Below are 72,089 nucleotides of genomic sequence, written 5' to 3'. Positions count from 1 at the left end.
CGGGAAAGAATCTGATCGTCAGAACTAGGTAACGTAGGAGGACGATAATCCTGAATATAAGTAGAATGTGCATGTTTAGGAACTAATATCAAAAAACTTTTCTTCTTGTGCCTAGTCAGGTGAGACCGACTCCAAAATTCATTAAACATTTGAGTGAGGAAAGGTACCCCCAAGTCAGTAAACCTAAAGTACATTTCATTGAGAACCATGTCTGAACCTGCAGATTTATTTCGTTTAGCCATAAGAATGGTATTTTTATTTCCTATTCTGTAATTGGTGCATCCAGAGTATCTCGATCAGCCGCCACCAAGATAGGAAGTCTAGCAAAAAAGGGGTAAGAGGAAGTATTTACTGGAGGTACATTCATATATAAACCAGTATAATAATTATTAATGCATGGCACCACCTGAATACCCTGAAGTACAGTGTCAGTCTGATCCCTTACTTTACTTATAAGTTTACGTTGACCGCGTCAGAGACCATTATAGATTTTCTCATGTGCCACATTCACGGTTGCATTAAAGTTTTCTTTTTTACTACTGACAAAATAGCCTTTTGTACGCTTACAATACAAAAATTGCAGGAACGCTTTAATGCCTGCGAGTTTGACACAGATGGAACAGAGATAGGTCAAGGATATGTACGTAGAGTAATAGGCATAATGCAAGCGAGTATAATGATTAAACTGAGTATGATATTCATGCCAATGCTCCTGAGTATAACATATACATACAGATTTTAAAGTTGGTTTAATATAAAGCTCCCAACGAGAAAGCAAGTATCAACCTGAACTATAATTGGAAAACTGTTGCTATTTAATAATAAGGCAACGTTACATCTCAACATCTTTTAATAGAGAAGAATTCACATGCCATACTGGAGAACGACGAAAACAATTCTGAACAGGTAACTTCAATGCTAACAAAATAGCTCAGTGATCTGTGAACGAAGCAGGATGAAGTTGTACATCGAGCACACAAGGAATTAATGATTGAGATATGTAGAATCTGTATAACCGACTAGAACTGTGGCTGGTAAACTTGAACTGTATCAGAATTCTGTAGGGTTATAATCATCTCAAACATCGATAAGGTTAAAGAAAGTTACTACCTGCTGTGGGGTAGACGAAAAATTTCGTCCGGGATGATGATCGTACGCAAGAAGAGAACAATTGATTTCCCTGCGCAGATAATAGGAGGAGTATTATCACGTAAAGCGACGGTAAGATTCGTAGAAAAAAATGATTTTTGGTAGCTTTATTATTACTTCCAGAATGAACATAAACGTTAGCAAGGTGAAAGAGCTCTAAATTTGCTGTTAAAAGTCTACCTTTTGGATGAAAAATATATTATCAATTTCCAAATCTCCGTATAAATGAGACTAGTTCCAGTACCAGAAGGAGTACCATTAGCTACATAGATATACTGATGCGGTAATTAAAGAGTAGAAAAGTTTACTTCTTTGAAAAGACTACGTCAAGAGAATGGACCAAAATATAATCTACTAAAGCAGCTCTTCTAACCGCAGAAGACAAACCATTTACATTAATTGCGGCAAAATTAACTGAAAAAATGTAGGAATAATCAAACGAACACGGTAGGAGACACTATGAAATCCGATTAAGAGGGGCCATAAATGTAAAAGAAACGGATCAAGAAGAGATTCATTACAATAACAAAACAACGTCAAGTATACACAAGGCACTGGAGTTTTCAATTTACACAAGAACGGAGAACAGATTGAGTTCGACTCATATCCTCGGGGGCACTAGGTGTATCTTCTTGTAATGGAGCGTTTTGAGAGAGAATTAACTTACGAAGTTCATGTTGCTTCTTACGTTTCTTACATCCTCGTTCGGGAGCTGCAGAAGATGAACGGCTGACTTCTGTGGTATTAGGTGCGTTTGAAATGCTGTCAAGTGCCATAGAGTCGGAATAAACCGTTTTGGTAGAAACGGGAGAAATTTCAGGGAAATCTTAGCCTTGGGAAATGAGGCATTCAAACATGGTACGGGAAGATTCACATGGGTAGGTACAATTAATGAGGGCAGGTACAATTAATTAAACAAACACTCTCCTTCACCAAACACTCGACTCGCACAGACACAACACAGCACAAGATGTAAACTTCATGATGGTCACAGACGAACTGGCCTCTTGACGGGCGGGGAGAGCAAATGTAATGTATTTTGTAGTGTTTGAAGTTAAAGCCTATTTCGTCCTGGTGTAATATGTCTATTGATGTTTGTGTATGTTTACCGTATTTGTTATATCGAGGAATGGCGTGTTTTGTTGATATAGGTTGGATTACATATTCGTCCGTAAATATTATGATCTTCATGGAGATTCACTAGTGCATGCGCAGTAAAAACAAAAGTATCCACTTTACCCATAGTATTCAGAATGAAAATTTCTTATAGACTGTCAGAATACCTCAACGGAAAGCAGTGGTTTCCAACCTGCGTATGCGCAGCTTCATCATGAAAAGACCTGAAATGCGAGTAAGAGGGAAGCTAGTAGCAGAAAGAAGTGTAATGTGAATCAAGTACAACTTCCAATGACCCTATAAAACATAACTTTACAATTTTATAATGATCGTTTTAAAAATACTGCAAAAGGAGGGTATACAATACTCTTCCTGAAAATAAATATAAATTTCCGAAATTATTATTATTATTAGTCTCCCATTTCTCGGCAGAAATGTGAAATATTTACCATCTACTTCATTCCTACCTCACCACCTACCTATTCACCACCTACTTCATTCATTGTTTTCTCGTCGCAGCCCAAATCCCGAGCTGTTTGAATGATAGTTTTCCCATTGTTACTCGACCTATAATTTCCCCTCGCAGAGTAACAGATAGTTCTCTACGGGCTTTAGAGCGATGTATTTTGACAGCCTGTAGAAATTTGCATCGTGATTCATATTTGAAATGCCAGTAAAGAGGATGTTTCAGTTTCTACTGTGCATCATTAACATCATTATCATCAGAAGTATTATTTAATTATTAGCGGGTTACTTGCCGCAGCTGAGAAGGTACCATGCCCTATGATCTTCTGTTAATTTCTTTATCGTCACATACGATTTTTTGTTTTGATATCACCCATAGCCTAATTCTGCTTCGATATAGCCTGATTCGTTCCCTCCCGGCGTTTCCTGCCGCAAAACACTCTAGCATGTCGATCATGATACAGTTCCTTCTTAATCAATATTGCAACCGGTTTATCTTCCTCTTGTTAATAATATTTATCTCATACCATTTCTACCACACACACATTCGTATTTCTCTCGACCGAGCTAATTCTCATCATTCTTCTGCATACCCATATTTAAAAAGCATTCAATTGTCAATACTCATATTTTTTGCTGAATGTCCGTGTTTCTGCCCTATATAACAGAGTAAAATAAAGTACACAAAACATTTTGTGAGTCTTTCTTCAGCTCTTTATTCACTGTCCACAAAATAATATTTTCTTCATCCTAAAAACTTGTTTCGCCATTGGTTTATTTTTAGCTTATGTTACTGTGAATCTGCTGTTTTCCTTGTGATTGGATTTGAATTCCCTATGTTTTAATATCTACGTTTTTTTCAGAACACGTTAATGAGCAATAGAAAATGCAACTACTTTTCGGTTTGCATTGATTTCAGTTAACCTATTCTTCATCCTAAAGTCTTGTTTCGCCATTGGTTTATTTTTAGCTTATCTTACTGTGAATCTGCTGTTTTCCTTGTGATTGGATTTGAATTCCCTATGTTTTAATCTCTACGTTTTTTTCAGAACACGTTAATGAGCAATAGAAAATGCAACTACTTTTCGGTTTGCATTGATATCAGTTAACCTATTCTTCATCCTAAAGTCTTGTTTCGGCATTGGTTTAGTTTTAGCTTATCTTACTGTGAATCTCCTGTTTTCCTTGTGATTGGATTTGAATTCCCTATGTTTTAATCTCTACGTTTTTTTCAGAACACGTTAATGAGCAATAGAAAATGCAACTACTTTTCGGTTTGCATTGATTTCAGTTAACCTATTCTTCATCCTAAAGTCTTGTTTCGCCATTGGTTTATTTTTAGCTTATCTTACTGTGAATCTGCTGTTTTCCTTGTGATTGGATTTGAATTCCCTATGTTTTAATCTCTACGTTTTTTTCAGAACTCGTTAATGAGCAATAGACAATGCAACTACTTTTCGGTTTGCATTGATTTCAGTTAACCTATTGAAAATGAAATGTTTGCGTTTAAAGTTCCATGATTACGCCTCTTAGATTAAAGGTGACCATTATGAAAGCAAGTTAGTTGATGGTGGAAGGAGAAAGTGTTAGAAAATTGAAGTTTCCCGAGAAAACTCAGGAGCACGATGTTATCCGCCTCAAGCTTAATTGACTTGGTAATAAACCAGGTACCGCTTTCTCAGATAATTCAGTGCTCGCGGTCCCAAGTTTCATTTCCAATGGGGGATCCTTTGATATGATATATATTCTCAATGTATCTGTTTTTGTGTCTCTGTCATTCTAGGAAACTGGAAGTAACTGTAAAACAATTATACCAAGTATAATAGAGACAAGTTGCGGAGATACACTTAGTGAATCCGAAAGGAAAGTGGTCTGAAACACCAGGTTCCATTTAGAGATTCGAATTACTGTTAAGAACAGTTTCTCCTTTACTCCTTGTATGATTATATGTCTAGTTTTGTTTTCTAATTTAAATTTGAATTTTCTCAACTACAGTATTTTATCGTGATCGAAATCTGTGTTTTTCGTCGTTATCGTAAGCGTGTGCAATTTGCTACATACACAAGTGTTTTTTGACTCTTAGCGTAGTGGCGCGAAAATTCGTTTCGTTATTTAGGAGTCCTGATTTTGATACCCTCCGTGGTAATTAAAGAAAATTTTATCAACAGAATATTCATACTGCTGACATGTAATAAAATGCAAGTATTCAATTTCTTTTGGTCTAACAAGTTAGAGTCGAAACAGGTTTCTTCACAGGAGAAAGCTACTAACAACATGACGTCACTTGATTCATACAGTCAGAGAACGTAACGTGTTCAGCAATCAATTTATGAATACATAAGAGCCATCCTTAGGGCCTAGTATGAACCATAAATGTGTTTGAAACGATATCCTTTTCTAGGAATTATTACGAACATCTTCCACTACTACTCCTACACTAGAGACAAGAAGGCTATTACTAAAACAACTCTATAGAAAGTGTTTAACACTTTTGGGACATAATGAACAATTACATTCACAAAACGTTAATAATAATAATAACAACAACAATAATAATAATAATAATAATAATAATAATAATAATAATAATAATAATAAATTTTTAAATTTGCCCTACAATTAGGTAAAACTCACATATAAATAGGGATTTCGAAAGGGTGTCCCAATCTCCAGGGCGCACCTCTGCCACTACCAAAATTTTAACGAAAGTCTTCCACTAACGTTTCATATACAAAGTATTCTGCTGTATGTTTTAACGTAAATAACTGTATTAAAAGAACTGAACATCACTGAACAGTAAGGCGTATAATAAACTAACTTTTAGAATATGCAGAAGTAATTATAAAAGCTTTGCTACAAAATACGTACACAGATCATAATAAATTTTATGAGCTCGAAATACAATGTAACACAATAGCGTTTAAGATTCAGTCTACAAAAAAAAATGTTACTTAAAGAATGGACATACACTATTTTGAAAATCTAGATAAGGTGAGAAATGTTTACAATATTTTTTGTCTCGTCTCCATCCTCATTGCCAAAGCGAGACGATAAGTTTAGGTTGTTTTGTCCCGTCTCGAATGTAAAACGTTAATTCTCGTCTCGATTTTTTGTTTTAGAAACGAGATGAAAAATTCCTCTCCTCGTGGACGGCAATAATCAAAACCGAATTATTCTTGTCAAATGTCAGATTTTTGCTTATAACGTTATGACCTTAGCTCCTAACTTTTAATCTTCTACGAGATAATAATAACAATTATTATTATTCCTGAAGTTCAATTTTTGAAGTATTTGAGTATTCAAATATCTGTAGATAATAAAACGTGTCGTAGCCGATTAATCACCACCAAATATTCTTAAGTAAAAAATGATACTGGTTCTTCGTGCATTCGATCCAAGTACCTTCAGATTACTGGTCAAACGCTTTGATCACTTAACCTAGAATTAGTATAGTTGGCATCAGAAAAGAAAAGAAGTTAGAATTAAGGGAGTGAGTAATAGAAGGTCTAGTTATTGCACTTGCAAAACTGTTAGGATAGTTTATGAGTGTCTAAAGCGACAATTTTTTTAGAGTTTTGTGTTAAAATCCTAGGAAATGTACTATACCGTTTGCATCATTTGAGGGATGAGATGCTGTAAATCAAACTGCAATGTCACCTGACACATGGCTACACAGGAGTTAACGAGCAGAGAAATCCCGTCTTAATCTTTAAAATGAAATTTACATTTCCACCCTCTTCATAATATCTGCGCAAGTCAGCTAATGATTTTCACCCTTCTTTGTACCCTTAGTAGCCTGTGACCGCAGGTAATGATCTTCATTTCTTGGTATTCAATTGATGTGTTTTCTGACGCTTTCTTTAACATGAACGCTGGCATGATTTTTATGCTTACCCCGTAGATCTTCATGCAAAAAGCCACCATTCAGTTTTTCTATTATAGTTCTTATTATTCGGTCAGTGATATCCAACGTGGCTTTGTAGAACTTTTTACAAACTATAACATAATTTCCATTAACTTCAAAACAAAATTCTTATTTAATCCTCTATGATTTGAAGCATTCATTTTCGAGTACCTATATTGAGAATTAATTTGTTCCATATATCTAGATATTAAATGTCTTTGGCTGGTGATATTACCTAATGCATAATACTGATTAAATATTTCAACAACTTTCATTTCATTAATTTTTTCGTAACACTTAAATTTACAAGAGTGTTCACAACGTGGCCGTATCTTCTTTGTTTCCAATAATTTTCCATTTGTAGAAATGTATTATTTACCGGATTTTCTATTTAATTTTGGCTTCTTTTTCCATTCGTTTGATTCTGCAGACCTTTTCTAACCTTTCTTCATATCATTATCTTCTTTTGGCATTCTGACTTGTCTTGAAACAACTTCAGCTTCTTGTAAGACTTTAGTACCTGAGTTTACTGGATGCAGTAAATTAGGAAACAATCACTTCTTCTTCTTTTCTCAGTGTTTGGAGGAAAATCTGGATCTTTGGCACTGTCATCAAAATCTGACGATAATGAAGATGACACAGGTTGTCATCCTCGGTTACAAAATCATGAGTTATTTCGTTTTCATTAACAACTTAACTATCCTTATTCATTTCTTCTCTTTTTCCTTCAGGCACTCCATTAATTCTTTGCTTTTCATTGTTTTCATTTGATTGATCCTTTTCTTTTGTAACATGCACTTGCTTTCTTAATAATTCATAAGACTTATCTAGCTTAGAGCGAAGAAGTAAAGGATCTAACTACCCCGATTATAGCGACGAACAGGATTCAACGTTTGATGGAAATGGTTTCCACATGCCTTCTCCATGTATTCCTTCTATAATGGTGTCATTCCTGACCTGAGAAGTTTTACATGTTGTAGTTAACGTTATCGAATTGTTCTTGAAAATCCCAGCCAGTTCCCAGATTAAATTTAAAACTGTAGTTCTTCTAAACAAAGAAAATCTCAAACTAATTTTTAATATTTCTACGTCAATAGTAGTTTTGATAAAGTAGATAGTTTGAAATATCTAGAATCAATATTACCAGAGCAAAATCATATTTACTTAGAAATTAAAGTCGACTAAAAGTAGGGAATTCTTGTTACTATTCTGTTCAATATCTCTTGTCGTTGCCAATCCTGTCGAGCAATTTGAAGCTTAAATTATACAAAGCGATAATCATGCCTGTTGTTATTTATCGTTGCGAAACATAGTCGCTTGCTCTGAGGGAAAGACATAAATTGAAAGTATCTGAGAACAAGATCCCGAGACAAATATTCGAACCCAAGAGTAACGGGAACGGGGAATAGCGGAAACTTCATAACGAGGAACTACATAGTTTATACGGTTTACCGAACATTCTAAGGGTCGTCAAGTATAGGAGGTCTAGCTGGAAGAAAGTAGAAACGCTTTCAAAGTCTTGACTGCCCGACCATTTGGAAAACGACAATTAGGAAGACTTAAGCGCCGATGGGATGAGAATATTAAGATGGATCTTGCTGAGATAGAAATACAAAGTAGAAACTGGATCCAATAGGCTAAGAATAGAAGTCAGAGAAAAGATCTTGTGAACGCGGCATTGAACCTCCGTGTTCCATAGGCTATAGAGTTAGTTAGTTAGTTAATAGCAGCACAAGCTATACTATACAAGTTAGAAACTGAATTATTTTTGTTCAACGAAACTATCACATTTCAAAGTTAATACCATAAACAAATCGACAGGTGAAAATCAAATCAATAGTAATGACATATTAGGGTTAATAGTATCAGAACAAAATCGAAAGCAATGTTTTTAAGCACCGATAATGACACAACTAAAAATTAAAGTGTCGCAAATGAAAACAATAATCTGAAATCAGTCGACAATTACGTCACAATTCAAAATATGTCATTATTATATTAACTGATCTTTCAAAAAATGGTTAAAATCGGAGCAGCAATAACGGCATAACTCAAAAAGTGACAGTCTTGTAGCATGTTCTCAAACACAAACACTAGTACTCAACTAAGTAATGACCGTATAGACGACGTGAATAAAAAGCACTTTGGGATTATAGAATAGTGACACTTGCACTTTCACGTGGCAACTAATAAAGCAATAGCTATGATTCCCATATTGCCGGATAGAAGGTCGTCTGAAGAATGTGAATTTATACATAATTCAAAATTGACAATATTTGAGTTGTACCGCTCTCCCCGCCAGTGTGCCATATGTCAATGCATCTGCAAAAGGTTAAAAAAATATTTATTCTTGAAAATTAACAACATTAGCAAATTACTCATTTAGGCTTTGAATCTTGTAAGGTCTACTAAATCGTAACTCAGCGAGAAGGTAGAACTCATGTTGTTTAAGTGTTTTGACAAATCCTGTAGCACTGATGAAACTTCTTAATAGCATTTTGTTTGTATATTTTTTTAGTTTTCGTTTTCAGTAGCGGAAGGGATCTCGGTGGCTCAGGGCCAGAGAGTTATATCTGGTGCATGGTGTTCCTGGTTCGATCCCCGAACAAGTAAGTTATGGTGGACACCATTGGTCTGTTGGATTTCACTGGCTACTCCAGTTTCCTCCCACGTTCTCATTCAACCAATTATACAATCATTCGTTTGCCTTAATCATCCCTCTCCCTTAGCATAATGAACACAAACATAGGACGTTAAACTGAAATATTTTCATTTCATTACAGGGACCATTTGAGCCATGGAACAACAGTTTAAACTAGAATCCAAACAAGTGAAGTGCGTTTAAATTTCAGTTCTCTCCCTCGAAACCGAACCCATAACCACGCGCACCACAGTCCTACGCTAGCTATGAGACCAGTGGGGAAGGCTAAAAGACGTTTTTATTACTAGTTGGTCTCCCCGAAGAATTCGGCTCATTGTACGCTATAGGTTCAAATTGCTTAACTGTACGTTCTCATTGTTTACATGAGTTTTTATTAAGTTTGTCCTCCAACTTAAGGTTCACTAAAATTAATGTTCAAATCTAATTATAGTTACGGCCCTTATCTTAATAATAAACTGCAAGGCATACAGTTAATCATTATCAAAAAGTGTCCTCTGGATTAAAAGGGCCACTTTAAAGAAACGAAACTGCCGAAGCAAAGATGACTTCAAAGTAGAAAGTACAGGTTTTGTCGTTTTTAAGAGAAAAGGGTTGCATTTGGCAATGACCCTCCCTTCGAAATGACAAAGAACCGCACAATCCTAACGAAAATTGGATTTCGGTGGAATAGCTTGAAACCGTGATATGTTGTAGATATTGTGTTCCTAAGAAAAAACCTCAATAGGCACAACCACAAATCACTGAAGGTTTGGCCACTACGCAGCCACATTTTAGAAAACAGCACAAGGTAACGAATGTTCTTCTGGATTACGTTAAAAAATGACTAAAACCATGATATGGTATAGACATTGTGATCCAGAGAAAAAGTCTTAATAGACATAACCACCAATCACTGATTATTTGTCCAGTACATGGCCACTTTTCTGAAAGCAGCCGAAGATAATGATATTCTCGATTTCGATGAAAATGACTGAAACTGTGATATGTTGTAGATGGAAAATGACTGAAACTGTTATATGTTGTAGATGTCGTGATCCTGAGAAAGAGTCTCAACAGGCACAACCACAAATCACTAACCGTTTGGCCTCTACGAGGTTGTTTTCTTAGAACAGAAGGGAACGTTATTCTGGATTTCGGTGGAATTACTTGAAACCGTGATATGTTGTAAATATTGTGACGGTGAGGAAAAGTCTTAATGGGCACAAATACCACTCACTGACCGTTTGACCGCTACGAGCCCACTCTTTGGAAAAAATGTGGGATTTCGGAGAAAATGACTGAAACTGTGAAATGTTGTTAGAGATTGTGTACCTGAGAAAAGGTCTTAATGTGTACAAACACTTATCACTGACCGCTGGACACTATAGGACTACTTTCTTGAAAAACCGAGTATAACAATGTTCTAGATTCGGTAAGATTCCGTAGAACGAAGATAGTTGATGATCTTCTCATCATGAAAAAAAGTTTTAATGGACACAAACGTCGACTTATGACTGCTTGGCCACTATAGGTTCAACAGTCGGTTATAACGATATTTTTGATATCGGTGTAAATGAATGGAACTGTGATGTTATATATGTCGTGATTCTGAGAAAAAATGTCTAGGGTTTTCTAGGTTTTCCTTTGTCCCGCAAGATGAACATTTTAATAGTGTCTATTTTTAAATTTTGTTTGCCGCCACTCTCTCCATTCCTTTTCCAGGTTGTGGGATTGGACTTTTCAGTGTTTCATACAATTCTATCAACACTCCAGAGTACTCGTATCCTTACCATTTGCTGCTTAAAAATATGTAGCCCTGTATTTGCCTAATGGTCACTGACTTGCTTCTGTCCATTGAGACTTTTTCTCAGGATCACAATATTTATAACATATCACAGTTTCAAGCAATTACACCGAAATCCAAAATATCATTACTTTCTGCACATTTGAAAACATTTCCCTATAGTGGCCAAACGGTCAGTGATTGGTGCTTGTGCCTCTTGAGACGTTTCCTCAGGATCACAATATCTAGATCCTATCACGGTTTCAACCAATTCCACCGAAATCCACAGGGTGTCCACCCACCGGAAAAACCCGGGAAACCTTGAAATAGCCGGGAATTTCAAGAACCAGTAAAAAGCGGGAATAAGCCGTGAATTTCTCCAAAGAACTGGGAAACACAAAGATGATATCCGAAGAAAGCCGAAAGTCAAAAACACGAGACGTAGCTCAATTGTTTTCTACCCATAAGTCGTTGGGTACTTCTGAATTCATGATCCGTTGGGCCGGATCCAGCGTCATCCTGTCCGTATCTACCATTCGGTGCGTCCGAATTCAGCATCAATGGTGAACCGTAAGTGAACGTGGCGACGGTGAAACAGGCGCCCGCTTGAATTCTACGTTGTGGTTCGCTGATCGGCCATGTTAGTTTTGATTTTAAAAAGAATAGAGTAGTGATGCGTCAACGGGGAGTTGTTTGAAACGTGAAAGAGCGCTGTGTTGTAGTCAACAATCATGTGTGCGATCTTTTGTTTTGGCCTTGGTCTTTTGTTTAAAAAAATATGGATAATTATTTAAGGTGGATAGCCACTCGGAAGTCAGTACATATTTTACTTCATTCCCTTAACTACTGCGCAATGAAACGTTACATATTATAAATATTGTACTATAAGATAGAGTTATGTTTCAGCTCCAACACAAGTGACTGGTTCATTTGGTTGTGTCTTCAGATATCGACAAAGGTAAAAAATAAAAGAAAATATTTGATTCGTTTTACAATGAGCACACAAGATAGCACTTACTATTAGATCTTACTAGAACTGCTAAATTTTATGAAATGTTCATTTGAATGTGTAAAGTACTTTAAAGTAACGATCTTATTACAAAATTGATATATTGTTTGACTGTATTTCATGTTGTTTTTCACATTTTAGTTAAATATTAATTTACAGTTAAGGAAATATATTTCGAGACGAAATTTGCGCAGAACGCCATAATGCGTTGGTGCCAAATTTGTACGTTTAATTCCAGGACTCTAGCGTTGCAATTCGAGAAGCGGAACTTAGCTGTATGTTGCGGTAAGGGTTGAAAACTAATTTCTCTAGTAAGTATCCAAACAGAATTCCATGATTACTTCTTTATAATCTGTCACCAGTAAACACTCGACACTACCTGGTAACGCCGCACTATTGAAGCAGCGTTTAGCATAGCACCGGAAACACCTAGTGATCCACCTTAATAGGATAATTTAACTTTAAGTAACGTGAATTGTGTCTGATCTATTCCTTAGTATTATTTTTTTATAATGAATAGGAATGTAAAGATTAATGTGAATACTAAAAGGCGGGTACGAGATTGTCTAGTTGGCAGTTATGATTGCTTGTTTGGTAATAGGTCCGGTTCTACAATCCGGTTCCTGATATCTTCAACCACCAAATAAGTAATCATTGCAGGAAGATTTTTCTGCAATAGTTATTGTTTTACGCCAAATAACACATTACTGCTGTGATAAGTTTTACCATTCCACTATCTTATCTGACAATTAAGAGACTTAAGGAAATTGCATGGCTTAACCTGATGGAATATTTATTGATATACAACTTTATTGAGTAATTTAAAACTGCTAGCAAGATGCTGGGGCAGTAGTTCTCATTTTACATAATATATTAATATAGTGATCCCTTATCATCCCGTTATCTTATCTGACATTTAAGGGGCATCAGGAAATTGTAGAACTGGTCCTCATAAAACATTTAGTGGTGGCGTACACGTTTATTGAGAATCTTGAAGACTGGTTTTAAAAATACTTCAAATGTACGGATTTGAGGAAATTTGTAAAACGAAAGCAGTTTTCAGGCGCGGAATATCAAAATAAAGGAGGGAATGAAGTTTCTGGAATAGGCAAAAGTTACTTCTGCATCACGAAGTGACTAAAAGAGACAAAATAGTCAGGAAGAAAGTCGTTAGTCCATTTATTTTCTCACGCGTGGTAACATCAGATAATACGTACAAGAGAGCAATCGGTCTTTTGGTCATTATTCTCTTAACAGTATGGGATAACAGTAGAAAGGCTTTTGTTACAGTGATTCCACACCACAGAAAATAAATAAATTGTTCATAAACATGTATGAAACTGAGCGAGTTTGGGTTTGCGTGTGGTGAGCAATCGTTATTGTGGTCGCAGCAGTAATAAACTTTAATGTAATAATTGTACTTTAGGGTCATTTTAGTCAAGTAGTACGTGTAAATTTAATGCATAATGGTGTATTACTATGGCGTCCAATTCAGATACGCAAAAGTACGGCGTAAGCAAAAGGATAACGGAATGGAACGACGTGAAGGAAATGAGCTTGTTTTCGGAAGCAGCCACTATAAATAACATTAGCACTTCCCAGTGAGTAAGCAATGAACTAAAAACAAATGAGAATCATAGTGCGTGTAAGTGCTTTGTGATGCTGGAAGTATCCCATAAAATAACACAAAAGGAAGGATAGTGTCCCTTGTGAAGGATAATGTTTATTCCCTTTGTACATAAGAAAATTGTGAAGTTCATAGTATAACACGTTCTGGACCAGTTAATGTTCCCCTTCTCGCCGTATGCACAAGTTAGGTACAATCAGATTTTGTTTCCTTTGGTATTTGGGTGTGGAATCAAAATGATACGCATCATCGATATTAATGAAATTTGCGTTATTCGTTACAGGTTTGAAATTGACATGCTCATTCGTTTTGATATACGACATGCTGTTCCCACGCATAAACTTGCCCTACGTCCATGAAAATAAGTGCGTTGTTTCCTCCACAGTTAGGCTGCAAGGGCCAACCTTAACAAATCAAATACAATCGAATATTAAGTACATGGCAATCAACGTTTTGCGCTTGTAAGGCCATTTTTAAATTTAATATCTCGACGATGTTTTCACCTGTTAAGATACTAGCCTTATGTCGGGCAGTTGACGGCCAAAACTAGAAAAGAACAGAATGTTTATAGGAGAAATGAGTTCATGTTACGGAAAGCTAATGTTGAGAGCTACTGCATCGGGTGTGAAATGTCAATTCTAAATTTTATACGTACTTATGTGGGAAACGAAAACGAAATATTGAAGCTTCTTGCACAAACTCTTGCGGGCCAATTTATAAAAAACTGTGATAGTAAGTACAAACATAAATAACGAAGCAAACCTAACCTAACCAGACCTGACCTAACCAATCCTATCCGAAACTGACCTTATGTAACGAAAATTAAACAAAAAGTTTTTTTCTTAAAAAAGGAACATTTTGGGGAAAAAATTCTGACCCCTATAGGGCCAATATATTATTATGGTTTCTTATTACATTTTATTGCCTAATACAGTAAAAATGTTAGCTGGAGGACTTTGATTTGCATTGTGAATGGAAAATATATTAATTGAAGATGGCAGGTATTACGATGATTGGAGTTTTTGTGACTCACGGTTTAATTTTTATTGCCTAATAAGGCAGAGAAATCAAGGGGGAGTTTGTATTCGCATTATGGATCGAAAAAGAAAATATTGGGAATCAAAATGAACTGAAGATTCTGGTTAGGTTTATTTTGTGGTTTTTAATTCTTTTAGTAACTTGGTTAAGTAGGTTAAGTTAGGTTTAGTTCGTTTAGTAGGTCTTGTAAATTTACTTTGAATTGTTAAGTGTTCGCGTTTGAACTTGTGGCATATTTTGTTCATTTTTTACTTTATGTAGTCCTAGTCACTGTTGAGTAAAAAATAAAATCTTGCCAAATCTAAATTATATATATATATATATATATATATATATATATATATATATATATATATATATATCAGCATCTGCCAATAATATTGACAGAACAGACCTTTATTCCGCAGATCTGAGCGACTAAAAAATAGTGGAATACTTTTTGAAATCAGGTGCATTTCGCCAGCCCCCCCACCTTGGAGTTTCGAAACAAAACCTATGCCAATCGTTTGTACTACGTTTGTGCCGGAATGTACCGCAAAAAGTTTCGTTTGTACCACGTCCGATACAAAGTTATAAGAGTTTTAAAGTGGGGGACTGGGGAAACGGCAGCCCCCAACTTGGAATTTCGAAACAAAACCTATGCGAATCGTTTGTGCTAGGTTTGACCCGGGATGTACTGGAAAAAATTTCGATTTTACCACTTCCGGTACAAAGTTACATGAGTTTTCAAGAGGGGCTGTGGAAACGGCAGCCCCGCACCTACGAATTTCGAAATGAAACCTATGCCAACCGTTTGTACTACTTTTGAATAGGAACGTACCGCAAACGTTTTGTTTGTACTACTTCCGGTACAAAGATACGAGAGTTTCAGATTACGGGGCTGCCGTTTTCACAGACCCCTCGGAATTTCGAAACAAAAGCTATGCCAATCGTTTGTACAACGTTTGTATCGGAATGTACCGCAAACATTTTTGTTTGTATCACTTCCAGTACAAAAGTATGACAGTTTTAACTAGGGGCCTGCCGTTTCCAGAACCCCCCACCTTGGAATTTCGAGATAAGACTATGTCAATCGTTTGTGGTACGTTTTTATCGGAATGTACCTCCAAAAAATTTCGTTTGTACCAGCTCCGTTACAAAAGTATAAGAGTTTAAATGTCTGGGCTGTAGAAACGGAAACTTGCCCTTTCAATTTCCAAAATTGTAGATTTTCCTAATCGTTTGTACTACGTTTGTAACGGAATGTACTGCAAAACTTTTGCTTGTACCACTTCCGTTAAAAAGAATAAGAAGTTTTAACTGGGGAGCTGCCGTTTCCACAGCCCGCCAGCTTGGAATTTTGAAACAAAACCTATGACAATCGTTTGTACTACGTTATTTCTGGAATGTACCGTAACCTCCACTGGAATGTACCGTAAATTTTCTCCAGCCTCCACTTTAAAACTCCTATAACGTTGTATCGGAAGTTTTACAAATGAAAATTTTTGCGATAGAGTTCGGCACAAACGTAACACTAATGATTAGCATAGGTTTTCTTTCGAAATTCGAAGGTTCGGGGCTGCCGTTTCCCCAGCCTCCCACTTTAAATGTCTTATAACTGCGTACCGGAAGTGGTACAAACGAAAATGTTTGCTGTACATTCCGGCACAAACGATTGTCATAGGTTTTCTTTCGAAATTCCAAGGTTAGGGGCTGTCGTTTCCCCAGCCTACCACTAAAATTCTTATAATGTTGTGCCGGAAGTGGTTAAAACAAAACTTTTTGCGGTACATCCCTGGTCAAACCTAGCACAAACGATTCTAAGCCCAGCACCACTAACTATCATCACTCCTATGCTTTAGAATTTTCGTGGGTTAAGGAAGATCCAATGTCGAAGACGTCTGCGTTATGTGTGTTGTGTAAGACTTCCATAAACATTGGTAGTATGGGAAAAACTGCCCTTAAAAGTCATGCAAAATAAACGAAACACACTGCTAATGCTAAAAGATAAGAAAAGTGCTTGAAAATTGGATTATTTTTTAAGAAGTCGTCCGAAACTAATAGTCAACAAAGTTCATCCAGCGATCATTGCCATAAAAGCTAATTCGATACAAATAGTCAGCAAAGTTCATCCATCGATCATTGTCAAGCGTCAACTTTTGCATCTTCGACTGAAAATAACACATATTTTTCTTGTCAGTCAGTCAGTATTCATTTCTACTTTTAAATAGAATATTAAACGTTACCTATTAACAGATTCAGTTACTAAAACTGAGACGCTTTGGTGTTTACAAATTGTGGTGAACCATATGTCTCTCCGAGAAGCTGAGTGTTGTGCATCAACATTTAAATTGATGTATTGTGACAGTGATATTCCATAAAAAAATGGTATTACATCGAACTAAAGTGAGATACACAGAAGTGTTTGGATTAGCAAGATCTTTAGTGGTTATTAAAAGACTGGACCTACGTTGTGATCTGTTTCGACGAATTATTGAATAGTTCCACAGAGGCAACAAATGTATTAGCATGTACGATCTTGGGATCCAAATAAATATATTGTTACAACAAGATAGTTTACATCTGTTTTTCTCGGACACTCAACAGCGTCAGATTTGTTAAAAGGTATCAGTGAAGCTTTGTCTTCGGACGTTTTAAAGAAACTAATTCAGGTGTCTGTAGATGGGCCAAGTGTCAGTTTTAAATTATTGTCAGATTTTTAACTTGAACTGCAACATACGCCGGAAAGTTCAGTGTTGTTAAGCTTTGGTAGTTGCGGTTTTCATGTAGTTAATGTGGCGTTCAACACCGACATGCAAAAGACAGATTGGGATTTCGTGTTTTTTTTACATGCTTTGTATTATTTATTCAAAGATTCGCTAGCACGAAGGACAGACTACAGTTATTACACTGAATCTGATATTTTCTTAAAGAAGTTGGGTAGAAAACAGTGACGTTGCATCTCGAGCCTTATTAATGTTGGGTCATTTAAAAATGTATTCCGTGTGTCAGGAAGAACAAGAAAACACCTTACTCGACAACGTTCTCAGTGGTGTAGAAAAAAGTGCATGACAAAATGCTAGCACCAAAATTAGCATTTTTCTCAACTATTGCTTTAATGGTGGAACTATTTCTGACCGAATTTCAAACATACCAACCCATGGGATACTTTTACCATGAAGGGCTCACTTTTCTCGTACAAAGATTAATGGAAAAATAGTGAAGGGTGGTGCTCTTAACAATGCAGGTGCATCGGTTCAAAAATAGATATATCAGATCCAAACAATCTCCTTCCTGCTAAAGATGTGAACATAGGCCTTGCAACTAGGGATGTCATGCGTGAAATCAAGGAAATAACGGATCTAGACAAGCTAATATTGTGACAAACGTGCAGACAAGCTATCGCAGCGATGATTAGTAAACTCATGGATAGGCCACCATTGAAATACAAACTTACTCGAGTCATTTCGTGTTTCGATCTTGTGCTTGTTCGTCACTAGCAGAGAAGCTTTGACATTATCTTTGGAGGAGATGGTGGCTAAACAATGGTTTACGGGAAGCAAAGCAGATAAAATTATAGGCCAATATCGGGAGGTATTTTTGTCACCTTAATCTATTAATGAGTGCAAAACATTTAAAAGAAAGAAGAAAAGTCTGGATGCATTTTATGTTGAACTTCTTAGCGTATTCAGTGAGGACAGTGTACGAGAACTCGATGGTTTTATACAATGTATTTTGATACTGTCACACGGAATTGCATCAGTAGATAGAGGATTTTCTGTGAATTCTGAATGCATTTTTGAGAATCAAACAGAAGAAAGAATTATTCCCATGAGACAAGTGTATGATGGTGTGAGTGCAATAGGTGGATTGCAGTTAATTAAAATCTGCAAAGATATGATACATGCGGCCAGAGATGCATATGCTCGGTATAATGAACATTTGAAGAAAAAGGCGAGGGATTTGAGTGCAAAGGAAAAGATGGAATGAAAGAGAGATTGTGTAACGCAACAAAGACTCGAATAGGTAACTAAAAAGCCAAAGGTAATTACTAAAGGAAAAAGAAGCTGCTCTCTTGGAAGAAAAAATCAATGCACTTATCGGGAAGTAATGAAAACAAGTAAGAAAATATATTTTCTTTCAATAGCATAATTTTATATTGTTCGGGTGGAAACTTCATAATAATCCTTCCACCTTTTTCGCAAAATATTTGTCTTTGATTGCCCCTTATAACCAGGAATTTATCTAGTAGAGCCGGGAAAACCGGGAATTTGAAAACGCTTTGAGAATGGACACCATGAGCCTGAATACTGGTACATTCTGTTTCTTTTGAAGTGACCCTGTAGAGGCCAAATGGTCATTCATTGGTGGCTAAGACTATTGAGACGTTTTTGATGATTACAATATCTACAACATATCACGATTTCAAGCAATTCCACCGAAATCCAGAACACCGTTACCTTCAGCTCTTTTATAAAAGAGCTGTTCTTTAGTGGCCAAAATGTCAGTGATTGGTGGTTGTGCAATTTTTTTTCTCAGGATCACAATATCTACAACACATCACGGTTTCAAGCAATTCCACAGAAATCCAGAAAATACCATTACTTTCAAATCTTTTTAAAAATGTGTCCTGTCGGTCAGTGATGGATGGTTGTCAAATTAAAACTTTTCTCAGGATCGTAGTATCTACAACATATCCTTGTTTCAAACAATTACACCGAAATCCAGAATAAGGTTACCTTCTGCTTTTTTAAAATGTGGCCCTGTAGTGCCAAATGATCAGATATTGGTGGTTGTATTTTTGATACTTTTCTGAGGATCATAATATCTACAGCATATCAGAGTTCCAAGCAATTACACCGAAATTCAAAATAAAGTTACCTTGTGCTTTTTTTCAAAAAGGTAGTCCTGTAGTGGTCAAACGGTCAGTGATCTCTGGTTGGGCCCATTGATACTTTTTCCTAGGAACTCAATATGTACAACGTATCATAGTTTCAAGCAATTCAACCGAAATATACTTTCCATAACGACTGTGCGGAGTTCTTTGTCATTTGGAAGCGGGGTATTGCTCCCTGCAAAACCTTTGCTTGTGAAAACGACAAAACCAGTATTCTCTACTTTGAAGTCATATTGGCATCGGCAGAGTTAAGTTTCTTTAATGTGGCCCTTTTAATGAAGATGACCCTTTTTTGACAATTGGCCCTTTGCCCCTTAATATTATTTTCCGATAGAAACTAAAAATTATGAGTCGATTTATTTTCTGTCTAGTATATACGTGCCAAGTTTGAGGAAAATCGGATAATGTGGAACCCGTGTGAACCTATCTCCTTTATATTTTTACTGTTTGGACTTGACTGGTATTTGCCTCAAAGTCTTCGATTGGTGTTACTCACATACTGAGACGTTTATCTTTCATTCGTTATAAAGATTAATTACGTCAACGAACTTTGGTTAAGAAAGTAAATTCACCTAACGACAAAGATAATTTCGAAAGGGGTTATCTCCAGCTTTAGACAAAAACAACTATTCACATGACTTTCCTCTATTGTAACGAAATTACCTTATGGATGTTAAACATATAAATAGAAACTTTAGAGTGAAAATCATAAGCTGTTAAGGATTAGCTAGTTCATATAATGGATTCACTTTGTGGTGTAATTAAAAGTACTTTTTACCTCTATTAAGTTTTGTAATTACGTCGTTACAGTCTAACCATTTAACATTTATTCCATCACTTGCATCTTTCCTGTTTCCTTCAATTGTGATTTCCACAAGGAAATCTAGATATTATACTCCCCACCCTGTAAAAAATCTTTACAGCCGGTAATAGGTAGAGAAACTCAGCAGGAAGAGTCGCTAAGACCGAATTTCGTATACTTTCAACCTCCTTCGATGCCACAAGTACGTTTTAATTGATTAGTTTTTTAGTTTGTTTACCAGTATAACATACAGACGTGTTTGATTCAAAATAAAAGAGTTTCGTATTTTGTTTTAAAACATCTATAATGTTGACAATTTTGTGAATACAATGTTATAATTCCCTTCTCGTTCTCAATTACATATTCCTTTGTTTTGGCAATTAATTTGACTATTAACAAGCTATTGTTTTGAGCGAACAGACAAAGCTCTTTATTTAGGTGAACTAGAATAAATAACGCTTAAATGAGTGGTTAGCGTTGTTGATTCTTCATCCTACGTTCTGGGTTCCAATCTTCCCCTAAACCCTTTACACTTTTTAAACATTTCATTTACAAGGCTCAGCTCCAGTAGGATGCTGCTAAATGAAAGATAATTTCCAGTGGAGAAATTCAATGGTGATGTAATACTGATAAGAAAGGAAGAAAAATGAATAGAGAAAGCGAGTTACAGAGTTAATTCTGTTAATGGTTCTACATTCGATATTATCCGTGAATTTCGTGTATTTTTAATTTGTTGTTTATTGACACTATATTCTCCCTTTTCTCCTTGTGTCTCAATGTGTAAATATTCACAAATATTGTACAAATCAGGCATTCTCTGTTATATTTGCAATCTAAGAGGAAATATGATTGGTACGAATAAATTCTCCAAATCGTTTGAGTGTTATCGAATTTTGCATGTTTAATATTTACAAATAAATTACTGCATACCTATATTTAGCATTTTCTAAAGTCACTTAACGAATAATGAAATCGGACAAGTTCTTCTTTCTAAGTAGTGTTATGTATCAATCAGTGGCGCCGGAAGTTAGGAACTCAGGCTGTGTTAGACTCCCAAAATTTTCATTATGGGCTGGGTACTTCCCGCGAATAATCCATCTATACTTTAATTGATTTCCTAGTAGGAGTATTGTTTGGATTTTAAAAACTCAGTGCAAGGCTTTTTTTACCTAAAAAATAACCTACTACGTATACTGCATAATATATCCTATATTATTTGATACTTATATATGTATAGTCATTTGAAGTACGTTAATTTGTTTACATAATCCGTCATTTGAGTTAATTATAAGATTATTGACGTCCTCCGACTGTTATCTTCTCATCGGCGCCTCTGCTTTCTGTATATCTTTTCTGATACTATGCTGTGTAATGTGAGTACAAGTATCCAAAAACTCCCTTTTGCCATTTTGCCATTTTTAACAGATGAGGGCAACTTCATGCTGTTGTTCTAGCTACTTTACCAGACGTAATTAACCTTAGATCGGACCGTAGTTGGGTTGCCTAACTCACGGATTTTGTAACTCAAGACTTTATGTAGCCCACTGTATACACTGTATCTAATATTTAATGTTAGTTCTATAAGAATTCAAAAGTTTCTCTACTAGTACAAAATGACTCGTTTGTAAAGATAACTATGCAGTCAGACATAGAAAAAAAGTAGTTGTAATTTCTTTAGCGTACATCATTTGCTTAAACTTGATTAACATAGCATTCCAATTAGTAGTTGAAAGCTGTATTTAATTGGGTGTACCCGTCACAAACAATAGTGATCCGAATATGACTACTTAAGATGATCATGCTTATCTTGTTTCTAGACGAGTCCACGTTGCATAAATGCTAGACTCTGGAATTTTGAAAACAATCAGTGTTGATTACACTGGACAACAACATTTAACTTTTTTCATGCTTCGGAAAAGAAAAGTACATTTTTATATGCAAATGAGGATTCTGAATACGAAAATAAAAGTAAAAATGATAAATTGGTTCGAGTTTATGTGTAATTGCTAATAATGTGTGTTATGCAGTGTTGACACTTAGATTCTTGAATTATCTATTTGGTCTTTCACTTAAGTAGCTATTGATTAAATTCTGTTCATCCGATTATCTTGGTTCATTTGTTATTCACTTCAAAATAAACAAAGCTTGCAAATGGTACTATGCGCATGTGCACATGATGTATAAGAAGCGGTAAATTTAAGGTAAAATTGGGAATTTCCCGTCCAAAAATCCCTTTTCTCAAATGTAGCACCCCCTGTTAAGGCCCGGCTAAAGCCACCCAAATATAATGCACCTTTAAACCTATTGTAGTATATAAGCAATATCTGCCAAGCTTCATTATAATACCTACAACTGTTATGACGGAAAAAAATATTTCTCAGTTCTGATAGACGATCCCAAATTTCATATAGGAAAAGTGAGATAACTATAAAATCAAATGAATCCGAACAGTATTATTTATTTGATATATATATATATATATATATATATATATATATATATATATATATATATATATGTGTGTGTGTGTGTGTGTGTGTGTGCGCGCGAATTTGAGTGCCAATAAAGGTTCTTACCTGATTTTAGTTTCAGCAGTTTGTTGAAGTTTACGCAAAATTTATTTGAAGAATAGTTTTGATGCGTCTATGAATAACCGTCATTCATCGAGATTATCGTCTATGTTAAGTTTACTCATAAGACCAGTTAGGCCTACATATTGACAACGTAATATGTCACTTTCCACTGAAACTACTGTTTAGGGATTCTGACGTGTTCAAAACACAAACACATTTAGATCTTCAGAATAAGCTCTCCACTTCTTGAGTTTGGATGCTAGCAGCTCTGTTCCACTTTTGACAACCCCTGGTAACTTAATTCAGGTTGAGTATCATATAGTGAATAGATAATGATATTTTGGTTTTGTGAAGTTATGATCGGTGGAAGACGATGAATCTGCAGCAGAATTTGACAATGTGAGTCGACATTGTTCGCCTTTTGCTCTTCATCGGGTGAAACACTGGAGTAAGGTAAGGGAGGTTCTGGAACCTTTAGTTCTTCAGAGTGTGGCACAGTGACGAATATTTCAAGCAATATTTGAATAAGTAGCAGTCCACATTTTTCTTTTTTGGATAGACCTTTAATTGGAAAAAGTGTGCAAAAATAGCAGTTTGAAGTATGATCTGTTGGTTCTCTCTATATCATTGGAACTGCAAATGGCACGCGTGTTCTTTTTCCGTGTAGTCAGTCCCACAAATTTGTAGAACAAGTATTACAAGACATATGTGGTGCTCACTTCTTGTCCACATCTTCCACTTTACAGCCAAAGTACAAGTGATAGGCTTTCTTTATGATTGGAGCGAAATTCTACTTTTCGCTTTACTTCGTTAAAAACAACAATTTGCTCGGCACTGGAAACACATTTACGCAGCGTGTTTCTGCTTAGTATAGTCATAAAACGATATAATAATAATAATAATAGTAATAATAATAATAATAATAATAATAATAATAATAATAATAATAATAATAATAATAATAATAATAATAATAAAATAATAATAATAACAGCACACACCCAATACGCACTCACCACAATTACGTCCGAAATTGCAAATTGTAACTCCAAAAGAACGTTACACAACATGTTTTCTCTGGCGAACTCTTCAATACAAACTAAACCGTGAAGTGGTTGATATTTCTTTGTTAGCGATAAAGTGCGAGCAATATGGATAGCCAGAGACTACGCAGAAATTTATTTCGTGAGGGGTCATAAGCTTTTCGGGGATCCAAATACAATTTGAAGGTAAATTATATTAAAATTTGTAAAATTGCACCTGAAATTAGACTAAATTTACAAACAAAGCAGGATGTCAAGACAGCAGGACCCACCCCTACGTATGTCCCTGAGGATAGCAATGAAACTAACCGTCAAACAATGGAAATGTGTTGAAATAAGTAGACAGATCATTATGCCACGAATCCTTAATTTACACAGGAGACCACATCATGTTATAACGTATTTCTTTGAAACCCGAACCAATCTTCAAAAACTAATTTCATATTCGTTATCAGCAACCTAAAATTAGTAACAGTTGGTTAGTTTTATCTCCGAAGCGTTTTCGCTGTTGACCAGTGTTTGTCCGAATGTCATATTGGATAGTTTGTTTCACTATTTGACAGAACAATTGTATCTCAGCTACTACGCGTTGTTGAGAACCTCATCAGGATAGTTCGAGTGGCCGAGATCTTACCTTTCCTTCAAACAATCCCGGGTATGTTATTTAAAGAGGGCAAATTTCGACCATACATATCCGATGACTATGTTCAACCTGACTTTGAAGATCGATTGTCACCGAAACTTTCCTGTGCATACGTTATTCTGCCACGTTACCATCAAAATATACGTAGCATATGGTTACTCGGCACCATATTCATTAGACTTCTGCAATAAACTATTTCGATATCTTGCGTACTTGTGTAAAGTAGCTTACTAGGTGATTCTTCAGAAATACATCCATATCCTGTTTGATATCATGTCATCTGGTGTAAAGGCTGTGGTAGCAAGAGATGTAAGCATTTAGATCTATCAAGATTAAGAGAGTTTCGTGCTTGTGAAATTAAATAATATTAATAGAAGTTAGTCGTGGAAAGAGTGTGTTATTCACAGTTCTTTCCCTTAACAATCCTTTTTGTTAAACACTTTTACAAAATACACCCAAAATAACCATTAATTGTCATTAATTGCCTTTCTACTACATTTCTTGGCATTGCATTGAAAAAATATCGTGATCTCACTTCCTTTTACATGGGAAGAACTTAGCCACTTGATGACACTCAAATACATTGGATTTAAGGTCAATGCAAGTGGATATCTTATCCATTCCATTAAACATTGTTATTATCTGCTTTGTATGAAGAAGAGTCATAGCCTTAGAATATATCTATGGTAAATAGTAGTGTCTTCAATGAAGTTTAGTCATTTAATATCTGTAAACGTGAGGGTAACACGCTAATAATATGCTAGTAGACGTATAGTAGACGGCTAGTAGACGAATATATTTTTTATTCGTGAATTCAGGTAATTATGGATACAATATTCGGCAGAAGAAAATAATCTATATACGTAATTCAGTATTATTAACATTTTAAACACTCAATTAATGGCTTAGTAAATAAATTAATACAGAATATTATATGTGAAATAATATTTTACAAATATTCTGAAATACAAGATAAATGTGAAATTGTACAATACGAGGGTTCGCAGACTTTTTGGTTAAAATACTTTATAAAAAATTAGAGTATAGTCATAGTATTGGAGTTCTCACTAGAATGTCAGAAGTAATTAAATACATAATAGGTCAGTGAATACCTAAAATAAATGACAGAGTATATTACTTCTATTAATTGACCATCGATTACTAAGAAATGCGGTACTTTTTAAATAACACAACAATGGTATACGTTTTGGAGAAAAGTTGGGCATTTGGTGTTTTGAACAATTTTGGAGTATATAAATTTGGTACAGTTCAGCGTAGTCAATTGCATGAAAGTCTTATACAATAAAAATAAATTGTGTTGTACCAACGCTGAAGAAAACAACTATGGAGACTCTGTACTTCGTAGTATAACATTTTCATTAATTTTCCCTTTAGTGTTACAAATATTGTCAGACTTTTTGAAATACCACAATTTAATAGTAAAAGATGAGTCCCCTTTTAAAATCCTTTGCGTCAAGCTATTGTAGTTTTATCCATGGAAGAAAATTCGAAGAAATGAATATAATATTTAAAAAAAATAACATTTATACTTCATGTTTTCTTGTTAGAATTATATCGTCAGTCCAAAACGAATGATTAGAAAGTTAAATTTATCACTGTGACAACAAATCTTCTACATGTAACTATTAACCTATTAATTGCATTAATAGTTACTAAACATTTTAAGTCTTCACAACTTATTACTTGCTACTTACAAGTATTAACAGAGAATTTACTATTATTAGAATAATGATTACTTTATAATATTTACTCGTAATATTTACTATAGTTCCCGATTTACTACAGATTAGAAATGTAGTTACTTTGAACTGTTTTAACACGTAATGTTGTAATTAGATGTGAAATAATTTAACTCTTGCTTCCTCATATAATGACATATTTTTAAGATTTTGTCATTATGGAATTTGCAAAATTGATAAATCGTCATAACAATAAAACATATATAAATGCTAGTACGCAGTAAAATTGTCAATTTATTGAAGATCATCGTTCTGAATTACATTTTGGAGGAAACTGTCTCTCATGCAAATGCGAAATATGATAGTGATGCCGCTGTAAATAATCGATTTCATATCACAGAGAATAGTTAGTGAACAGATTCAGTAAGTTGCAATTAATAGTGCGTCTCACAGTTAGTGTGTATTTAGTTTTATGCTGATAAACAAAACATGTAGATTTTGTACACTATATGATGAAAATAAACAGAAATTATACTAAATTAAAACTTTGTTGACTTTCATATTCCAAGCATTTATTTCGTAATGAATGAAAATGTAATTCATGTATTTTGGTAATATAATTTAAATTGTAATAATAACTTTTGTAAACATAATTTTATTTGTTACTGACAAGGAAACTATTTGGTTCGAGTTCGCTTTCAAAAGAAACGTTTGTAGAAACTAAAGCCCCAGTCTGCAGAAAAATCGCATAAAAATTGCATAAAATCGCATGTGTTGATGATCTTCGTATTGGTCTTAGTTGCGGGCAAAGTAACCCTAAGATGTGTGAAAGTATAAGGATATTGAAATGTTTTAAGCCAGTATACAAAGCGATAATAGGAATGCATATTTCATGGAAAAGTGTTCAATAGATCTGGAAGAGGACTAAACACCTAGAATTATGTTACTTTGTAAAAGGCGTGCAAACTGCGAAGAGTAGACTATAGCTTTACGTACGGTCCAGAAGCTGTAGTTATCGAAGAGACACAATTTGGCAGTACATTAAAGAGCTTAGATAGTGCTATGAAATAATGAAAGAAGAAATACGCCACTTTTGTCATGTTTATTATAATTTGCTATACTTAAGCTCAGTATGGTGTGTGATTAACAAAAAAGGTATTTCCAATTCTAAAATTATTCGAAATTGCCAATTACAATAAATAAAGATAAACAATTCTTCTGATGAGGTCGCAGTTGACACATGCAATACTCTTTTTTGTTTATATTTACAGCATAAGCAAATATAGATTGTCACAGTATGGAAAGAGAATCAACTACTATACGTAGATAGTAGCCTATGATCTGATAAGCAATACTTGTATTACACACTATTTAAATATATTTTAAAAATGCTACACAATACTACATGGATTTCTGGCTTTAGAACAATTAGAGGTGAGATTTTAATTTCTAGATTGATCATTAATAAATGCATATACATACGTATTTACCACTTCAGTGTTTGGACAGTGTTGCTCTAATGCAGACGTTCAATCTTTCACACAAATTAATACCGTTTGTACAACTTTTAGTTTCTTTTAAAATGCGTGTAGTAAGAGGTCTGTATTCCAATAGATAATATTCAAATAAAATCTGAACCAATTTGTTATATATATTATTTGATATAAATTTTGAAATTATTTTAAAATAATGTTTCTGTGACAACGAACTCATTATTCCAAATACAGGAATCACAGGGTTGGCACACCCAGAAACCTCCAACTTTCCCTCGATTAACTTAATGTTTACTGGCTTCGAGACCTACTTTGGATCCACCTTGAAGTCTTATTGTATATTGATATTCTGTTAGAAGCATGTCCTGGTATTATTCTCTGTAAGAATCAGTTGCACAGTGATTACATAAATCTAAAATATTCAGATTTGTGTGCTTTATATATGATTCTCTTTACACTGATATGAGCTGAAGCTGCATGTTTCTTTGTGTGTGAAATACTGCCTGTTTCAGTGTACTCTTTTTCGGTTTTGAAACCACGCGCTTTTCCCCAACCGCTCATGAGGAATCACATCCTCCAGTTATTGATATAGATCATAGACATCCTGTAGATGTAACAGGATGTTTACCACATTTTTCATTAACATAAGTTTCGTAATATGCAATATAACGGGAAACTGTTCAGATGACTTATTATTACTTTTCAGTTCAGTGTGCACCACACATGAAAAAATTTGATAATTATACACACATGTACACATTCCTACTGATTTATTATATTGTTTATACCTCATACAAGTACATGACGTAATTCTCTGGTCTTATAATATTCTTATGGATATTAAAATTTGAAATTAGTTAAAATATTAAAAACAAAACAGTTGTACTTAAGTGTACCACAACATTAATAACCATGACAATATGTCTAATGTACCCATTTCAGAAATTTGAATAATACATCATTATGGCATAATTATAAACATACAGTACACATTCATGCATTCCAATTTGACAGTTTACATTATTCTTCTAAAAGTTCCAAATTATGAAATCATTGAAGAACAACTTGAAAAAGATAAAACACACATACATAAATTTATAAACAATGCTCATAAAACACTCTTTTGCCTACATAACTACATTCTTCACATATTCTTATCCCAATATCCAACTTCTATATTTCCAAATTATTGAAGTTACCTTCCATAGGATACCCCTCGTCAATAGGACTTCCCCAGTCACCTGCTTCGAGACTCATCCTACCAACGAGATGCTCCTCTCTAACGGAACTTTCTCGTACTCCGTTTCTTTGTAGTTTCATCGCGAACAACTCACTCTAACAAATTACTTTTAAATCTTCCGCTTCCTTATTTCTAGAAAATCAAAATTACAAGAGCTTTTCCGTTTCAATTCAATCATATTTGAATATTTGTCACAAACCATACACTACACTAGAAAATAGTCACAACAAACAAACTTCTGGAAAGCAAAATTGCGCATTAAATAAACAAGCAAGAGCAGTTTCTTTCACTTTCTTCAACCTATACAAACTACCTTGATTGTGTATCATTTCATCCAACAGCGTAAAATGTAAAGTTTAGTTTTACAAATATTAACATTTAAAGGCAATTATAAATTATTATTATTCGCCTTTTGAGATAATTGCAAATATGCAACATTTACAAATCGTTTCTTCTATTTACTCCCCAATACAGAAATATCGGCCGGAAAAATAGAAAATAAAGAATTTCCACTGCACTTACTAAACTTGCTCCGAGGAAAAGAGAAAAAACGCCTGCAACAGCCACTGAAAAGAGTCAAACATACATTATTATTAATTAACCCGTTACTGCCCGAAAATATTCATAATGCTATATTGGTTAATGGATTTTGATAAGTACAATAATGCTACATTAAAATAACACTTTTATTGTTTTCACGACATAGATTCTTTACAAAAGATCACCCTATATTTGGGATCGTCGCGTATCCCGGTAGCTAAGGCACTTGATGATTAAAATGTTTGAAATCACATTATGCCCATGCTACAAAAATAAGGCATTGCAGAAAATCATTTTTAATATTTACCCAACATTTAAAAAATACTGAAAATGTTGTATTCCACACCCACTTTAACTATAAATAATTTTTCTGTGATAGTTAGAAGAAATAAAACGTAGCTGCAAGCACAGAAGTTTCACTTCATATAACAACATCCGTAAGTAGAAGTAGTATATGGTAGTAAATCATTTCTAAACCTAAACAATTGCAACCAACAATGGCAAATTATTTTCTGTATATCAACATCCAATAGAACAAGAAAGAGTAATACATATAAGCATTGGCGTTAATCATGAGAATAGAACATAAAATATACATATTTCGAAAAAGAGCAATGCGATTTAAAATGTTAAATTCACAGTAATAATTAGAATATATTTAAACTTATAATCCTAAATCGATGTAATATTTAACTTAAACTAGATGAATCTTCCATGATAAATATTGAAACATTATACATTCTGCTCATTAATATAAAAAATAAATGTGCATGAGAAAATCTATATAAAACTAAATCTTTCTAATTTTCTTTTAAAACATCTATATAAAACTAAAGAATATTAGTCGGTCATCCCTACCACACCGACTCTAGATAGAAGCATGGAACTTTTGTATCATACGAAATGACAAATTGTATAATAATATGCTGATCTCATAAATCATTTTTAAAATCGAAGTAAGTATATTGGGGCCATAATTTTAACAAACATCAAAATCCAGCTCATTCATAAATTAGAATTTGTCTTATAATATAGTATTAATTCCTGTCTTCAACTTATTATTTAAATGTTTGAAACTCTTCATACTCCAAAAAGTCTTCTGCTACTTTGTTTTGAGTCACCCGTAGAAAAAACACTCTTTATATCTTTATTGGAGATAATAACCAAAGAATAATGAATATTGCACAAATGTATTGAAGATAACTAAATACTTTAACATTTAAATTCATGTTCTAAAATCTTAAGATCTTAAGGCCTTCCAAGCAGCTGTTGAAGCACAATTGCCATGAACTTGACGGATGACTATCACTCGAACAATTTATTTATTTCACAATACCAAAGCACTCATTGAATTAGATCACTTTTACTTTACTAAAGAAGATATTTTCCCATGTGATTTCTAAAATCACATTTTATTGTTCGGGATTAAAAGTATATAAAATTTTAATAGTAAAACAATATTTAAGCGATGACAAATTTGTTTATGACAAGATTTAGTTTGATATGTTTATGGATAATTATTTAAAATGCTTATTTGCATACTAAATAGGAGGTAAATCTACAATAAAGCATTCAATCTTCAAGTTGAATGTTAAATGCCTAATGCTTTGGTTTATTATTTTACTTATATACTTACCAGCAATGTCTACAGCATCGCGGACAACTGTAAGTTTTGTCCTGTATTTGTCCAAAATGTACACAAATGTGACAATTGTGTAGGGATTAGTCTTGTTTCCTTTTGAGCTGAAAAGTGTATTTTGTTACTGTTTGCATTGGTATTATACCATTAGTATTGTTATTTTAATATCCTTTCAGAAAAAGGTACAAATTCTAAGCAAATATTTTTCTTTATAGTATACAACTATAATTGCTAATTTTGGTAACTTTAAAACATTAATAATAAGTCTACATATTGCTTCAAGGGAACGCACAAATCGTAGGAACAAGTGTTTCCTTATACTGAGTGTTCGAGAATCATACTATCATTATTTCAGCATTATTAATAAATAATATTCAAGAATATTTCAACAAACTAAATTACCTGACTATGATACATATGGTGTGCCAGTGACATTTCAAGACATCAAAATTACTTACATTGTTTGAAAGGTAGCCTACGCCTGAAATTACACGTTCTCTAATTGTCTGCGCTTGGAGAGTTTTAACGAAATAAAAGAAGGAAATATAAACACTGTTTCTATTCACTCTATATACAGTATGGCGCTAAATTCGTTGTAGAAAAGCAGAGGAGTGATTCCTACAGCAGAGGAGTGATTCCTACAACAAAAAAGTTCCAATAAACGTAAGGCAAAAACCCCATCGTTTATGTGTTTTAGGCTCCCGAAACATGGAAAAATTAATTGTATAGGCCCATAGCTCCAAAACTATGGAACCTACCGTAGTCGGGTCAAGACTTCACTTAGGAACTGGTATATGCTCTATCCAAAAATACATGTTTTAGAATCCTAAGGTACACACGCAACAATTTTTATGGAGGTAGTTGGAGAATACTTTATATCATATGACCCTCTGTAAAAATTGTTGTTGAAGCACCTCATGATTTTGAAAAACACATTTTTGGATAGGGCACATACTAATTCCTAAGTGAAGTCTTGACCCGACTACGGTAGATCCCATAGTTTTGGAGCTATGGACCTTAAAATTTCATTTTTTTCATGTTTTCGGCAGCCTATAACACGTAAACGATGTGGTTTTCGCCCTATGTTTATTGGAACTTTTTTGTTTGTTTTATTCCCAGGAATCATTCCTCTGCTTTTGTACAACGAATTTAGCGCCATGCTGTAGATATCATAGCTTCACATAAAGTGTTATAAATTTATAACATCGTTACTCTCTGTCACAACGCAATTGACATTGAATGATGGGAAATATACAAATTAAAATACCCTCCATACTTTCCTTTGGAAACCATACCTGATTGTTGATCATTCTAAGCCGATGCAGATGAGACTGTCTATGATTGTAAACATCTATAGCTCTAGGATATATGACAACGGAAATGTTTGGTGTTATTAATCTTCCTACTATACACGCGCAATGGATGTAAAGGCTATTTCTGAACAACATAGTTTTAGTTGTTCCTTTCTCTTTATTTGCATAATAAACATCCGAGTTGGAGAACAATAACCAATGATTTTAACTACGTTGTAATATATAACTATTAATAACTATTGTCGCTAGTGTATAACAAATGGAAACTTTCCGTGGTCACTATCGGAAATAAATTTTTTGACAATTAGAAATAAAGTTTAACATTACTAACTACGCGTCGACCAATTTCACTTCCCTTTTAGCTTAGAAGCACCGCCTTGTAGGAGTGTGAAATATTCTTTCTCGAAATTCAACCGTAGTTTCATATTTCTCAGTAATGAATTTCGTGATGCTTTTGTTTTCATATTTGTTGTTGCTCGGATTGAAATGATCGAGAGCGATTGTCATACGACGTAATTCGAGATTTAGGTATCTTTAGCTATTAAGATTAAAGCAAAAAAATACGAGCTTACTTTGTCATCTCAACGTATGGAACTTTCAAGTCGTTGGATCCCACAAGGTATCTGAAGTCAAAACCAGACTCGTGTCAATTGGTACAGTAAATGCTCAAACACTCAACTCAAGTAAGTTAAACTTGGTGTAGAACATCGCTACAGAGACGAAACTTGGATCCATTCATATAATTTCGAAACTCAAAAACAGAACACTATTTGAGTATTTCAACATGAGCTGAAAGGAGCAAAATATCTTCGTTCCAGGAGTGGAACTAGGTAAATGATTTCCAGTTTCTGTTTGCGGCAACCATAACTTTAGACGATTGAAGAACTCTAAATAGTGAGTGATACGGAATAATTTGTTTCTCGTACACAATGTATGAATTCTATAAAACAAACCCAAATAATCACATCATTTTTCACAGTCACAGCGCCAGTTCCTATTCAGAGCATCAAACACTTGATTTCTCTATAATAGAAGTGTCAAATTAATGCACCGTCGCCATGATCACTTGATTTAACATCTAATGACTTCTTCTTTGATTCCATTTTATCCTTTGTCGTTATGTTTAGTTCGAATTCACTACCTTTAACTTAACATGAGAATTTTAGTGTTAAGACATATTTGTATAGCATTATATAAATAACAGAACAAAAAGCAATAATCTGAATACAAACAAATCATAAATTTCATATTACTATTATATCTTTTTAAGCTATTAAATTAGTAAATGTGAGATTTATCAATTACTTACAATGTGACGTCTAAATGAACATTGCTAAATCTAAACTGCAGACAATCTGGTAGGCACTTGTATTTAATCTCTCTTTTCTCTCCTAAGTATGTGCATGAATGATTCCTTCCTGAAATTATTCACAACATAGATCATGTGTAATAGGAAACTGAATCAACATAATAGGAAACTGAATCATTCATAATCCATTCGTAATTCATTCTCTTTCTTTTATAATTGTATGTTCTACGAGAACTATCGTTGGCGAAATCTAACATTTAATTTATTTTTTAAATATGCCCTTATACATTTTAAATAAGAAAATCTAATTTCAATTGGTTATTTCAACTGAGTTAAACACTTTCTCACATATATGCTACTTATTCTAGTACAAGTGCACAGAAGGAGTTACGTGTATTTTCATGTAGAGTGTAATTACTTCTTGTTGCATGCCATTTCTAGATTCCAAAACGTTGCACAATTCCCTCGCGAAAAATTAAATGTAATAATTAATTTATTTACTTATAATGTAAACACACTATAAGAGTAGCATGGGAAACAAAAGTCACAGATTCAAGTGAAACTATTCTGAGATCTGGGTCATAATTGCTTACAAATAACGAATACTTAATTAACTTCAAATACTTAGACACAAAATTTAAGAATCCCTGTTTATTGTTACATAGTTATCATGTATGCACTTGATGCAGAGGTGCAGGATTGAAATACCGGTGCTTTCTGTCATACTGTGGTTATACGTAAAGTTTTGGATATTCATTTTTTGGTACCAAATAATTTCAAATTTCGTATTTTTTATTTATGGAAGAAATACAACGTGGAAAATATTTTTATGATTGAAAATTCACATAATATAAGTGGCATTGTAAGAACTACTATAATCATCTGCTTGTCTAGACGTTAAGTCTGCTGAGTAAGGCTCTGTCTACAGTATTATGAATTTTAGAGAAATTTATCCTCAATTAAATTATCCAACTGTTAGATTTTACAGACGTTTTTAGAAATTCAATGTTTATACTTTTCGACGTTTCTTTGCTCGGCGAAATTTTACTTATAAAACCTCCAAATGTCTTCCAATTTTTACAGAGTATCAGAGTACTTAGAGAAATTGATAGAGTTATTAGAGTTTCGGAGAAGAGAGTACTGAAGCTGAAAACACTTTCAATCGTATTCAGTACTTCAGGAAAAGATTATCAACTTTAAATTCACCAAGAGGTCAGTGAATCTTTCTACATGGAGTATTATATTTTTTTTTTATATTTTAGTGGCAAGAGCATTCGATTATTGTAATCTTTATCTAAATGGCAAACCCATCCGGATTCAAATTACAGGCTCCGAAGAGAGGACATGACCAGGAAAACCAGAACATATGTTAGCCCGAACATATTCTAATGTTCTTACATTCATAACCTAACTCTGTCTCAACTAATTTCCCTAGCCTAAAATTAACTGCAATTCTCTTGTTAATAAAGTGAACTTTGGTAAAACCTTTACAAGTTAAAACATTCACAGTATAGTGACACCTCATTCAAAATGTGAAAACTTGAACAACAAAAATCAACATTGACACCACCCATTATGAGTGCCAAAATCAATGACGTCAAAAAAAGTCTGCCCTATGTTCCCGATAAGCACAAATACTAATATGTATTGATCATGAGTTGGCCAACAGTTGAGCAGAACGAACTAGAATTCCAAGATGATTGATAGATTTCTTTTATTTGAGAAGAGCAAACCTTAACCGAGAATGCATCATATTGTGCTGAGTGAATTAACGTAATCAATAAACAAATCTTTGTCTCAATTTTAAGTTACGATATTTATATCTACTGTCCATTTTTAACTAGGGAAGGAACATTTTAGCACAGTTTTGTATTAACAAAGAGCAACAACATATCAGAAACAATATAATTACATGCATACATCTGATTTTATATAAGCACTAGATTAATGTAATTTTTATGTACTTAGAATAATTGTTCATATTGAATTCATAGTTTCAAAGCTGCAATGTTTTTTCCTATTTTCTCAGTACTAAGTTTGTTTGATTTAAACCCTCAATAAGTTAACTGTTTCAATTATGTATTAAGTATGCAGGTATTAAGTACGTAACTATGTAACTATTTTCTGTCCTCACAATGTATTCTGAAAGTAAGAGATGCTATTAGTATACACTAGCGCTTAAGACTTAGGAATGAATACAAGTTCGCATCCTGAATCACTTCCAAGTAGCATAGATCGGATGAACTTGAATAATTATAGAAAGAATTGCTACTGTATGATATAGGAAATAACAGAAAGAAACATGTGATTAGGGGGAATAAATGACACTTCTATTAGCAACAACTTACATTGAAGTCTTCGCAACGCTTCTCGACCTCTGAAATAACAGATGGAATGAAATGTTCCTTACAAAGTTGTGAGGTTTCCAGAGACAATTTGTTGTTTTTAATCGTGTGATTTTATGCAAAACTCAGATTTCTTTGTATCCTTTTCTTTGTTGCTTCAGTGCACTCAAGGTATGGACTACTTCTTATATTTATGAGAGCTCTAATACATCATTTGTTGAAATTTAGTATTATAAATCCAATACCCTTAACACTAGTATATCCCGAAACTTGTGAAACTAAGAAACTTATCCACAGTTCAATCTGGTATCTGAATCTTGCTTGACCCTCCTCTAATTTTTAAAAATTAAAACAGTCAGTAATTAGATTTTGATTACTTTTTTCCTCATCGATAACCTCTCATGCTAACTACTGAGTAGTAGAAAGTACCAAAGTCAGTTTAACTAAAAAAATCGAATATCAATTTTGCTTTTCTTATCTACTAAAACATGATAGATTTTCAATCTGGTGAGGTCTGAGTACAAAGATTTGTAAAAATAAGATGAATTTGTCCTAAAATCGAGAGTTTTTGTATAGCTTATTGTTATTTTTTGTATGTTGCAGATATCAAAGTAAGTATAATGGCAGTGATAGCATTTTACGTCAACATGTCTGATACCTAGAGCAATATGAAAATTGCGTATCGAATTGAACATTATCCCGAAAAGGAGATATGCAATTTATCAACTTTTATGGATCAAGGAACAGAAATCATCTGATATTCATCTAAAATTGATGGAGATCTATCCACGGAGTATTATGTCACAGTTATAAGTGTATGTCTGGTGCAACGCATTCGCAAATGGTAGAAAAACTGTCATAGATGATAACAGAAGTATAAGACCAGCAACTTCATCACCCACAGGGATATGTGTGACGTCGATGCGACGTAGTCATCTAGTCCAACGAGAAGGTATTCTGTTCCGACCAACACAGAATAGTAATATTATACCGATAACGTGGAACACGATATCACGTGGAGCACGTAGTTCGAACTTCGCACTCTGGTCGCGTCTCAGCTCAATTTCGGGGTTATACAACAGCTGCGGGTCCTAGAACCTCATGCCTGTTCCTGAGAGGATGACCAGTGCTAACTATATTCCATTAGAGAACACGCTACTGCCATCCCTTTAAAGACATTTTCCGGAACAGGATTAAATCATGTTTATGTACGACAATAGTGTTGATCATACATCAAGACATCCTGAACCTATCTGCATACACTGGCCTCCCAAATTACCTCACCTTAACCTCGTAGATCATTCTTGGATTTCTATGATTGAAGAATCGGAAATACGACGAAATTGTGGGATCGACGACGGAAATTGTGGGATCACTTCCGAGTGCATCCGGCGATGTGTTCAAATCTGGTAGCCAACATGAGGAAACCACCGTCTGATGTGATTGTCGCAAATGATGATTATACCAAATTTTGTCTCATGCAAACATGACGTGACTTCTACTCTCTTTCCCTTTTTCGGGATAGTCATAGGGGCACGGTGGCTCAGTAATGGAGAGCACACCTCTTTTTGCGAGGGTCCTGTGATGTGAGCTTATGGTAGACAACACCGTAATCCTGGGTTTTTTGGGGTTCTCCCGTTTCCTCCAACATTATATTCCACCAATTCTGTCATACATTATTTAGATCATCCTTCTTCGCCTCTGAACCCTACCCAGTAGAACTGTGAAGGGCTAAGGTAAAGTCTGGTATTGTAGTCGTATATGAAAATTTTATTTCGTTCATTTTTCTTTTTTATTTTATTTTATTCTATTTTTTTCAAGCTCTCAGACAAATTAAATTCTTTGTTACGCTGGTTACTAAAAAGTCACGCAATAATCATAGTTTTGAATCAGACTTACTTGTTATCTCTAAACTTCATGCGTCTCGATTCGTTTTTTCGTTTTTTTCTATTTGTGCTCAAGAAACAAAAATGGACCAGAAGATATTCGGATTAACTTGCTATCGAATACTGCATGAGTGGCGATGGCCAAAGCAGGGAATTTAATTTATTTTTTTCAAGAGACATATGCACATTACTTTGGCTTCATTAATCTTCAGTTTTACTCTTAGTTTCGCGAATTAGTTATTATTAGCTTTAACGCTACATTCAAGATACATAAAGGATTAACCTTATACGCTCAAATTACATTTTTTGAAATGTTGTCAAATTTACTATATTGAACCTATACTGTCCCACGAGGAAAGTTATAAGTGGATTATCGTAAAACGTACACACTTTTGAACTTTTTTAAACGTTGCAATAACGCATTAGTAAGCATATATAAATGAAATACTGGCACAAGCTTCTATCATTGCCAAATGAGTTACTAAAGAATCACCAGTGAATAAGGTTCTGCTTTATTTTCACATTGCTAAAAAAACATATATATTCTTTACGTATGTGACAACAGTAACAAACAACCTGCTAAACAATGAACTAATAGTAATTACACGCTGTACGTTATACCAGAATACTTAAAGGCAAATATAATACACGAATTAATCGTTCCATCTGCTGTTCAATTGTCTTATTTTTGGTGAAATATGCGGAAGTATTTGTCGCGTAGGGCTACTTTTCACCTTTTCATTGCTTGAGACTCCTATAATAGGGTGGTTCGAAAAAAGTCAAAGTTGTCCAATTAAATAGCACTAGGTGTTATATATTGTGTATTGACTAGTATAACATTCATGATTTTTTCATGATTTTTGTACTTCATCTTCACTCTCCACAAGGACCTTAAGATTTTCAATTATATTGAAAATTGAATTTTAGAAAATATTGATTTTTTCCAAGCTGCCCAATGAAATCGAACTACGTGACAAAAGTTGCATAGTGTCTAGATTTACTACACAATATATGATTTTTAATATACTTTGTATTTTCATTCCCCGCAAGGGCCTGCAATTTTGTAGTTTTTATGGTAAATTTCGAAATTTCACTTAAAATGTTTAAAAAATTGAAATCTCCCAAATCACTTCACACCAGCTTAGGAAAGAGTTCTGTTCAGTACCATAATGCCCATGGTTTTAAAATAATATTCGTGCTTTGTCCTATTACCTGCAGTTGCCTAAAAACGTTTGAATTTATACAGTAAATCTCAAAATTCATTGAAGACACTCACAATTTCCAAGAACTGTCAATAATATCTTACTAGATGTCAAACCTTGTGCGTGACTAGTATGATTTTTCACAATATTTTCCCTTTATCTTCGTTACTTCCAATAAGTTTTAAAATGCAGTTTCACAGTATTATCTAAAAATACATTGAGCATAATATTAAAATACATTAAGTAAATATAACAATTTTGTTAGTAAGACTATTCATGGCTTTAGATTGATTATTTTAACAAAAGAAATACTGACCAAAGCATAAAACCCACTTATTTTAAATTATAATTTGTAACTGTTTCGGATATCTAGCATATCCTTCTTCAGACACTATCAAAAATAAATGAAAATACAGACATATATATAGCCATTGTTATGACAAAGTTTAAATTCTTTAACCGTCATATATATAGTCATTGTTATGAAAAAGTTAAGATTCTTTTAACAGACATATATAGTCATTGTTGTACTTATTCGTTTTTATTTATTTATTTATTTATTTTTCTTTTCTCCTATTTGCTGAGGCCTTCAGCCAATCCCATAAATCTTCATGTTCACCTTGCAACTAATCACGTTCCTTAATTTTTTGTTCTCATAAGGGCCTTCTTTTAAATGTCTTTTTCTCTATTGGATAAAGAAGGTAGGAAGAGATAAACTGATGAACTAGACAGGAGGCTTACCTATTAATGAATTATGGCAAGGAAGATTGAATAGCATAAATGGAGTGCAAAAGTTATTCAAAAAATAACGAATGTTATACTAGTCAATACACAACTTTTGACACCTAGTGCTATTTAATTTTACATCTTTAACTTTTTTCGAGCCACCCTATTCTACACCACAATCTTTTGATTTCAGTACCCATCATATGCCGTCCCTTACCATATCGCACTTTAGTAGGCACTTTGTTGTAAGGCACTTTCAGCCTTAGCGTTTTGGGTTCCGTCCTCCTGCAAGAAAGAAAGTGCCACAGATCTTCTAAATTCCAGGGAATCTATTAGTTGTACATCATATCTTTGCTGCATTTTTCGGCACAGAAGGAAGAATTTGATGCGTAACATCAATCCCCAAAATAAACAAAGCCCACCACCGCATCTAACTTCTTATATCTGTTTTACAACACTCTACGTTTCGGTTCATGCCGCCAGTAAATCCCATATATTCATTATCGAGTTACCGATTACGCCATCAAGGCCTGCTAACAAGGACAACGTTATATTGAGTGATTTGTCGAAAGAGTCGAAAAAGATAGCTTCTATGTAATGTATTTATGCTCGAAAGTTACTTAACAATCATTTTTTCAAAATATTAATGTATAGTAAGAATATCAATTTTGTCTCTGTTCGAATCAAAAATTCGTCACCTACATGACATCTTACCGTCAAGGAAAAAAATGCAATCAAATTATATATATCCTTCAATCGTATTTCATACCTTCAGGTAATATTCTTGGAGCAGTGGTTTTAATTAACATATCATGTAAAACATCAGTGTTCTTTGAGAACTTTGTTCCTTAGAACACAGAAACAATAAGAGTCTGGAGTATATAATTTCTTTCTCCTAGTTAGTTATACGCATTTACAGATAACTCGATTGGTGTTATTGAAAATCCTACAATATACTTTCTTGCCATAACTAGAAATATGAATTGGAAACCCGAAATTGAATATTATATCTAGAATAACGTGTGATGTCATAGCTTAAAAATTCCCCGTTTTAATTTTATAGGGTTGTTGTAAGTTGATTTTTATTCTAGACGTTTTCAATCATAGAATATATATGAATACCAACAATCGTTACTGGTTAGGGTGCGTGGTACAATGTTTATAAAAATAACAGTTCCTTTTGTTACAGATAAAAGCAAGCGGGTTGTTATGGACAAATATTTACCGGTACATTCAATGTTACAACTCAGTGCCAAATAAAGTTTTAAGCTGTTAACTGTACACAGTTTAGATATTAAGGGTTATTTCAATGCCATTTGTAGATTGTTATTAGAGTAGAATGGAATAGAGATCCTTAGATATCAAGTAAATGGCATGTAATCACTCCGCATTTTGATTAATATATATACAAGTTACAATGTGTACATAATACATAGGCAAGTTCTTGAACGCTGACTTCGTTTCAAAGCAAGTATTCCAATTTTGAAACGCTTTTAGGAATTAGAGGAACAGTATTTAAATTGTACTTTCATTCAGTTCACCGAGTAGTTGGGCATATGATAATACTGAAATGTAAGTTGTGAGGTTAAATGATCAGGTATTTCAACAATGTTACAGTGCATTTTCATGTTCTATGGCGTGCAATTCCCCATTTCTTTCGACGCCTTGAATATATACAGTGGTAATATGATGATCCTATCTCGTGGAGTATAATGATGCTTAATCAAAACCTCTTATTACACTAGTCTTTTGAACCTTATTTTTAGGCCCAATCACAATCACCTCTTACATTTTTATTCCCATTTTTGAAATTAAGGTAAAAGAACAGGATTAATAACTTCGATAAGTGATGACAAATTTCGGACGGACCCTGGGCAGGAACAAAATGAGAAGAACATTCAGAGGTCATGTTCGATCTTCTTCTCCGTTCCTCATGACGTCGGAGTTTCCTGAATGAGTATGTTATAGGCTCTCTGAATCTACTTTTTTCTCCATGAGTTTGCTTCTAAGATTTTTTCAGAAAACTGTGCAGGAGAAAATAGATTGAAATCGTAACTTTGCTCGGTTCAATGCGACCCATCAACTGATATATATGAAAGTTTTAAAAAAGTATATTTTCGTTATATTAAAATTTATGAGCTAATTTATGATAATTTAAGCGACATCTCATTATTAATACTTTGCACCGTTCTCTTGCTTGTCGTAACAAAGAACTTAATGAAGTTATCATTTTATGTTAGTTTCACCTTAATAAATGTCATCAGTCTTATAAAGATTCTCCGCTGTTCTCGAAAACTATAATGATGTTTGTCCACCTTAATATAATTTGCAACCACGGATTGATCAGCCAGTGTCTCTGTGGTGCTTCTTTTATTGTGGCTTTTATAGTGTATGTATTCAAGTTCGAGTACATTAAGTGTATTTTTATTTAACGTAACTACTATTCTCTCGTACCTATTACTTGGTAACTCTTATTTCGACATGATTGCTGAATAACTGTGTGTTGTTTAATATAAATGTGATAATTATATGTGAGTATAATTAAAATAAATGTAAAGCTGTTCTTTTTTTGAGTCATGTCCTTAAGACTATGACTAAGAACTTATATTAAACAACACAACTGTGTTTTTTTGCAATGAACGTAATGTAAACAAACAGTCTACCAGCCATCGCTCACTGTTGCCAGTTACTAAGTTCTATTTACTCTCTGAGCACGACCGATTCATAGCCACATAATCGAGTACCATTTCACTTATCATTCAGGCTATTTGTGTTGTTTCATATTTTCATCGCCTAGAGAAATACAATGAGTGTTTATGGAAAGCGTTCGAAAATTGTTACACGACGCGACGAAAACTTCAAGATTCAATGTAGTACCTGCAAGGGCATTTACCATGGCCCATGTGTTAATTTAAAAGAACTAAAATTTTTGCAATCTTGTGATCAACAGTGGCGCTGTGAGCAATGCTTGAAAACAAGAAGACTTAGTTCTCATGGTGATTCTCCAACGATCCCAACTGGTGATTGTCCAACGTTGTTCCAAGTTTACCAACTTTTGCTATCTGTTAAAGATGAAATAAATGAAATGAAGAAAATTGAAAGTCATCTCGGGAAATCTTTGGATGTAACCCACGAAAAATTAGATGAAAATTCTAAACTCTTGAAAACACAGAGTGAGTCCATTAATACGTGTATGAATATGATCGACTATTTGAAATCTGAAAATGCTTTATTACTGAAACGTATAAAAACTTTGGAATCTCAGCCCGATGATCTGGATCAATATGGCCGTCGCAACACACTTGAAGTTCACGGAGTCCCTCACAAACGCAATGAAGATGTTTTCCAGATAGTTAGTGATATTGGTTCTGCTCTTGATCTTAGGATTTACAGATATATGATTGATTGTTGCCATCGATTAAAACCGCCTGTGTCAGGGAGTGCTCCCGGAATCATTGTAAGATTTGTTAGGCGTACAGATAAGGACACTTTCCTACAGATACGGAAAGTTAAACAGAATCTCTGTTGTGCTGACATATTCTATAATTCAGGTTCAATTATATATGTCAACCATAACTTAACTCCTTATCGCAGAAAAATGTCCAATGAAGCTAGGAAGGTTCAAAGGGAAATGAAACTTGCTTTTGTGGATTGACTGGTCAGGGGCTATAAAGTTAAGAAAGACCTCAAATGATATCCAAGTGTATAATCTGGGAACCGTAGATGATCTTCGTGAGTTACTACCAGTTAGCAATGAGTAAATGTAAGGGATTATCATTCTATTATCAGAATGTTAGAGGTCTCAACTCAAAACTTGAAGATTTTTATCTGAGTGTACTTTCTTCCAGTTTGGATGTTATTATTATTACTGAATTCTGGTTAAAAAGTAATATATGTAACCTTGAATTACTTGATGATTGGTTTGTTATTTATAGGCAGGATAGACCTAATGTTAGGGGTGGCGGCGTTTTTGTTGCAGTTAAGAGTTCCATTAGAGTATTTGATTTTGATATTAGCATTAATCATATTGAAAACGTTTGTTTTCGTATTGTTACAAATTCATGCTCTTTTATTCTTGTAGCAGCATATATTGCTCCTGCCACAGATTTATATGCTTATGAATCTTTGTGTGCATTTGTCGAGGAGTTGCAGAACATATATAAATGTGACATTTTAATGGTTGGCGACTATAATATACCTTCGATTCTTAATTCTTTCATAGATCTCTTAAATGGCAACTTTCTATGTTTAAGTTTACATAATTTTATGTCTGTCTTAGGGTTACTTAATCTTAATAATATACCTAATTCAAATAACAAAACCCTTGACATTGTTCTTATGTTCTCCTTTTTTTATGTTGAAGAATGTATTTTCCCACTTCTTCCTGTGGATGAGCATCATCCACCATTAACATTTTAGTTACTTCTTGCTTATAAAACTACACAAGATACAACGTTCCTTGCAATGAATATAATTTTCCTAAAGCCGAATTTTATAATTTTTATAGGGATCTCAAGGCTATAAATAGGGGTATATTAAATATTTCTGCTGACCCTAATATTCTTGTCTCTGAATGTTACAATATATTAAATAATTTCATTGTGAAACATGTGCCATTAAAAAAGTTGTTAAGCACATTTATCACCCATGCTTTATCTTTGGGATTATTCAAATTTGAAGTCTAAAGAATTCCATAGGAGACGAAGACAACCGTCATTACTTCACAAAAAGAACTTAGTTCAGTTGCGTAGAAAGTTTAAATCAATGATATCAACTGCTTATATAAGATATATCTAGACAATTTTGAGAACTCTATTAAAGCTGATCCAAAAGTATTTTGGTCCTTTATAAAAATCAAGAAGAAATCACATACAGCTTGTAATCAAATGAAATATGGATCCACTATTCTGAACGATAATAAGTCAATAGCTAATGGCTTTGCTCATTATTTTGGGAGTGTGTTTGCGCCTTCTACTCCTTCAAAATACAAAAGTAATATGTGAACAACAAAAATTTTGGAATTTATTAATATAAGGGATGTTTCATTTACAGAATGCATAGTGTCAATAAAAAACTTAAAGCACCCAAATCTAGTGGACCTGACGGCATTCACACTTATAACTGTTATATTTAAGGGTTGTGCGGATATTCTTCAATATCCACTAACTTTTATCTATAATCTCATATTAACTACTGTGATTTATTCTGATCTTTGGAAACATAGTAAAGTTACTCCAATTCTTAAGAAGAGTAATCAGAATCAAATTGAAAATTACAGACTTATTGCTTTGATTTCAACACCTTCTCAAATCTTTGAATCAATTCTTTACAACACAATTTTTATACACTTGAATTCTTATATCACTCCATCCTAACATGTTTTTATCTAAAAGATCTACGTTAACCAATATTCTTTCATTTACTCAATTCCTATGAGGATCATTAAATGCCAATCACCTGGTTAATGTACTATATACTGATTTTTGCAAGGCGTTTGATTGATGAGATCATTCTTTTTTGTTGGCTAAGTTGGATTTCTTTGGGTTATCTAACAGCTTCTTAAAATTGTTATCTTCATATTTACTCAATCAGAAATATAAAGTTATTTTCAATCATACACAATCTTTCCCTTATACAGCTTCATCCGGCGTTCGTCAAGGATCTAATCTAGGCATTTTATTATTTTTACTTGTTATTCATGACTTACCATCTGTTATCAAACACTCATAGTCGTTACTTTACGCTGATGAACTAAAAATGTACAAGTAGATTAACTCAATTACAGATTCTGATAATCTACAACAAAATATCGATTCTTGTTATCAGTGTAGTGTAACTAACAATTTACCATTTAATATTAATAAGTGCTCTGTCATTACGTTTACAAAGACAAATATGTTCAGGAAACATGGTTACAGTATCAATGGAACTCTGTTGGGTAAGAATGATGATGTTGTTAATTTGGGCTTTACATTTGATACTAAACTGTCATTTAATTTATATTTGAAATGGTTAGTTTCTGAATCATGTAAACGTCTAGGATTTATCATAAGAACAACAAAATCTATGAGTGACGTTTCTGCAATCACAACTTTGTATTACACATTTTTACAGAGTAAACTTGAATAGGCTTATGAAATTTGGAGCCCTTATTTCCAAAGTAACATTGATGACTTAGTACGTGTTCAGTATAAATTTCTTTGTTATTTGTATCTTAAAAAGTACAATTTATCAGCTATATTAAGTAGAGTATTTTAGTCTGCTTTGTTAGAATTTTCCATGCCTATGCTAATTACCCGTAGATTGCACGCACAAAATATTTTATTGTATAAGATTATTAATTATTTTGAGGATGTGCAAGATTTTTTGCAATATATTAAATTAAATCTTAAATCTGTACGTTTAAGATTACATATACCATTTTCTATAAGCAAGTCAAATATCATTCAACATCAACATTCCCCAGCAATTAGATTGTGTAATTTTCACAATCTGTTAATTATGAAGGGTATGAAGATTGATTTTTCTATGCCATATGCTCAATATATATCTATAATTCGAAATTACTATAAGTAACAAATGTTCAATGTAACAGTGTGCTTTTAATTATATACATCAATAGTAACTCTTGTATTTCCATCATTAGCTCATCATTTTTTTCATTTTCTATGTATTTACACATATTTTGTATGATCCTTATTAGTTCTTTTCCCCTTTTTGTATTCCTAGCATCATTTCTTTGTATTATATTTTTGTATTCACATATCATTCTTATAATTTGTCTTGTATTTGTAGATTTGTCTTAATATTTTGCATATTTTGATTGACTGAGCTTTTTTTTTAGTTTAGCGTCTCTTTCAGCAGCAAGGCTATATGAAACGTGGACTTACTGATTAACGTGAAATCCGAACCACATGAGCTCCCGCCGGGAATCGAACCCGGGTTTTCCATATGTTCTTTTATTGTAATTTAGCTCATGTATTCTTTTATTTGCCACCTGTTAAATGAGCATATAGCTCTGTCAAGGGCATTGAAATAAATAAATGAATAATCTATTGATCAATATATCATCATTAGAGTACTTTCTTGTTAAATACTACTAATATTCTAGAATTTATTTCTGATATTTTTTTTACAAATTTTTGCGACACCACTTGTGTGTAACAAGAACATAATTGCATTTAGATTGGTTAAATACAATAAGTAGGAGCTCACTACACCAAATGTTGTCTCTTCCCGGATTGTTCATACGTTAGGCGCAGAGTAGGGCTTTCTGAATATGAAGAAAACTAGTTTCAACAATATTATACATCAAACATCGTGGCAATTGCTTATTAGGCATTCCTACTATTTCTATGAAGAAAACTTAATTTGAATGTAAAACATAAGTATTTAACATCTGTCTGCAACTTAGGGTGGCGAGCACCAACCAAGAGTAAGTGAAACTAAAGTAGTAATTTAGTAAGAGAGAAGGAAATCGGCGACTTCCAGTCGAGAGTACTGAACTAAAGGAGTAAATTACTACAGGAGTAAATTTTTCGTTTACTACTGTAGTAAATTTATTTACTCCAAAAGTCGTGGAGAGCACCATCAAAGAGTACGCTACTACATTAGTAACTTAAGGAGTAAATAAGGCCAAAATTTACTCCCAAGCAGCAGTAGGAGTAAAGTTAGAGAGTAAGATGAGTTCTTTGGTTTCTACGTGTTAAATATCGAATTCTATGGATTACATGGACTACGAAGAATATATGGAGATGGAGGAAGAAGTAGACATCCTAAGAATGAGAGTTTTAGTGGAGAGAAGATACCTATTTGCAATGTATAGTGACATTGATTTCAAAGAGCGTTTTGGGTTGCTTAAGGAATCTTTTGAGCGGCTGCTTGATATGTTGGAGCCGTTACTGCAACATAATTCTGACAGGAACCGTGCTTTGTCTCCTAGGCTGCAACTACTTTGTAGATTGCGAATCCTTCGCACTTGTACTTATCAAATCTTAGCAGGGGATCTCTTTTTAACATACATCGTAATACTGTTGGAAGAGCTTTTAACAGTGTGATAGACAGTTCAATTGCCTTAAAGCCACTGTGTGTGTGTCCACGCCACAGAACAAATATATATATATATATAGTGGCGGATTCAAGGGGGAAGCTATAGGGTCTATAGCCCCCTTTGACGCTCAGGTTTACACTGGATAAAATGGGCTTCAATCCTGATTTACACTGAATAAAACGGCAAACTATGGTTTAGCCCCTCCCTTGATCATATCGTGGATACGCCACTATATATATAGGGGTCATGGATTGTGTACCTATATCCATACTTTGTCCTTTTGGAGCACAAGCAGAACTATACAGAAATTGCAAGAATTTCTTTTTTATCAATACACAAATCATTTCTGATGCCAATATGAAGATTTTGAACGTGGTAAGCCATTGGCTGAGTTCCACGCATGATGCAGGCATTTGAGACAATAGTAGAATTCCTACATAATTGGAAAATGAACAATATAATGGGTTGCTTGTTGGAGATAGGAGTCATAAGATGTTTGGAGGGAGCATATCCACTATGTTTCGACCTCAGACAGGAGCCGTAGGGAGCTACAATAAAACCCATGTTGTTACAAGATGTGTAATAGAACGTACATTCGGTGTTTCGAAGAACCGTTTACAAATTCTCGCTAAAACAATTAGATATAAACAAAACATGTGTGGGAATCTTATTGAGGATACTGCATTTCTGCACAACTTTGGAACAGAAGTAGGTGTGTTTCACCCTGATGCTGTTCAGTGTTTCTTTCAGAAAAAATATTCCGGAGGGAACACTAGCATTCGAAGGGGATTATATTATTTTTACATTGTACTATTCTATTTATTATTATATTATTTATTATTATATTATTTATTATTATATTATTTTCGTCTCCTCCCGGAGAAAACTGTCAGAGCTTCCGAGGGGCAATCCCCCCAAACAAAAACATGTCGAGAAGAAACACTGGTGCTGTGGATGTGAATGGCATGAACCAATATGCATTTCAGCCAGAAGCAGATGCTGCAGGACAAGCTGTCAGAAAAATTATACCTAATTTGCTAGTAAAATAATAAATTAGTATAAATACTTTTCTTTCTTAATTATACATAAATAAGGCACTGGATCGTCACTACTGCAGTGAAATGTTACCCATTTTATTTATGTATAATTTTAGTTGTTTCTCTCTTTTTCTTTCTTTTCTTTCTGTCTTCTTTATTTTGCAATTAAGGGATTAAGATTTTCATTTTATTTCTTTCTTCAGTACACAGAGTTATACAATAAAGATGTTTTGATTATTTCTAAGAAAAATAAGATGTCTACTTTTATAACTTTGCTGATACAAATAAATATTAGAATGTGGTAATTAGAAAAATTAAATGTACTGATGCTTAAACACAAATATTATGTCATGTGAAAAACAAGAACATATTAACCATTCGAAAATATATCAAGCAAACAGAATATGTTTCATACATATAAAATATATTCACATTCACTTATAAAAAACATAAATTTCTGGAGCAAATTGCCTGAAGAATCGGAACCTAAAGTCTGCTCCGTTTCGCTCATGAATTCGTTCTTATTCATAACTTTCATTTTAAGGTTATGGTCTTCCACGATGTCTCTTTGTCTTTCAATTAACAACAGTTTTGTACTATATTCCTCTTGTATTAAACGCATTTTTAACGAGTGAAGCTCGTTTCCTTTTTCCAACAACTTGCTGTTCTTCACTACAACCGATTGTTCTCTGCCTTTTTTCATGGGCACTTCTTCGGATAAGCTTCAGCTCCCAATAGGAAACGAAATGTACGTGCCAGCAGTGGGCAGAAATGGCTTACTTCTTTAGTAAAAAGGCGTTACTACTTTAGTTACAACTAAAGAAGTAAATAGAAATTAAGCTCTCCAACAGTTACTAAAAGAGTATATTACTACGGAAGTAATTTACTAAAATAGTCCAGACTAAAGAAGTATAGGTTACTACAAGAGTAATTTACACTAGTTTGGTGCTCGCCACCCTTAGTGTACTTCTTTATACTTACTTGTAGGGAGAAATGAAATTGTAAAAGATTAAATAGGCGACAAAGGTTAAAAGAGTAAGATATTAAATTTACTGCCTTGTTTAGTGAGAAGGAACAGTTGGACCTACCTGTTATTTGCTTAATACACTCCAACTGGGTATCATTGCACAATTTTTGACGATCTGTAAAACAAATTGAAATCATTTAATGTGACTATTGATGGTATCTCTTAATATTTTGCTTCGAATGAAGAAAACGATTTGGTAGAGTTTTATACAACATTCAACGCACGTAAGAAAACTCTTCACGTTTCAACACTATCAACGTTAATTTCAGAGCTATGTGCTGATAAATTTACTGGCAGTTTTTACTTACCAGTTCCTGTCCTCGCTGCACATTGTATGAAAGGTCGCTGAGATACCATGTGGCTCTGAGTAGTCCCTTCCTGGAGTCATCTAGTCTATATGAGATGCACTAATTGCACTCCATAAAATTTGAGCACCAATATCGCGGATGAATAAACCACACTCGCAATAATCTATTATTCGGCCACCATGAAAAGTGTAGAGATTCGTACAATACTGTCCTCTTATTAAAAAAATATTAGTATTTTAAACAGTTTTTGTTCTTTTTCGTCTTTCGTGAAAAATGGTTGGTTCCGTTCAACGGAGAAATCTTGGATTCTTGTTTTAAATGCTTCTGGCAGGTAGACCCTGTATAAGTTACAATTCGGTTTACAAACTATTTTCTCTTGTCTCTTGAACGATTTATAAAACACATTTTCTTGATATTTTTCCTAAAATAAGGAAGTAAATAATGATTTTTGACTTGGAATAAATGTAAATTGTTCTTGAAACTTTCATAATATTTCCTTTTCTGTTCGAAAACCAGTATAAGATTCGTCCTTACAATGTCTCTCATTTTTACGAGAGGTTTCTCTTGTATTTGTATGTCTCTAGTTGGCATTCTGTGTAGGTTCTAGGTAAGTACCAAAAATAAATAAAACGTTTTGACCTCTTAGTTACTTATTCCGCGAATTTATTCCGAATTTATAAAAAATCTTTCCTATTATAAAAACAATACTATATCCTAGATATTTCTCAAAGTTATTTCCACATTTTATTACGTAGTAAGGGCAGAAAATATACCTAATTTTAATTAAACTATCGTACAACTTTGAAAAACAAAATGGATCGAGAATAGGTTTTTACATTTTTTAGGCATTTTTGCAAACATTATACTATACGAAATTCAGTCGAATAAGTTTTCTAGGGTGAGAAGGATAGATGAACATGTGCTATTGCGCGTAGGTTAAATTATTTTGACCTGCAACAATTGTCGATTTTACTTATCTATTTGTGCTCTCATACCTAGCGGAATCGGGGGATCTGTTGTAAAAGCTGGCATATTTATCTATTCTAATTTTTTGTATGAATATTTTGAAATGTATACTGATGGATTGGCGAAATTTTCTGTATATTTACAACGTAAGTTGTGAGTTGCCATTTCCTCACATCTCAGATTTGAGTTAATGTCAGAAGTCGATGTTATTGCTGTATATTATAGTCTCTCCTTAACCTTTTCTTCCATTCTGAATTTATTTTTATTGTCCTAATTTGCTTGATGTTCATTATTATAGAGAATATCTTCTTCGAAATGTAGCTCGATAGTGGCCACTGATGTATGTTTTAACCATAACAACATAATAGGAATTTAGATTTGAAATACGAAGTATGGGGTCATTAATTGGTTTTAATGGGACCAGGTCGAGGAGCGATTTTAATATACACACGCACTAGAAAGGAGAGACATCTTTTATTTTTTCCTTATTTTTGAGAAAGATAAATGTGAGCTTCGTGGTATGGCTGTTTGGAGATTTGAGACAAAGTGTGATCTTCCATTTTTCAGTAGTGAACAAGTGATATGTTGTGATAATTGAAAACTCGTTTTTGCCTACGTCGGTAATGTTTTATATGTGTGTTTGAATAGGGAAATTGTATTATTTTCCTAACCTCTTTTCGTTTATAAACTAGATAAAAGATCTCTACGGAAAAGAAAACAAATGCATGCTGAATCATTAATCCTGATGTAATGTGAAACACTAGTGTCTCCGATTCTATATTTAATTAAAATGTAAGGGGCAAATCCAATAGCATACAGTGAAATTATAAATGAACAAGGAGATAATACATCTGTTGTCTTTCTAGAAGCAGAAGGGAGAAATGAAATAATTGGAATTTTTACTCAAGAGAGAACTATAGACTTCCACTGATGCAGACATATTTAAGAACATACAGTAAGTATTCACGGATTAGATCCAAATCCAAAGTTATAATGTAGAGTAATATTTAACTATTACGTGATTGTTTACTACTCGAGCGATCACTGTGTTTAATGTTCGGGAAACTAGGGCGTCTCTGATTGCACTAACCTGGCAATAGTCCTTCTGTCCAGGAGCACTTTAGTATATCGCAGAGGCAATCGGCTGTTTGAACCCTCTATCTTTCATCTTGAATACCACCATTGGATTACTGACATGATTCAACATGATTGGGAACGACAACTGAACGGAGTGACCATCTAACCTCTCGCTGACTCAGTTCACTGTTACGCTGAAGAACATTTGATTGTTTAAGATATGGTCGTCGGGTCGTCCTAGGATTACAGATACACGGTGTGATCCACGCATTACTACAGAGTCAGACGTTCAACTTTCCAAGGGCTGTGGTAACAGTCATTGACTACAATATGATTTAAAGAAAGTTGAATATACATTGTGAGAAACTATTTAGAGCGAATTCAATTTCTTCTTATGTTTATTTGATGTATTTGATGTTAGAAGAGAGGTTGGTATTCATTTTGGCGTATTTCAAATGTTTGTGTCAGTTATTATTATATGATTTCTTAATGTATCGTGAGTAGCGTCGGGGACTGAGACGAGTATTTTATACCTTGAATTATTCATCAGAAATTATCAGATATTTTCTCTGCCAATACTAGCAACCTATTTTAATTTGTTTTCAAGATTTATGAAACTTGTGATGCGATGACTGACTTGTGCATGTTTTTCTTGGCAAACTACTGTGTCGTGAAATTTTCGTGACTTTCATATGCCGCCATTTTTTAAAGATAAGATGCATTTAAGTTTGATTTGTGCTTTATATCGTATTTTGTGTTAATAATATCGTATTGCTTGAAGTAAAAGGATCTCTCGCTTCTGTAATTATTGCTTTCAGAATAGGAGCATAAGCATAAAATATGTTAATGAGTCATTATATAAATAATCTTCACCATCCATTACCTTGCATAATTTAGTATTTATATGTCTAATGAATTGATTCTTCTGAGATCTTCTTTCAAAAAAAAATGCAGCTCCCATAATTAATCGTTAGAAGCAGAGACATGTAAGACCATTAGCATGAACAACTACATACGTGACACTATGTTCAGAAGTCCCAATGAAAGCACTAGTTCCTTGTAAAACCACATGTGATACTATTATTAGTGAAGTGAATAAATTTAGGGTACATGAGAACATTATTTTCATAATGGAACATTTTTACCAAGGATTTTCCTTTCTTTTTTTGAAAATTGGCTTTTCTTACTTATCAAACTTTAAGAATTAAATTTTTCACAATTGGTTATTTTACAGTAAAATTAACCTATTGAGGTTGATATTCTCCTTTTGTTATAGACATGAAAAATTTTACGTTTGATTTGTATAAACTCTAAATCCTTTTGCATAAACGATATCATGCAATTCAACAGAATTCATCTCATAGGTCCAAAATCTCTAAAAGATAAATTTAGCTGAAAATAGAGATTGAAATGGTCACCTCCAGAAACAAGATTCTCATACCTGTTTGATTTCGTGGACATAGTTTTAAACAAATAACATAACATACAGTAGTATGTTGACATTAATCAATAATCGTCCTATAAGAACACTTACTATCGACATAGTGCTGGGTTATTCTTTCTAATCCCTCCTTCTGCATTCACAAACAATGTAAAAAATATTAACTTAAATATTTGATCACTTGTCATGTAAATAAACGTGAACAGACTCTCTTTTTGATTACACGATCAAATTACAAAGTCTTCTTTATTGAATTTATAAACACTAATCTCACAAATTTGAACTTTTGTTTAGTCACTTGTTAATATTTGTGTGAGAATACGATAGAATATTACTATTAGCAATACCACCTTAAATTCTCCTGTTCTATATAATGAGTAAACGATACTCAACAGCTCTATTTATTTCTAATTTGCTTCAAATCAATGTATAACAAACTTTATTTCTTATTTCGTGTTTTCTTTATATAAAATCACAACATTTTTTGAACGCTATAGTAGTAACCTTGTATTTGCTTTAGAAAATGGATGTTAAATATTACTTTTTATCTTCAGTTTGAATTAATATAATTAAATCGTTAAAGGAATTGTTTTGTTTTATCGGAAAGAGTAAAAATTTCAATTTAAGATATTTCTAAGAGAAAAAAGTGTGTGACTCAGTGGATTCTTAGTGAATTCCAGGCTAATCGTGTAATGCAGTAACAGACATGATTTTTTATAGTATTGATGGTGTACACGTTTCCTGCTCTCTTAATCTCATTATATTATCTGAATGCTGCGTAAATTGGTTTGTTGCTATATTAGTTCGTAAATCGAAAACTAAGCCTCGGGTCCATTCACAAGTTATCCCGCGGGTTGTAACAGTTCGTATAATACACTGATAGAATTCGAATCTTTAATACATTTTTGTGCGTTCTTGTCGGTTTTATTATTTTTACAAATGACGATGTGTGCCAACTCGCACGGCAAACACGTATTTAAATCATACTAAATGTTATAATATTGTCAATGTAGCTGAAGAATCTTTTATGCTACACGTACACCTCAACTTGCACTTTCAAAATTTACTGTATGCCAAATGTTATTTATATGCTTGGGCTACTGTACATAATATTCTATACGATGTAAACTTTTGTAGCTGATTAATATGAACGTCAAACGACGCTAAGCATGGGTATCTGTATATATTGACATATGCATATTTTACTTAAAGAACAACTACCATATAACATACCATATATAAATTATTTCACTACCCATACTCCTATCGCATTGAAGTCGATAATTAGATAAAAGAACTAGAGTATTACCTGTATTATATCCAATTATTTTGTCTGTACAATTACAAAGCTTCATTTTCCTTTCCGTCGTACACTGGGAAGAACAGGCTTTGTAAGTGTAATATCTAAACGCCCACAGTCCTTCGGTTTCTTCAGGAAACTTACAAAGTCGAGATTTAATAGGCAGTCTTCTGGTTTCTTCTTGAGCAACGCCATTAGATACTTTCCTAATTACTTTGATGTTTACCATCGCTCTTGGTCCTGTGTTATCCGCATTGATCTCTGGTAATTCAACTGGAGACAAACTTGCTCCCTATATACAATTGATATATAATAATGATATATAAAGCATTAGAATTAGTTTAGAGTATCTTTTATTTAAGAAAATATTTGATATTTAAATTCAGTTTCACAAACCAAGTATAAACGAAACACTAACATTTATTATCGTTTAATAAATTAGACAGGCATTATAACAAAAGGAAATTTCAGTACTATCTATTGAGAATTCGATTTTGGAAAAAGTAATACACTTAAAACTTAGTAAACAGACAGATATACTGTATGGCGCTAAATTTGTTGTACAAAAGCACAGGGGTGATTCCTGAGAGTAAAACAAACTAAAACAGTTCCAATAAACATAGGGCGAAAAACGCGTTGTTTACGTGTTGTCGGTTGCCGAAAGCGTAGGAAAACAAACTTTAGAGTTAAATATTGCACAAACTACTGAGCGTAGACGTGATGCGGCATGATATCGTCAAAGGATCCTAACCTGCTCTACCCAAATTTGAAGTTTCCGGATTTGTGCAATGACGGCGTAAGGGATTCCCCAAAGGACATTAGGGATTCCCAGACATTTTATCACGTAAATTTAGTGGACAAGAGCATGAAAAGGACGTCTCACTGCCTGGAAATAATACTACGTGGCAAGTCAGTACTCATACACGAAGATTAAGATATGGCGGAGGAGGGATAAATCACTGTGCGTCGTTGCATACCTCCTCAGAAAGTACTAGAAAAGACGTTGTACAAATATTTACTGAAAACGTCAATCACTACAATGTAAAAATACGTAAAACACAAGCCGATCGGTAACAGAAAATAAAGAAATTTCGATTGCTGATCAGGTCATGTTAATAATATGGCAACGCGTTTGAGAATACGTCAAATTTTACATCTACAGAAATTGAATAAGAACTAATACTAAAAGACAAATAAAGAACGCATATTATTATTATTATTATTATTATTATTATTATTATTATTATTATTATTATTATTATTAATAATAATAATAATAATAATAATAATAATAATAATAATAATAAACATACCTGTTTGAGCACATTCATTTCGATCAGCACATCACACAAATGCAACTACAGTACGTTTTTTTCAATCATTGTTGTAAACTGGCGGACATGAGATGAAACATTCGTTTCACTTGCTTCGGGACGGCATTCTTATAGCGGGACTACATAGCAAAGAGAGTTGTTGGAAACAAGATTCAGAGAGAGTCCTTATTGAAATGAAAACAGGGCCACTACAAAAGGTGTTCAAATTTTCGACCAGCCACTTCAATGCAAAGGTTACAGCGGCGGCGAAGTTACAGGCGGACGCGCTGAAACACTCGGTGTATCCCTAATACTCCAGGCAACAGCAACAGTTCCAGAAACCAAATTCTTCTCTGATTGTACAGGCGTAAAATAGAGTAGATGGTTCATATGTCCACAGAAAAAAAAAAACAAAGTTGTTACGGTATGGTAAGCGAGGTGGCCAAGATACTGGCCTTCTTTGCCGATCCGTTTGTTCCGAAAATATTCATTGAGAAAATTTCGCACCGGCGTAACGAAATGTTCTGGAGCACCGTCGTGCATAAACCACATATTTCGACGAACAGTCAGTGGCACAGTCTCTAATAGTTAAGGCATAACCTTTTCCAAAAATATGCGACATTCCCATCCGGTCAAGCGTTGTGGTAGTAGGTACGGTCCTATTCGATAATTATCAACGATACCTGCCTACACCTTCACAGAATACCGTTCCTGATTGGAACGAAGTGTTATTTCGTTTGGGTTTGCCTCACACCACAAATGTTGATTGTGAGTATTCAACACTCCATCACGGGGGAATGTGGCTTCATCTGCGAAGAGAACACGAGACATGAAACTGGATGTATTAGCATGCTGTTCGCGTAGCCAAGAGCATGAAAAGCTCTCAAACTCCAGCTTCCGTGGATAATCAGTGTCGTGTAATGCATGCACCCTTTGGATATGGAAAGGGTACATCTGATTTTGTGAAGCACGTTCTACACCTGCCGACGATGAGCGTTAACTTAAGCAGCTGCTACCCGTGTGCTGGTGAACGGGTTTTTGTGGACTCGACGAAAAACGTCCTCCTCGAAAGTCACATTCGGTACTGTTCTGTTTCGTCTACCATTGGTCCTGTGTCTTTCTAGTAATCCTGTTTCTCGTGTTCTTCGATCTACTCTGGAGAAAGTGGATGTGGAATTGTACGATTAGGAAACTGTTGTCTTTACGACCGCTTGTGCCAGACGCCCATTTCCTTTCGCTATCCCGCATAAAGATGAATGTCTGTTAATTCCTCAAGTGTGTGTTATCACAGGAGTTGGCATGCATACCATATGGCAATGAAACGAAGCGAAAATAAATCGGAAATGGAAGATGTTCCCTCCGCTGTTGCAGTCACTGTCCGGAATCGAAGGTAATGAGATTGCAACTTAGTGCAACTTTTTGGTCAAGAATGCTATTTGTGTATACAAATTGGCAAATGTAGAAGACCTACAGCGAGACGCAGAAGATACCACACCACAAGACAAAAAAGTGCACACACCACTCGTATTTGGGTATACCGATTAGTAAATGTACATGACTACAAAGTTACTGACAAGATACCACACCACAAGACAGAAAGGTACACACACCACTAGTATGACAGACGTAGTAACCTAATAGGTCTATATTATCGAACACATTCACAACTATCGTATCAGCTTCTTGTAAGTCACAATGTCACAAACGAGATTCTGGTCATTAAAGAAACACACAATACCATACATCCAAATTAGAGGAGCAATGTACTCTTTGAACCAAAATAAACGAACGTAGTCCTTAACAGAAATGGTTTACTGTACTTACTTTATCGTTTTGAAACGTTTGGTGAGAAAGATATGAGTAGAACTAGCCCCCAAAGGAGGATTAATTTAACTGTCCATAGTCTCGATCCCCGTTCTTCCGCAAGCTACGAACAAACCAGGTCATTCACTCATATACAACGACTCTAGCGCACGCACAATGCAACAAACAAATGAAAGACTAAAGCAAAAGAACCAACCAAATATCAAGTTGCCGAAGTTTTGTTGTTTCTTGTAAAGATACTGGAGAGTTAAGTTGATTTTCAGTTTAATGTTCCTTTTGGTAGCGAGGCTATATGGGATGGGACCTACTGATTAACGTGGAATCAGAACCACATAAGGTCCTGCCGGGAATCGAAAACGGAAAGGCGCGTACGCTGACCGCTCAGCTTCGAAGGAATTGAGAAAGATATTGGAGAGAATGACAGATTAGTATGTAGATTACAAAACACAAATAAACTAAACGACAGTAGCAGAAGAAACAATTCATCATTAAAAGCTTTGCCATATTATTAACATGACCAGATCAGCAATCGAAATTTCTTTATTTTCTATTACCGATCGGCTTTTGTTTGCGTAGTTGCATTTGTGTGATGTACTGATCGAAATGAATGTGCTTAAGCAGGTATGTATATTATTATTATTATTATTATTATTATTATTATTATTATTATTATTATTATTATTATTATGCGTACTTTATTTGTGTGATGTACTGATCGAAATGAATGTGCTCAAGCAGGTATGTATATTATTATTATTATTATTATTATTATTATTATTATTATTATTATTATGCGTTCTTTATTTGTCTTTTAATAGTAGTTCTTGTTCAATTCCTGCAGTTGTAAAATTAGACGCGTTCTCAAACGCGTTGCCATATTATTAACATGACCTGATCAGCAATCCGAATTTCTTTATTTTCTGTTACCGATCGGCTTGTGTTTGCGTAGTTGCATTTGCGTGATGTACTGATCGAAATGAATGTGCTTAAGCAGGTATGTATATTATTATTATTATTATTATTATTATTATTATTATTATTATTATTATTATTATTATTATTATTATTATTATTATTATTATTATTATTATTATGCGTTCTTTATTTGTCTTTTAATAGTAGTTCTTGTTCAATTCCTGCAGTTGTAAAATTAGACGCGTTCTCAAACGCGTTGCCATATTATTAACATGACCTGATCAGCAATCCGAATTTCTTTATTTTCTGTTACCGATCGGCTTGTGTTTGCGTAGTTGCATTTGCGTGATGTACTGATCGAAATGAATGTGCTTAAGCAGGTATGTATATTATTATTATTATTATTATTATTATTATTATTATTATTATTATTATTATGAGTTCTTTATTTGTCTGTTAATAGTAGTTCTTGTTCAATTCCTGCAGTTGTAAAATTAGACGCGTTCTCAAACGCGTTGCCATATTGTTAACATGACCTGATCAGCAATCGAAATTTCTTTATTTTTTGTTACCGATCGGCATTTGTTGCACGTACTTTTACATTGTAGTGACTTGACGTTTCAAGTAAATTCTTGTACAACGTCTTTACTAATATTTTTCAGGAGGTATGCAATGACGCACAATAATATTTTCCTCATTCGCCATCTTTTAGTCTTCGTGTATGAGTACTGACTTGCCACGTAGTATTATTTCCAGGCAGTGAGACTCAGGACTCAATTTACGTCATAAAATGTCCGGGAATCCCTAACGTCCTTTCGGGAATCCGATACGCCGCCATTGCACAAATCTGGAAACTGCAAATTTCGATAGAGCAGGTTAGGATCTTTTGACGATATCATGCCGCATCATGTCTAGGCTCAGTAGTTTGTGCAATATTTAACTTTAAAGTTTGTTCTCCTACGCTTTCGGCAGCCTTTAACACGTAAACGACACTGTTTTTGTTCTATGTTAATTAGAACTTAGGAACTACGCGGTGGAGCGTTCACCTCTGGTGCTTGGGGTCCCGGGTTCGAACCCAGCCCCCGCCAAGTGAACTTTGTGGTTGACAAGAACCGTGTGCGTGGGTTTTCTTGGGGTTCTCGCGTTTCCTCCCACTTTCTTCATTCCACCATTTTATTCATTACTCATCATCACAGTCTCCATTAGCCTAACCGGCATAATCACGGGACGTAAAACTCAAAGATTTTCTCGTCTTCTAATAATACCATAGTACTTTCATTCTGTCAAATGAACTCAAAAGCAATTTTCTGTTATGTGACATGTTCATTTCTTTTTTCTGAGCTTTGTAAATACGAGAAAAGTATTTTACATATATTTAGCGTGATCTTTGGAAGCATGCCGTAATATAATGTGGTTTTAGTGTTACATCAATATTAGAAACGTCTTTGTAGAAGACATTTTTGCTAACCACCAGTTGATTTCAGTAGACGGGATTAACTTGTTTAACTGTGCTTTTAGATTTTCTTATATCATGTATGATTTGGGCTATGTCTAAAGAAACGACATAGCTCTCTTCGGTTTCTACTTACAACCCGATATTATTTTTTTCGTGATAAAATTGAACCGTTTGGCTTTGAGCACGAATAAAGTTCACCATGCTTGATTATGTTTCTAGATGATGCATTGTGATCTGACATTAAGTAGTACAGGTAATTACCGGGCAGACTTAGAGAAAAATGGAGATTAAACAATTGGATTTTATTAGTGGAAACGATTATAAAAAGCAAAGATGATGCTCACAATGTAGAGCAATGTAGAGCATTGGTGCATTACATATTTTAAGGAAACTACGCCAAGTAATGAATGGTGAGAAATCGGCAGTTCTCAAATGCCATCGGCGAAGAGATAAAATTTGATATAACTGATGAAGTGTTGTCTAACTATCTCGAATCGAAACTAAGAAGTCAGGTTAACTGCTTCCTACCAAGACACCGAATATTACGTTCAATATGTCTACAGTCCCAAAATTCGGGTAAAGTGGATATATGCGTTAAATTAATACACGTTCATTCCCAGTCTTCTTTGAAGGTTTAATGTTTTGTTCTGTAATGCTTCGTCTGTTATTTGTACGAATTGCGGTAAGAAAATTGAAGTAATACAGAGTAACCAAGTTGTTAACTGTTGGGCTGGTCATTCAGCTAAATCTATCTACTGCTCAACCAATAATAGGAAGAATTAGGAGAGTGTCTGTTGTTTCCAAAGTACAACTGCTGACCAGAAAGACGTTTCGATGATATTATTCCTGGATAGTTTTTTTCTTTTTGAGTTTGCATCTCCGATAGCGGCCTCCTGGAAACTTATTTCAATCCTTACAGCTCACATGTGTATTAAAACAGCATTTGCTGAATCGGAGGATGTAAAAATAAAACTATCATACATGCAACCTAAAATTGTTTGTATCGTTAGTGGTGGTGTAATAGCGTGGAAGGAGTTCCTGGAGAAAATGAAACAATACTTATTGAAATTTATTTCATGGTTTGGATCTGCTGCACCACAGGGTTTGAGAGGCTGCTATTTCTCAAGAACAATCATGGTTCCAAAGTAATGCTACCTTATCGCCCTTCAACATGCATTGCTGGAATGACACTAATTTAGTATGTATGGCATGTATGTAGGTAATACGTTCTGGAAAATATCAGACCAATTCTATATCTGCATCACTTTCAAAGCCTCCTAATTTTGATTAAAATCTTTCAGGTTAGATAGTGAACTGATCCATAGTAAGTCCAAAGTAATTATGTGGGGAAGCTAGGACTCAATTTAGTGTTTTGGTTTCCAATATCGCGCTTCTTTAGTGGATTATTAACAGAGTAATCAACTACTATAGGAAATTGAAATGACTAGTCGCTGGCTAGCCACTGGCAATGTTTCCTGGTGGCACGAATCTCATTTTCAACGTACTCAACCTCCTGTTTTATATTCTTTCACTATTTAGGTATGTATTAAGCCAGGCGGTGATCCAAAATATGATTATATACCTATTGGCATATTTGGTGTGTTTCATTCTATATAAACCCTACGGCAGATAGTTTAGTCTAAATCCCCTTTCCTTGCAAGAGCACCATCTGTTCATTTGGTATTGTTCTTGCTAAATATTTTAGTAGCTTTCTGATTCAACTTTACTTAAAGGTAGGTCACCCATGTTAAATATTCGCACATCTGAATGCGTACCATCGCCTATGAGGTCCATCTAAACTAACGATCCTGACAAGGGACATCACCCAATTGTCCGGCTCCGATTTCAATGAAACTTTTATTGCTGATAGAGGACATGTATTCATTACTTGTGATGACAGAAATTTTTGCCATCGTGCATGTTTTCTATTTTTTAATAATTTTTAAAGGTTGTGATCTGGTTAATAGAGATTACTGCAGAAGTCCCTTACTACCCTTTGTAAACGGAGTGTTAATGAAAGAACAACCATGTAGATACGTATAGGGCCTAGAGGGAAATCGTATGGTACGTATGACCTTAACGGGAGCCATCTGGAAATCCGCCATTTTGAATTAAGGTCAAGTTTTTTAAATGGGAATAGGGTAATATGATACATAATTTCGGGCTAGAATTTAATCAGAAAAACAATGGTGAAGTTAGTTTTAAGATGCGCTCATTTGGTGAAAAGTTAAAGGCATATTAGTTGTTTATACTTACTATGTGCCTAAGTCCCTCATCTCCGCTTCTAACCCGCGTATTAATGACTATAAGTGGATATAGGTTTCGATAATACATATTATGCCTAGAGGAAAGTGATACAATAAGAGTATCATTGACGGCAGCCATCTTGAAATCCGCCATTTTGAATTAAAATGAAGTTTTGAAAACTGAAAACCATAGCATGTGGCACCAAATTTTAATAGTAAATTTTCCCCAAAAGCCAATGGGATGCTTAGTTTTGTTCTATAGTTAACTAGTATGAATTTATGACTCTTCTAATGTGCACGAAACGTCCATTATTCGATCTTTCAAATTGGCAACACTCCTAATTTTCATCGCATGTTTTAAGATTCCAACTGGCACTTTGCAATTGTTTCCATGGCTCATGTTTTCTAAATTGATTACATGTTTAAGAGTTGCGATTTGTCAGTTCATGAATAGTGTTGGGATAAGCATCCAGCAATCTTTCTGAATTTTGAAGACTTGCCATGTAATTATTAATTTCATAGACAATGTAATTATTTATTTCCTATACCTGCAATTCAAAAACTCGTTTACTGACATGAATCATCGCAGAACGAAAAAACTCCAACTTTGCATTCAGATAATACCGGAGACGTAGCTTGTAATGGATAGTAGATGAGACTAGATATAAGTTGAAAATTCACTTCAAAAAAGGAAACGAAATATGACTGTTGTGTAAATCAATGGTCTTTTGTTTTGTTTTATACTTATTTGTTTATTGTATATTTATTTATTTATTTATTTATTTATTTTCTATGGCAATATTTTAGCTAGTCAGACAAAAAAGTCATTCGTTTTCTAGTTATTGTTGTCGATGGTTCATGTTTGTATGATTTATAATCAGTATTGATCGGGAACTCGATTAAGTTACACCTTTTTATAAAAAAGTTACCTGTTTTCGTATTTTGTTCATGGTACAAACTGTGTTGGGAACAGTCATATTACGTCTCTTTGATATTTTCTATCATTGCTGGTGTTCCTTTAAAGTTGTAAAGTTGTATTTATTAAAAAAAAAAAAACTGTTTGTCGTTATCGCAACATGTAGGCTACATTTCATGATAATTGTGAGTTCGTGTTACACCAATTTCTTATAATTTCATTTGTATTTCTTTACATCACAAAGGTCCATAGGTTCCTCATGTACTTTGGGTTAAAATAAATAATTACACTGCCTAGGAAATTAATAATAACATGGCAAGTCTTCAAAATTCAGAAAGATTGCTGGATGCTTATCCCAACACTATCCATGAACTGACAAACCGCAACTCTTAAAAAAATGTAATAAATTTAGAAAACATGAGCCATGGAAACAATTGCAAAGTGCCAGTTGCAATCTTAAAACATGCGATGAAAATTAGGAGTGTTGCTAATTTGAAAGATCGAATAATGGACGTTTCGTGCATATTAGAAGATCCATAAATTCATACTAGTTAACTATAGAACAAAACTAAGCATACCATTGGCTTTTGGGGAAAATTTACTATTAAAATTTGGTGCCACATGTCATGGTTTTCAGTTTTCAAAACTTCATTTTAATTCAAAATGGCGGATTTCAAGATGGCTGCCGTCAATGATACCCTTATCGTATCACTTTCCTCTAGGCATAATATGTATTACCGAAACCTTTATCCACTTATAATCATTAATACGCGGGTTAGAAGCGGAGATAAGGGACTTAGGCACATAGTAAGTATAAACAATTAATATGCCTGTAGCTTTTCACCAAATGAGCGCATCTTAAAACTAACTTCACCACTGTTTTTCTGATTAAATTCTAGCCCGAAATTATGTATCATATTATCCTATTCCCATTTAAAAAACTTGACCTTAATTCAAAATGGCGGATTTCAAGATGGCTCCCGTTAAGGTCATACGTACCATACGATTTCCCTCTAGGCCCTATACGTATCTACATGGTTGTTCTTTCATTAACACTCCGTTTACAAAGGGTAATAAGGGACTTCTGCAGTAATCTCTATTAACCAGATCACAACCTTTAAAAATTATTAAAAAATAGAAAACATGCACGATGGCAAAAATTTCTGTCATCACAAATAATGAATACATGTCCTCTATCAGCAATAAAAATTTTATTGAAATCGGAGCCGGACAACTGGGTGATGTCCCTTGTGAGTTTCAGTGTCAAAATTCTTAGACGACGTTTGGCTAATCATTATTCTGTAGACTATTATGCTGGTTCTATTTTACTGGTCGTTACTTACTCTCATGTTAACCTGTCGTTATGTAGTGTTACTTTTACCGCTTACTTTATATGAAAAGTTCATCTATACCTCGATGGCAATGATAATTTTCCTGTTATTATTCAAGGTTTGCAAGTACTAATCCATTTCATCTTACAGGTTTGAACTTAAAGCGTGCTATTTGACTAACATTCTGGAAGTCCGATGGGCTTAATACTTTCGGTGCTTTCCTTGCATGCAAAGCTGTAGAAATGTTATTGACATTCCCGTGATTCAGTCTAATTGTTCAGAGACGACGTTCCACAACGACATGTTCCATGAGATTCTGCGGAAATATCTAAAGATATCGTCTTATTTTAGCGTATTTCTCTCTCTTTAATTGACATTTAACATCCGATAAATGCAACAATTTCTCATTTTATTACTCATTTCAGATACCTAATTAAATTTACCAAGCGTAAAAATTCGAAAATCGTGCAACATATCTCATAATCTAACTCCTGTTGCTAATCGTTGGTGTCCATTCTTCACCCATGTTTGACTGCTCCTTTAACAAACTGCGTTACGTGCACCTACCACACATGTATAGCTAATATTTCAAGCAGACACTCTCCTTTTATCCCTTGTTCTTCATAGTATGATGTCGAGTTTAATACCTGATGTATTTGTATCGAAAGGAATGGTTTACATTTCCGAAGTCCTAATAATGAACCGAAAACGTACGCTTAATTGTTTCGAGCCAAATTTGTCGTAAAGAGATTCATCTAATACTTTAAGGGGTTCGTCTTTTGTCTTATATTTTGCACCACTAGTAAAATACTATGTTATCGGAGAAGAATTTTTCACCTAGTCGTCGTCAGAGCCGTAGCTAGAGATTTTGGCGCCGGCGCGAAGTAGAATTCGGCGCCCCATACCCTCAACATACCAAACTTTTGCCTCCTCCCTTTTTTCTGCTTGCATGTAAGAGAAGGCGCTTTTGTTGTTATGCTATGCTGATTTTTTATAAAGTTGTTTGGACAGACTATGCCAATAGCCAAAAACTATCAGTATGTGTTCTTTTATAAATAAGAGCTGTTTTCAAGAGGCTTTTTTGGACATTTTGTTAAGCCACAAAAATCTCTTGGTTATATACAAAACTACTTGGAGAACAGTTATTAAAATTTACATTTATTAACGACGTTTCATACTGTCGGCAGAAAATTGAATCTCAATACATTAGAAACTATGCGCTTTTACAATGTTCGAAATTGGTGACTGCATTAATTTCTAGTAATAATTGTGAACTTTTGTAATTTTATTCTGTATATGACCAAAGAAATAGTATTTTAATTTCGATTCGCTTAATACTAGCAATTAAACGGGTTACATTTGTTAATTACGCACTTTCTATTATTACTCTTAAGGGTCGGTGGTATGATATTATTGTTTTAAAATGTGCATACCCCAACAGAAGATAAGGATGACGATATAAAATACAGTTTTTACGAAGAAATATTAAAACGGGTACGTGACCAAAACCATATGAACATAGCATTAGGGGATTTCAATGCTAAGGTAGGACGAGAGGATATTTTCAAACTGATTATAGGGAATGAAAGCCTACATAACAAGAGTAATGACAATGGCGTTAGACTCGTGAACTTTGCAACATCCAAAAACCTTATCGTGAACAGTACAAAATTCCCCCCTTCGCGATGTTCATAAATACACATGGACCTGACCAGATGGAAGAACACACAATCAACTTGATCACGTTTAAGTAGATATAGAAAGACAGAGTACCATAATTGATGTTCGGTAATTTAGAGAACCTGACTATGACACTGATCACTATCTGGTAGCAGCGATAATAAGAGCGAGATTATCGTTAAATAAAGGGAATATTCAACATCTAAAAACAAAGAGGTATAGTTTAAACAAATTAGAGTAGAACCAGGCTAGAGGGGAATACCAGATTGAAGTATCGAATATATTCTCAATTTCAGGAGGTATTGAGAGCATTAGTTTTGAGGATAAGCCTACTTGGGTTGAAATTAGGGATAGCATTAAAATTTCAGGAAGAGAAAAAATGGGCACGCGGAAATACGTAGGAACAAACCATGGTTCGACCAGGAATGCACCAATCTAGCGGAGAAGGGAAAACATCTGAAACTGCGTTGGCTACAAAATACGAACCATATAATTAAATATTTGGTCTAGGAATTAATTCGTGCGGTTGGTACGCACACATTGAAGCTGTAGTACAAACACAAAATACATAAATACCTTAAGAAAAATATTGTCCATCGCTAGCCACCACTTTCGCCCATCTGTCAGGCAATGTACGGATTCCGTGGCGAAAGAAGTCCTCATCCTTGGAAGCGATCCAGTCAGAGACCCATGTTTCGATATCTTCTGAAGAAGTAAACTGCTGTCCAATCAAATCGTTGTTCATGCAATCGAACAAGTAGTAGTCCGAAGGAGCAACGTCTGGTGAATACGGCGGGTGGGGTAAAACTTCCCATCCGACATTTTCTAAATAGGTTTTGACCGGTTTTGCGACATGTAGGCAAGCGTTATTATGTTGAACAATAAGTTTATCATGTTTGTTCTCCCATTCTGGTCGTGTTCTGGCCAGAGCTTGCTTCAAACGCATTAATTGTCGTCGATAACGTTCTCCATTCATAGTTTCACCCGGTTGCAGCAGCTCATAGTACACCACACCTTTCATATCCCACCATATGCACAGCATAACCTTTGCACAGTGAATATCTCGTTTTGGTTGTGATGGACCTGGTTCACCTGGTTTCACCCAGGCCTTTTTTCGTTTAGGGTTCTCGTAATGGATCCACTTCTCATCACCCGTAATAATTCGATGCAGAAACCCCTTTCTGCTCTGTCGTTGAAGCAGCAATTCGCAAATGGTTTTTCGTCTTTCAACGTCTCTGTCTTTCAGTTCATGTGGAACCCAATGTGACATCTTTTGAATCATTCCCATGGCTTTCAAGCGTTTGGAGACTGTTGTTTGATCAACGCCTAATGCTGCTGCAAGTTGTTCCTGCGTTTGACACGAATCCTGCTCGAGCAATGCTGTCAATTCTTCGTCTTGAAATTTTTTTGGCTGTCCAGCTCGCTCTTGGTCTGCCAAGCCGAAATCACCACTTCTAAACCGTGCAAACCACTTCTGACACGTTCGCTCAGCTAGAGCATGGTCACCATACACTTCCACCAAAATACGATGACTTTCAGTCGCACTTTTCTGCATGTTAAAGTAATGCAGCAGGACACCCCGCAAAAACACTTTATCAGGCACAAATTGCGCTAGGTTCACTTAACTACAAACTGGTGTTGTTGACGCTTTAATCCACTGCCCTATACTACGAACGATACGCGATGACAGGGGTTTGCAACACATGTGTGGATACACGGAACTGTGGAACGCTCCGTTCGTTGCGCCATCTCTTGTCCACCCGCACGAATTAATTCCTAGACCAAATACGTGATACAACAATATACAAAATATCGTTTACATCAGATGGGAAACTTCAAAATATATTGAACAAAAAACGCGATATTTTAAAAGCTAAATTAATAAACTTCAATATAATAGTGAAAAAATCGAGACACATATAAGGGCATCAATGAGTTTAGAAAAGAGAATAAACCTCGCGCGTACAAGTTGAAAAGAGATGTAGAACCATATATTCCAGAGCTAGCTGAATAGAAGTAGAACACGCTATAACGAAATTAAACACTAATCTCCTGGTATAGATGAAATTCCGTCTGAGCTAATTTTTACAGGATGAGAAAAGTTTGGAAAAAGAGACACAAACTCATTCTCCTTATAAGGAAAAAGGAGGAATTGCCACAAGAGTGGGAAGAATGAATCATTATTTCAATTCACAAGAATGGCGACAAAGCAGATTGTAATAAATATCGAGGCATTTCTATTCTGTCAACATCGTATAAAATCCTCACAAACATTATGTTAGCAAGATTGATCCCATATGCAGTTGAAATTATTGGGTATTATCAGTGTGGATTTAAGTGAAATCAATTAACCATCGACCAAATATCTACCATGTGAAGAATTAGGAGATAAACGTACAAAATTTGGCAGAATTTAGAATATCGAAAAAGCTAGTTAGAATAATTAAAATATGTTTAAATGAATGCGAAAGTAAAGTCCGTGTAGGAAAATTCTTTCTACGAGCTTCCACGTCGAGAATGGCTCGCGTGTGAATCTTCACTACTCTCATTTTCACACTTTCATTCTGAACATCGTGATTAATCCGATAGGGTAGACAAGGGTGATTAACTAAGCAAACTGAGCACCTTCACAATGCCGCACACGTATTTCAGACTTTGACCGTTTCCGATTTGGAACCGCTTCTGTGTACACTATAAGTCATTACTGAGCATCTTGTATATCACATTGTCATTAATAAATCAAAGTAATAAGTAAAGCTTGTTGTAACTTTTATTGAAACGTGTGAATTTTGAGCGGAGCGACCAAGAAAATTTTTAACAAATCTAGCTATTGCTTTGTAAATAGACAGCAATATTGATTTAATAGGGCGCCAAAACTTACAAGGGGCGACTCGTCGTTTGCTCTTTTCCAACACTTTTTCTTTCTTTTTGCTCGTTTGGAGCCCCCTTAGAATCAGCGCCCGGGGCCACCGCCCTCCTCTCCCCCCCAATAGCTATGGCACTGGCCGTCGTGATTGTCTGGCTCTTCAACTTTTTATACCAGAGAAGCCCACAGTAAATGCCACAAGCTTTAGACCTATAACCTCACTATTTGTGTCTTTAAGCTTCTTGAAAATGGTAAAGAAGCACATAAGGTAGTAATAAGTCAAACACGGTTTTTAATTAAACTTCACTAACTTTCGATCTTTCTGATTTATTACTAAAGTTGTTGACCACGAACGTCTGATTCAAAAAGCTTTTAAGAAATTGTCCGAAAGGTGATGCTATATTTTTCTTTTATAGAATGTTTATAGCAAACTATCATTACTGAATCTAAAATAGCTATAAATTATATGTATTGGTAGAGGAATGGTGAAATTTAATTTGTTAAAATTCCTGAATGGACATTATTGTAGGAGCAAGTAGGGTTCTGTTCTCTCATAGCGTAGACTGCAGGAAAAACTTAGTCCAAAGTATTTTTTTTTGTCACTATTTGCTCTCGACTTGAAGCAGGATTTAATTGAAAACTTTTGCTCTTGCCTCTAGTTTGTTCTCCGTTACTGATGATAATGTTCATTGTCCCCCGTAATTCATTCGTGGTAATACGTGACAATTGAACTTACATTCAATTCTGTTCTTAATTGTTTTAAGAAAACATGACTTTTATTTTAGGGTGAAGAAACAATGCATAAATTTGGACCCTATCGAACTTATATTATTGGTTCTAATTTATATCACGTGGCACTAGTCTCTACTTTCTCAACATGAACCAATCTTTATCCCGGGACTTTGATCTTCAATTAAGGTGTTAAGGTGTTATCTTATATACCCATCTTTCTGAACTCAGTTTTTACTTCATGTACTATACCACTTCATTTGAGCTAATACGTTATCATCATACCTTTTCATCATACCATTGCGTCATTGTCTTGGAAGGTTCTCCAAAATTGCCTTCCCCCTGTATCTTTAATTTCCAACCACCTCTGCAAATTTCGTTTGCTTTGAAGTCACATTTACTATAGCTATGCAACATGTTTTTGCAAATATACCTATACTAAATCAATGCTTCCAAGCGTCTCTAAGCAGTCTATAGCCTATTCATAAGGCTGTCCTTTTGTTCTTTTTTACATGTGAGTTGTCGCTCTCCTTAGCTTAGATTCCAGGAAGGCTCGGCCTTTGGTTGATATTACTAGCCAAGTAGCAAAACGCAAGCTAGCAAATCAAGAAAAATTACAACTTTGCTTGAATAGTGCTCCGATTGTTTAATGTATAGTATAAACTTGATTCCTAAAGTGAGATTTATGTTAGCTGTGTCTTCATAAAGGAGGAATTTATTATTTAGCTATTTTACATTCGATGTTCATATTATTCTTACCTGAAATAACGACAGTTAAGATTACTATCAATTATGCAACCAACTTTTGAACCATTATGTGTTATCTTATCTAATTTGCAACGTTCTATTATTAATGATCGCAGAATGAATTTACTAAACACGTCGTCGTATAAGAAGTTCTTGTAAGATGACATTAGCTATTGCAAGCGTTCTGTTCTATAGGTGGGTGCTGGAACATGTCCCCATTTCGGGAAAGTTACTTACATAACAGCTTTGGAAGATGTGCCATTAGAACATATATCCCATGCTCCGATCTCACTTCCTTAAATACTACCCTAAATAGATGCACTCTCACTGGCAAGCGACTTGAAAGTAGGGAAGCGAAAATAAGCTCCAATCTTTTAAAGTTAGGCTGGACAATTAACATACGTCATTGTGTACTTCTTGAGAAGATTTATCTTGTCACGCCTACGTATTTGGCATGACTCTTACACATTCATATTTATTGCGTGTCGGTAAACTTCGTATTCTAAAGATCTAATAGTTATTCTGATAATTCGATACATTCTTGTAAAACGACCGGCATTCTTAGACATCAGAAAACTATTAGTACTGACTATTTGTCGTATTTAGAGATATAACATTGTTTTCATGTGATTGCAATCTTGGTGAAATAGTGGAAAGAAGAAGGTGGGACAAAACGAGAGAACCTGAAGAAAATCTACGTACATGGTATTTGTCCACTACAAGTTTTACTTGGTGCGAGCTGGGATCGAACTAAGGACCCCGTGCGATACAGGTGAATGCTCAACCACTGAGCTACCG

The 72,089-nt window shown here is 34.4% G+C and overlaps 1 protein-coding gene across 1 annotated transcript; it reads right to left on the bottom strand.

Annotated features, from left to right (window-relative positions):
• Nucleotides 1–33,162: 33,162 nt before the first annotated feature.
• LOC145692499 (uncharacterized) lies at nt 33,163–70,961 on the bottom strand. Its single transcript, XM_081767807.1, has 5 exons — nt 70,830–70,961; nt 55,278–55,560; nt 50,238–50,291; nt 33,904–34,012; nt 33,163–33,217 (listed from the first exon to the last, which is right to left on the bottom strand). Exons 1-5 carry the CDS (start codon nt 70,959–70,961, stop codon nt 33,163–33,165), a joined length of 633 nt encoding a protein of 210 aa, XP_081623933.1.
• Nucleotides 70,962–72,089: the final 1,128 nt, after the last annotated feature.

The sequence above is a fragment of the Thermobia domestica genome, chromosome 8 (genome assembly GCF_964235325.1).
Source record: "Thermobia domestica chromosome 8, izTheDome1.hap1.1, whole genome shotgun sequence".
Lineage (NCBI taxonomy): Eukaryota > Metazoa > Arthropoda > Insecta > Zygentoma > Lepismatidae > Thermobia > Thermobia domestica.
Note: the sequence above shows the minus strand (reverse complement) of the source record. Positions and strands in the feature narration are given on the sequence as shown.

Bases quoted from the DNA above. Each gene is read 5' to 3' on its own strand.
- LOC145692499 (XM_081767807.1), bottom strand. From the start codon at position 70,961: ATGTTGCATAGCTATAGTAAATGTGACTTCAAAGCAAACGAAATTTGC. The intron at 50,292-55,277 runs GTAATACTCTAG...TTTGTTTTACAG, and splicing joins AATAATTGGATATAATACAG to ATCGTCAAAAATTGTGCAAT. The intron at 33,218-33,903 runs GTAAGTAATTGA...TTTTGACTTCAG, and splicing joins GTTCATTTAGACGTCACATT to ATACCTTGTGGGATCCAACG.